This window comes from Tyto alba, unplaced genomic scaffold, assembly GCF_018691265.1.
Source record: "Tyto alba isolate M040663 unplaced genomic scaffold, T.alba_DEE_v4.0 Super-Scaffold_33, whole genome shotgun sequence".
Taxonomy (NCBI): Eukaryota; Metazoa; Chordata; class Aves; order Strigiformes; family Tytonidae; genus Tyto; species Tyto alba.
This window is the reverse complement of record NW_024881308.1, coordinates 14548371-14609318: the sequence shown is the minus strand read 5'-3', so window position 1 is coordinate 14609318 and position 60948 is coordinate 14548371. Positions and strand designations below refer to the sequence as shown.

At 45.8% G+C, this 60948-nt stretch overlaps 1 protein-coding gene across 4 annotated transcripts; it reads right to left on the bottom strand.

The window, feature by feature from the left end:
• Positions 1-1056: 1056 nt before the first annotated feature.
• On the bottom strand, positions 1057-33150 carry SLCO4A1 (solute carrier organic anion transporter family member 4A1). Of its 4 annotated transcripts, none has more exons than XM_042801059.1 (13): positions 32805-33150; positions 20420-20499; positions 15951-16926; positions 14784-14874; positions 13830-13951; positions 13424-13535; positions 8368-8522; positions 6904-7099; positions 6154-6319; positions 5379-5551; positions 4946-5010; positions 4260-4408; positions 1057-3465 (listed from the first exon to the last, which is right to left on the bottom strand). In XM_042801059.1, the coding sequence occupies exons 3-13, from the start codon at positions 16774-16776 to the stop codon at positions 3316-3318; spliced, it is 2205 nt and encodes a 734-aa protein (XP_042656993.1). In that variant the 5' UTR covers positions 16777-16926; positions 20420-20499; positions 32805-33150; the 3' UTR covers positions 1057-3315. The 4 variants fall into 4 exon arrangements, with proteins under 4 accessions (XP_042656993.1, XP_042656994.1, XP_032866255.2 ...); XM_042801060.1 differs by lacking the exon at positions 32805-33150 and adding an exon at positions 30056-30075; XM_033010364.2 differs by lacking the exon at positions 20420-20499.
• Positions 33151-60948: the final 27798 nt, after the last annotated feature.

Genomic DNA, 60948 nt, shown 5'->3' with positions numbered 1-60948 from the left:
AAAAAAAAAAAAAGGGAGGTTTCTTCCTTTTGATGCAGTCAAAACACGCCAATCAGGTTTTTTTGTTTGTTTTTTGTTTTTTGTTTTTTTTTTTTTGTTTCTTTCCTGGTTTCTATAAATCTAAAAACTGAATTATCAGTATTTACTCCCATTCCCGTCTATGGCAAGAATGAAGCCTGGGCTTTGCAGGGGAGGGAGCCCGGGAAAGCGAGGGGGTGCAGAGGTATTTGAGGCTCTTCTGCACACCCGGGTCAAGAGGAGGGGCCACGGCAGCAGGAGAAGGGTAGGAAGCTCTGCAAAACCATCTATGTACTGCATTCAGAAATGGTGTTTGCCATCATTTTAAAAACTCCAGGAAGCTTCCAAACTCTTCACTAGAGAAAAACAGCTCATTGACTGCCTGGGTTTGTGTCTACAATAAATAAAATTCAGTTCTTCCTGCTTGGACTCCCTTTTGGGTGCTAATTTGTTTTACTTCCCTGTGGCTTTTCCTCAATACCAACCACCGTTGGTTTGCATTCTTTAAGAGCATGAATCACCCCTCAAGCAAACCATAGGTGACACAGGACTTTGACCTCGCTTATGTAGTGTAGGTCTGGGAGAAACTCCACAGCTTTAACAGGGTTGGTCTGTGGATGAAGGAGGGCAGCGAAGGTATTACCTCGCCCTCTTCATTCTTCTTCCCCAGCAACCAAAAACCTAATTTTGCCTTCAAAAGCAATTATCTGGTCTCAGGAGGAAAGGGTAAGTCAGCAGGGGACACCAACCCACAGGGTCACAATGTCACCTGTTGTCCCACCAGTCAGCCTGCAGCTCCTGTATCCACCAGGGGCTTTATTAACACTACGATTTAAGCACAAACCTAAATCCAAACTCTCCTCCTTGGAGACACCACGATGACCTTTAGTGGAGCTTGGAGCCCCACGGGGTGGCCCTGTTCCTGTTAGCAGGAGATTCTGTGGCTCAGGCTTCCCAGGCAGCACAGATCCAGCCCACCCCTGCTGAGAACAGCGGCTGGGAAAGGTTGACAACTGATGAAAAACACGCACACAAATACCTGTGAAATACTGATTATATTTCGAGGCTTTTATAGCAATATAATACTTCATATGAGACTGGGAAACATATTTTTTTAAATAGTTTAAGTTACCTGTACACCTATATAACCTGTTTATGGAACAGGAACACCTTGTTGCTGCTTACTTAAATCCATGACTTACCGGTCCCACATCAACATAATAAATGCCCAGAATCCCACAAGCTTTCCTTTTGCTCTGGAAACACCACACTCAGATAAAGCTCATTTTATAAACACTAGAATTGCATTGCAATATACATATATATATATATATATATATATAAAGAAAAACTTCTACCTTTCATAAATACATCATACATAAAATATGTTCCCAAAATACATTCACGCATTTTCCCCATTTAAGATCCCCGCTCGTACCCCAAGTGTAAGTTGGGAAGGGCAATTGCTAGGCAAGGCCTGGAGACAGGCTCGTGTTTGCAGGCGGCTCCAAATCCAGGTGCAGGTTGTGAAGAAGCCTTTAGTGTTTGGGTGGTGTTGGGGTTAACTCCTGCATCAGTGGGTGTAATCCTGCCTCCCCAGAAAACCAGGGTTTTACTGCACCCTGTGCCCCAAAGCTCCACCAGCTGCTCGTGTTCAAGCAGCCAAGTCACCCTCCATCTCACCCTAGTTTTTTCAGCAGTTACTGGAGATGCTCGTCTCTCCCAGTGCTTGACAGAGGCTGGGGAAAAAAAGGGATCTGGAAGTGGAAAGGTCACTACCTGGCTATGGTGGAAGGGGATCTGTGAATGGAAGAAGATGCTTTCTTGACCACCACTGACCTGAAGATTGACCGTGCTCCCAGTGCCGCCATCCCTGTCTGCAACAAGAATGGCTTTGCCTCTGCTCTGAGAGTTGGTCCTTTGCTAACAAAGGAAACAAACACCCATCCTGTGCCTGCTCATGAAAGCATAAATAGACAAAATATACAAAAACATCTACAAAATAATTCTAAGTATCAGCTGGCACAAAAGCAGCACCAGTTTTGCAGCTCAGTAATGTGGGTCTTGTCCCCGTGTACGCGGTTTATACAGTGTAGGATTCCAGGGGCTGGCCACAGCCCTCCCCCGGAGCTGTACCTGGGTTGTGTGGCTGTGAAAATACAGGCAGACTGAGCACTAACCTCACCTGATCTGGGTTGAGAGGGAAGCCAGACATACACCCATCCAAACACCCCTTTTCCCCCTCAGAAAGATCCTGGTCAATATTGCAAGTGCACATTCAAAGGTCATTTTGGGAACGCTGCCCTCTCTACTTGCAAGCAGGCCAGTTACAAGTCAGCACCCCCTTTCCACGAGGCAGTCTGTCCTTAGGGCAAGCTATCCCTTAAGCTAGCAGTCTAGAGACAAATTAAATTAATTCTGACTTTTCTCATCTACCCAAACTCAATGTCTTTACAGAGCAGCTGAAGAGAAGCATTGCATAGATCTGTATCTCACATCTTCCTGCACCCAATAAACAGCAAGAAGTAAGTTCAAGTTTTGCGCAGTACATTACAAAAGGCATCACCTTTAAACAATGCAAAAAAACTAACTAAGTGTCACCACGGTGTAAACCCTGCAATGAAACGAGGCAGTGAATATACAGTGCACGGCAGCACTCAGGAATGGCTGCCTGTAGTGTACTGATGAATTTGCTAGACAAATCTCCTCTCAAACCCTTCTCCCATTGCACAGTAATATGAATTTGCATAATTAGATAACCTGCTCCTGAACAAAAGGAGCGATGTTGTGTGTCACAGGAAGGAGGAGGACACGGGGCTGTCTGTTTGGCATACAGTAGTTTGAGGGCCAGCCGTCCTCTTTGCAATGCAGACTGCAGGACAGCAGGGCTCTTCAGGCTTAGGAAGTCTCAGCAGAAGTTTTGCTACAGTTGGCTTCACAATTGAGATATTAGGGCCCAGATCCTCTGGTGGTTTAAATCCCACATGCTCCATTGGAGTTACCGGTGCTTATTTCCACGAGTGGAGAATGTGGTCCTTGCTTGTCACAGACATAGAATAAAGCTTTGGTAGCCCTTTCTTCAAATAAAATTAAGTAAGTAACTGCATATGGCATCAGCGCACAATTTTAAATGTGCTTCTGCTGTTAAGAAAATAGCAAGCACACCAGTGATTAATTCTTTACCTTGAACTAAAAAAAAGTGATAATATTACTATTAATTTAAAAACCCCTAGGGACTGCATAACGTCTTCTCATCGTATTTTTGAGACTGAGAAAGTCACTTGCACGTGTACATCACTATATATCCACTTCAGCCGGTAGCGAAGGTTTGTGTTCCTGGAGGTCACAGTTGCCATTTTCAGATGTGTCTGAGCTGCCCGGAGCTGACTCTGGTGGTGGGGGTTTGTAGAGCAAACAGGCAACTATAAAGAACGTTGTCCCAAGCACCTGCAGCCATGAAGAAATCCCATTACTCTCTGCTCCCCCCAAAATCAGGCACCTAGCCCTCATTTGGGGTGAGATTTGCTGACCAAGCTTTGGGGAGGAGATGATGCTGAAGGTAGCAGACCAGTGCACAGAGCCGGAGAGAGCAAAAAATCTGAATTTAGCCAGCCCCATAGCAATGGGATAGTGAGAATCTGGAAAGCTGTTCAGCCTCACACAGACACCTGGAGCACAGTGCTGTGTGGACTGACACCATCTGAAGCATTTGCTGGAAGGCTTTTGAAAGCCTCTTTATCACAGCAACTGCTAAACACTACTATCTAAGGCCAGAGCTTGTTTGGGAGCAGTTAAAATGATGGTTTTCAGCTAATAAATAAGAAACACAGAGCTAAGCTCTATATTACCAGCAGTGATCAGGGAATGGTTATTTACAGCCTGCCCACAATACTATCCTTCACTCTCACTGCAGTTATATATTTTACTCCATTTCTATCAAAAAATCACTTTGCTAACTGTTGGGAGAAGAGGAGATATTTCATATGGTGCAACAGAAGCTGTAAGCTTAGAAAAGTGATGGGAATTTAAGAGAATGATGGTGCTCGGAGCACCATTACCTGGAAAGAAGCAAATGGAGCTTTTGCCTTCCCTGAGAACGTTTCTTGTGTGAAAGTATAATCTGAGGTGTGGGGGAGAAGATCAGGACAACCTAATTTTGTAAAATTCTCTCCCAGATCAAAGCGCTATCTCCTAAAGACCTGCTCACTTTACCAGACAGTGAAGTTAGCAGGCAGCATCACCTTGTAGACCAATCCAGCGATGAGGGTGTATTGGCTCATGGCTGAGTTCTGGTAAATGTAGCAAGAACCTTGCTCGCCGCACTGGTCCTGCCAGAGCAGGCAGGATTTATCAATCATGGACCCAAAGGCGATGGGGCCAGGGATGCCTCCTGTGGGAAGAGAAAGAGGACCTTCAGTTTGGGCAGTACCTATGCACCAGCCTTGCAAGACACAAGGTGCTTGCAGAACAGCACGAGGCTCTTGCTGCTACCATGATTAAGCAAACTCATCCTGAAATGTCTAAAGCCACATGGTATCCTAAATACACTGAATTTCAAGACCTGAGAGTCCAGAGGGTCTTTTGACCATTCTGACCTATGTGTTGCACAAGAGCCAGAAGACGTACACAGGAGCTTCAACCCCTCTGCTCCTTTTTTCTTAAAATAAGGACACATTGCCAGGGCATTGCTCCTCTACCCGACCTGTGATGAGCTACAGAATCGTTCATTCAGTTTGCAAACCATATGCAAAGGGAATTCGTTTTTTTCTGAATGACAGCAAACAAGAGGAAGCATCCTTGTTTCAACAGCGTGTGTCCTACCCCCTTCTTCACCAACCGAACGCGTTTTATTCTTAGGTAACAGCTTGGCACATGCTCCACAAAGCCAGCAGACCGCACTGATGCCCAAATTCACTCTGTTCCATACCTAGTGTTCGTACTACAATCCACTGGATCCCAAGTGCAAATGACCTTTGCCTGTCAGGGACACACCTGGGGAACAAACGGAGATGGATTAAAAATGCTGCCAGGCTGCGTGGCACCTCCCTGCCCTTCAATGCTACGCACTTGGGTCCAGCACGCTTGGGACCTCCACCCCCTCTGGAGATCGGGGTTCACCCCAGTGCAGTGTCCCCACCACACACACTCGGGTGTCCCATGTCAGAGGACAGAGCTTCCAATGCTAACATTTGCTTTCCCAGCTAGACAGGGAAGGGAGTTAGTCCTGATGTCTCCAGGCTGCCAGTAACGAGGTGGTTCCCATCACGCCTTCCCCACGGCTTGAGCCAGCAGGATAAAGCAGAGGTGGGTATCAGGGCTTCTTGCGGTGCTGGAGGAGGACTAGGTGGTCCCGTGCTTACCGCAGAGTGGCAGTCAGGGCAGGAATACTGCTCAGGAAGGTGAAGAGGATCACCATGAACATGAAGAACAGGAGCAGGGGCCTTTTTGCACAAGAGGAGGTGCATTTCCCTGCCTCTGCATCACCGGGGCCGGGCAGGAGGGTTTTCTCAACACAGCTACACTCGTGATAGACCTGGGAGAAAAAGGTCAATGGGTGGTTTGCCAGGGAGATCATGGAGACGGTCAAAGCTTTAAAAACAGAGAAATTCAGGGAGGGTAGAAACCAGCCAGTTTCACTCCCAGAGCAGAGCAAAGCAGAAATCAAGCTGCATTCTCAACATATCTGTTTCAAAACAGGTTATTAAATAAAATCAATTAACTTTGCCAGGCAGACTTTGAACGCTGAACGTCATCACTACCCTCCTTAAGCCTTTGTCTATTTCTTATAAGGATGAGGAGGTACATCACGTTCATTGAAGATCCAAAATAAGAACTGGGGCAGAAATTAGGTGCCTTCTGAGCTCCCTGCCTGCTTGGGTGATTTACCGCGGATTTCAGCACAGTTTGACCCAGACCACAGCAAAACTGGTTGGACACATTGAGAGAAACAAAGCAGGGTGACCTCAGGGTACTTTCTGCCTTCATCCCAGGTGGTGCTTGAGGGCATCCATCCTGCACCAGGCTTTTACACTGATTTGCAGCAAAGCTCAAATCTGTGGAGACTTTTGCAGAGCCAGCCAAAATATTCCAAAGATGTACCACCACCTTGCTGATACACAGTGCTTTTGGACATACCTTCTTGCCATTCCTGAGGTTTTCAGACACTTTTTTGCACCCAGCATGGCACGGAGAGTAATACATAACGTCATTGCTCCCACAGACAGGGCTGTAGGTCTCCTGTAGACAGCCACACTCGGCATTACAGGCTGCTGTCAGGTTTAGATGGCCACCAGGCAAAGCACTAAAGGAAACACAGGAGTAGTCAGCGGGGAGACGCCGAGCAGAGTTTTCCAGAAGGTAATGGTTAGAGAAGGTGGGAGGGTAGGACATGCAGTGCATCCCCAGGTAGTGTAAAGCCAGGCTTGGGAAAGGTCTCATCTCACCCAGTTTTAACCACGAACAGGAATTGTGCCCTGGAACTGTCTCTTTCCCACAGCTACCAAGGGAGTTTAAGTGACCAGCTCACAGGGAGACACCTTGATTTGGAGAGGAAAGTTCCACTTTTAGCCCAGTTTATCCCAAAGGATAGAGATGGGGGGCCCTGTGAAGGCAACTGAAGAGTGGAGTATTTCACATTCTGGCACTGCTGATCTCCCCTCCCTCTCTAAAGAGGGAGCCTCTTCCATAAACTTCAACTAGATGTAAAAATTAGGAGATCTATATTCTGGGTCTCACCCTCAGTATCTGCCTGTAACACTGACTGGACATCATCTTCCATTACCAACACATTCTCACATGACTATCACCAGCACCATGCATTTGGCATTATTCTTCTATTCTGACCAGGGCCATGCAGCACAAGACAGATGGGATGATTGCTATTACCTTCCCTCGTACATCTGGGTTACTCCTGCCATTGGCATATTAGGGCAGTGAATAAAAAAAATGAATATAGCCAGCAGACTTGACACTGTGCAAAGTAAACACAGTTTGATGATTCCTGAACAGCGGAGTTTGAATTTATTCACAAGGAATCCTCCCAGGAATGTGCCTCCGCCTCCAGCTGGCACAACCAGATAACCTGAAAAAAAATTAAACAAAAACAAACCACAGGCAAGTTTAGAAATGTCAGCAAGGAGTTTTCATGTCTGAATACATTAACTGCAGTGTGTCTGCATGAGAATAACCCCTTGGTTGCTGTAAGGCTTCTTAGTGGGAGTTCAGTGGACTTTGATGCAGTAGGTGGTCCTCCGTAACAGCTTGGGTAACGTGGCATGAGCCTGGTAAGGCAGCTTTTCATGTCCAGAGATCTCAGACTCTCTGAGGAGCACATCCTAAGTACTGATGCTCGTTGGACATCGCTTCCTCACTCTATGATATGGCAGCTAAGTGAGGATCTTCCCAGTTTCAGGATGCTGACAAAATAAGTCCCCCAGTTCAGACATTTCTTGTTCGGGGCATTTAGTTAATATTTTCTGATAATGCACTAGAAGGAACAGACTACAGTTATTTTGCCTTCCTCTAGAGGGTAACAGATGGCTATGGAAGTGACACGTTTCTTCCTGATGTTAGGAGATACAGCTCTGAAAATGCACTTGGTACAGATGTGCTGATGGGAAACGATCCTATCTAATAACCGAATATGCTAACCACTCTGTAAATGAACCGCAAACAGTGCTTGTCTCAATTCTAAATGAGATACAGTGCCCTTATATTTATAAGTGTCTTGGTTTGGGCTGGAATAGAGTTAATGTTTCTTCTTAGTAGCTAGAATAGTGCTGTGTTTTCGATTCAGTGTGGGATTAGGTATGAGAAGAATGCTGATAACACACTGATGTTTTCTGTTGTTGCAGAGATTTCAAGGACTCTCCAACTCCCCATGTCTTGCCCGTGCGCAGGTGCACAAGAAGATGGGAGGGAGCACGGCCCAAGCACCAGACCCAAACTGGCCAATGAAATATTCCATATCATGTAACGTCATGCTCACTACACAGAGGAGGGGGGGCGGGGAAGGAGGGGGTTCTCTTTTGCTTCCCAGGATTGTGATTGCGGGATCTTGGTATTTTGGGATCGCTAGCCAGGAACGTAATTGGTAACAGTTGGCGGGTGGTGAGCAATCGTATTGTCCATCGCCCATTTATACCTTCTATTATTGTTATTTTGTTTTATTACCATTATTAAGCTGTTTTTATCTCAACCTACAAGTATTTCTCTACTGCTCCAATTCTCTCCCCCATTCCCAGGCCAGGGAGGGTGAGAGAGCGGCTGCATGGTGTTTGGCTGCCAATCAGATTCAAACCATGACAGTAAGCAAAATGGGAAAACACTGCAAAAACCTGGTTTTCTTACCAAAAAAGGTAGCAGCTTCGGAGGCACTTAAACTAAACTGAGACTCCAAGAACTTGGGTCCAAATGTGGACATCCCGGCAATGAGGGTGGCTTCGGTTGCTCCCGCTAAGCAGAGGAAGATGAAGGTGGGATTCTTCAGAAGCAGCAGTACTGATCTGGGAAGGACAAATATACTGGCATTGAATCACTGTCTGTCCCCTGTCTTTAAGTCAAAAGGACCACATGTAAGATGAGGCAGCATCCTACCATGTTGCAACTCTTGGAAATAAAAAAAAAAACAAACAAAAAAACAAAAAGGGAGCTAACTGGAGTTTGAGAGATCAGCAAGTTTCTCTCCTTACACTTATCAAGTCCTACCCAACAAGGAAGGATGCCAAAGAGACCCTCTCTTCTCCCTGTGTACCTGCACAGAGTAGATGGTGCTCTGGGGGATATAGTCTCCATTGCAGGTGAGGATCAACAGCTTGCCCTTAAAATTTGCCTTTATATATAATGTCTCTCAGGCACAAACTTGCTCTGGCTCTTGTTCCTACTGGAAGTTGTCCTGACTACCTTCAGGCACCTAACAGATGTGCTTACCCCGGACATCTTTTATAGCCAATCGTCAAAGAAATCTGAGGAATGTCAACCAAGAACCTAAAATGGGAAAGAATAATCTGGGACTCTTCCCTACAGACCTCGTGAGGGCACCAGATGGGTCTATTTATCACATGTGCATGTTCAAAATGGGGACTGGATACCAGCAGCATGTGTGTGATGATTCACACTCAGGGTGCCCATAACTTGTATATGGATGATTTCATTGGTAATTTTCCAACATTCAGGGCCAGGCTGAGTATCTTCCACTCCTAAATGGGGCAACACTGAAAGGACACCACTTCTCACCAAATCTCAAGCATTTCAAGGTTTTATTAGTCCCTGATGGCAGTTATCTTGGGACTACCGACTCAAACAACCAAGAGCAGGGAACAAAGTTGTGTTATATCCTCACATACACAGACACTACTCATGCATATCCACATCCTCATGAGAATAACAATCTCTGATAACCATAGATGTTTTGCAGCTCAGGGGAAATACCAAGCAAGCCTTTCTATATGGAGGAAGCACCTCCAAGTCACCTTATATCCCACTGGAAAACAGAAAGCAATCTTTCTCCCACAGTCTAAACAGTTTTACTTTAAGCTTAATGTGTAAATTGAGCAAATGCATTTTCTTTTTGACCCACTGGGATTTAGTAGAGAGCAATAGATACGCCTGAAAAATTGCCATGTGTCATTTATATGCGGAAAGATGATCCGGCGATTCCATCTCAGAGACACAGAAACACCCTCGGGCACATGGGATGGTCTCAATTATCTCTCACTATCTCGGATATTGGACAAAGGGGGTTGACACTGCTTTGCAGGGAGCATTTTGTAACACACTTGACATTCTGCCACGTGACTTCCCCCAAGCCTAGCCCAGACCATCATCACAGATCATCCCATCCCCGAGACAGGCACAACCCCATCAACCTGCATCAATGGGGATAACAAAAAGGCAGTCACTTACCACCTACTGCTTCGGAGGAAATGTGAAATCAGAGAAAATCTACTGTAGTACAACCAAGTGAGAGAAGTGCCAAGGCTCAGCATCAGATTTATGCAACTTTATCCACATAAAGTGGAGAATTTCATTATACCAAGAGAACAGAGAAGCTAAAATTCAAACACTCTTGCACCTGGATTACAGAGGGCTTTATACCAACCACTGTCTATCTGTTGGGACTAGTTTAATTTACTAAACTATTTTCCAGGAATGATGTTTTAGATTGTGCTTTATTTGGAAGCACAAAGCCTAACCTCTTGGCAAGAAAGCACTTCTTGGGGACCTTGTGACTGACATAGAAATTGTACAATGCCTTTACCTTTTAATAGTTCAAGAGAAAAGACAGTTGTTCCCTGGCACTAGTGTGACTTTGTGCCTGTTGGCCAAAGGTGACAGGCTAGACTTGCAGTTAGGAAAATACAGAGGAACTCCTTTCAGCACTAAGACTAAGGATTTACTTATGTAATTTCATCTATTTATAGACAGGAGATGTAGTTCCAAGAAGCTGTGGCATATAAAACCTTACCAAAGTCAACACAGACCTTTTCATTGCTATCAGTAGGATAATCACACATAGAAACCACATAACTCTTGAATAGTCTTAAGTGTCCTCAGTTCTTACAGAGAAAGAGATTTCAGGAAGCTCAGCACTGCCAAGAGAAGGATCTCACTATCTATAAAAGCCTGATCCTTCAAGTCTGTACTGATATGGGCACATATAGGTACTCTTTCCTCACGTAATGGTCCTGCTAAGTAGGTTGAGACCACCTGTACAATCAAAGCCTGCTGCTCTGAGGAACACTTGCATGCCCAGGACACCCCAGACCATAACAGAGTACAGCCACAAGCTAATGAGTCTTTAATGATAGACGGATATTTATGTAATCTTACAGCATGTGAACAGGGACTTTTCCAGCACAAAATGACATCTAAGGTCATCGCCACCAAGGGAACAGAGGGCAGCATGTATGGCCCACAGGAATGTAAACCAACCTCCCAACACGTGAAAACTGTCATAAAGCCCTGAGACAAACTGAAGCCCCACCCTACCCGCTAATCTAAGAGGTATGAGTGAAATATTGACTGTAGCTTCTCGTGCTGAAGATCAGGCCTTGGCAGAGCGGCGAGTGATCCTCATAAACTCCGTCTCATAGCTCGCTAGGAAAAAGCTTCCTCTCCTGGCACAGCTCTGCCTGTCTTCTGTTTAAATCCCTCTGCACTGACAGCAGGGGTTATTTCACGAGAGCAATCATATGGAACCAGAGGAAGGAAAATGCTATTTTATCAGGTCTTTTCAACCCAAGAATTAAGTCAGAAGTCTCTTCAGGACAGAGGATTAAGCTGTATGGGCTGCATTCCTGTAAGCTCCTGCTCTTAGGCAGCACTGAATACAGCAATTCATTAAGCTCACTTAGAAAGGACCTGATGGCATGAAATAGTGTTTTATTTCATCAGTATTTCTGCTGATCTTTATGAGACACTTACTGTCCATAGTGTGAGAAAATGTGTAGCATCTGATCCCTTACGAAAACAAAAGCAACAGTGTCCTTTGGCCTCACTCTCCAGCCTGGTCCACGTGTCCAAGAGCTGCACACACAGATGTGATCTCCTCTTTAATGCAAGTTTCCAGAATAGCAAGCCTTTAAGGCACTTCCCTTTTATTAATCAAAAGCAGGGAACACAAAAGACTGTTGGGTTTTTGCTTTCAAACAAAACCCACAGTAAAGGTCTGGACTGATCTGGATTGTTTGATATGAGTTGCCCACCTTCAGGTATTTGTTCTTCAGGAATGAGGGGTGAAAGAAGATGCTCCCCGAGGAGAGCTGCCTCCATACCTGCTGTCAGACAGCCTTCACCCAGAAACAGTAGGAGCTTTGTTCCAGATAAGCAAGAAAAGCATCAACCACTGAATTTCATCCCTCTCCGCTACCCTGTTTGTGTTGGTTTTAGTCGTAACTTTATCATTATTTAAATGCAGGTTTTGAATTTAATTTCCGTGCAGAGAATAAGCCATGACCTCGGAAAATGGCACCCAGTCAAGAATGCCATTTAATAACAGTATTGAAATCTGTTCAGTGTAATATTCTTTACAAAACTGCCTTGACCCCTGGTAAGCTTCCTATGGAGTCTCCAAGAATTTCAGATCTATGTGGGTAGTTGCATCGACACAATACAGATCGACTGCTACTGAAAACTCCTGTACTGAGCACCTGCTTCAATCCTCCTTTGCCAGCACAAAGGCAGATACCACAACTAAAGTTCAGAAGTAATTGCTTGCAGTGGCATGGGGTTTGGCAACACGGAATGTTTGCCTTTGCACGGGGCAGCTGTCACACATGGATGCAAACTCCTCCCTAAGAATCGCCCTGGGAGAAATACACAAAAGGAAAAATCCCCTTATTGATTGCAAGTTCCGAAAGGAACTGATACCCAGGTATCTCTGCAACATCCAGTGTTTGCACACCAGCTAAACCCAAGCTGTAAATAAAGCAGCACCTCTCCCCCTGCCCTCCATTTCCATACCACTTAACACAAAAATAAAAAATCATAAAAGATTTAAAAGATCCACAGTAAATGTTTCCAGGTTGAAAGACCACATTTTATTTTGGGCACTCGCTTGTTCCCACCCAGGATGCCTTTAAACCATTTCCTACCAAACCTCCTTTGTTGCAAGCATGCTCGCCCACACCAGAGCTAAGCAGCAGCCCTGTGATAAAGCGTGCTGCTGTGTCACTGCTTTGCAGGAGCGATAAGAAGTAGTAACACATGAAAGGTGGCTGGAAGATGCAAAGGCAAAAGGGGAAAAAAAGGAAACTAAGAATAAAAGAGAAATGGAACTGAAAGCTACAGTGCAGGATATCTTGTTCCCTGGATTTGGAATGGAGCTGTAAGAGTTGGGGGTTTTGTGTCCTCTCTGATTAAAAGGACAAACCAGGGATCTAACCCAAGTAAAAACAGAGGAAAGAAAGAAAAGCCTGGAGGGGATGGAGTGGAGAAGACATTGGGCAACACCCAGTTGGGCCAGGTGAAGCCAGACACAAGCAGACAGGAAGAAATAATGCTGCTGGAGAGAGGGAAGGAGGTGGCAGCGCCTGTGCATCTCCTATCACCTAAAGGTTGGCACCAAGCCACTCTTGGTAAAACTCAGCCTGTTGCACATGACTGCAGGTGGATCTTCGCTCCTGGACATGAGCTTCTGAAAACCACAGGCAGGACCAGCACCTTGTTCCCTGCTCTCCCATGCAGCCCCCAGCACAATTTCTAGTTCCACCCATTTGCCAAGAGCCCCTGGCTGCTGACGAGACCAGGCGCTTCGCAATCTCCTCTGCGAGAAAGCGTCACCGCTGCGTTTGGAGATGGGCAAAACTTTTTAGCTAGCATTATAGAAAGCAAACTCAGTTTAGGCCTATTGCTCTTGCTTCTGGGGAGGGGTCCCTGAACCTCATGCATGGGGCAGTTTTCTCACCGAGGCAGATCTTTAACTGTTTTCCCAAAGTCTGGATCAGACGCCTTTTTGTGGCTCCCATCCTTTAGCTGATGAGCCTCTGACACCCTCATAACGATATACCGCTGGGATCCTGAAAACAAGAGACAAATGGGAACAATGGAGCATGAGAGACACAAAGTGGTGAATTTGCTGGGGGAAAAATGCAACTGGACATCCTCCATCTGTCAGCGGCTGCATGGGAGGAGCAGGGAACTGGGCAACTGGAAAGCTGTGGGGGTGAAATCCGAGTAGGAATTACAGTTTAAACACTGGAAGCTCTTCCTCTAGTCCTTTGTCCCCAGCTACATGCGTGCATAAGGATGCGAGCCCCAAGGCCAGTGCAAGTACCCCTCAGTCCCAGCCCCGGCTCCCTGGAGCTGCGTACCTGGGAGGCGCTGGGGGTACCCCAGGATGGGGATGGAGATGAGGAGGGAGGCTGCTCCAGCCCCGAGGAAGCCGATCCACCATGCCCCCACCCACAGCGTGTTCTCCGGGGTGATGTCAATCCTGTAAGAAACAAAGCCGAAAGGACACAAGGGAGAGAGGGGGGCGGTTTGAAACGGAGCAGGACAGCTCGGCGTGCCCCTCATTGAAGCTGGCAGGGGCTGGGGGAGCACGGCGGGGGGGATGTCAGTAAAAGAAACCAAGCTCTGGCCTCTCCCATGACAATCTGCTGGGGATGCCACCTCCACGACCCCTCCTGCCACACCAGAGTGCTGCCTTACTGGAAAGGACAACATTTAACGAGCTCCAGAAACTACATTTTATTCTCCTTTAATCTCTGGCTCGCACATTCACCTCCCCACATTTCATTTGCACTTTGGAGGTTGCTGCAATCCTTGTTCCACCTCAGAGCAACACTTTGCAGGAAAACTGGTGAAAATAACCCATTCTGTCCCCTGGAAACCCACTCCCCTTGTTTAACCCATTCATCTGCCAAAAAGCCTGTAAGAAGATAAGAATAAATTACAAATACTAGGAAGCAAGGAGGGACTAAGCACCCTGGCTGGATGACCTGGAGGATGAGCCGCACTGCTGGTAGTGTTGCCTCATCAGGGGAACTCATTCAAAAAATTCACCTGCTGCTCATAGCCTCATTAGTGCAGGCAGTGCAGCATGAGGAAGGATTTAAGCTGACAGGTTTGTCAGCAATTTTCTTCCAGCAACAGCACTAATGCAAACCACCCTTCCAGCCTCGGCCCCCCTGCAGAAACACTGCTGAGGCATATTTCCACCCAGCCACCAGGTCATTTCTCCATATTATTACTATTATCTTTTTACCCCAAAGGAAACATATAGCATAAAGGAAAAGGAACAAGATTATTTTTTAGTGACTTACTCTCTGCCAATTTCAGTATAAATATTTAGAAACATTCCTCCTACCAGATAACCCGCTGCAGGCCCAATGATTGCAGCAGTGTAGAAAACAGCTGAAAGGGAAAAACAAGCCACATTAGAGAAACAGCATCATTTCAGCCAGGGATGCTGCAGAGTGCTGCCAGTGCCCAGCATCCTCCATCCCACTGCAGTGGCCCAATTCCCTCCTGAATGCGGGATGCTCAGGCTCCTGCCACATCACACCCCCCTCCCTAAGCCACTGAGAAACAAAGTCATCCAGTTTTAACAAGTTTTCATCTGACACTTATGTCCCAGGAAAACTTTAGCATCCGACCTGGGAATTTTCATATCACAGGGCAGGCAAAATTAGTTCAGTGGAAGACGGTATTTAGTAGGGATGTAGCTGACCCTGCTGCCACATCCTGACTGCTGGCATGACGAGCAGTGGCATTGTCTCCCCACTGACACTCTGCAATGTCTGTGCTAAACACAGCACCACTGGCACTTATTTTGGTTGGCTGCCCTAGAAAGATCATCAACTTATTGATGATCTCTTTGTGATCTCCTTCTCTCCTTGCACAGTTTTCTGATACAACAATATGGGCAGACTGCTAAATTTTGAAATTGCTAAAAGGTCACCCCTTTTAGCAATTTCACAAAATAGGTCTGTAAGTATTTGGCAATTGCTAAGCGATCAGCTATACAGGAGAGCAAGCGGAGCCTCTTCTCCTGGCTGTGCTTTGCACCAGCAGTATCCGAGCAGCCCAGTGACCGTCCCTGCTGTGCTATAGCACTAACAGGGTGACGTCTCCTTGCATGGATTGGGTATGGCCCCATGGTTGTTTGTCAGAGATGCTAATGCCACACACACACTGGGACTCTCCCCAGCTGGTCCCATGCCAGGAGCAGGAGGCACCTCCTGATCTGCAGGGCATGCATTGCAGGAGTGAAAATACCCAGCTGCACTTACAGTTCCTGTCTGTAAATAATCAAAACCTTCCCCAACAGCTGCCACTTCCCTCTGAGCACCACCTCACCCGTTACCGGGATCAAAAGACTGGGAGCACCTCTCGCCAAACTCTTCAGTGTGGCCCGTCTGGTGCCAAGGCAGATGGACCAGCTCTCCCTCCCACCGCCCAGCTCATGGGTTCCATCTGGCTCGACTCACCAATGTACACAGGAGAGTAGTTAGTCTTGACATTTTCATCTAAATAGGTGACGCCAAGCGTGTAGAGCGGCGTGGCTCCCATCCCGTGCAGGAACTGCCCCAGCATGAAGACAAACCTGTAGCCGGAGAGGCTGGAGGCAGCCTGGGTGCAGGGCAGGCTCTGGTTCCCCCCGCAGACGCCCACCTCTGCCGCCGAACGTGCCTCGTACCGTCCCGTGGTGAAGTGGGGCAAGGCGAAGAGCAGGGAGCCCAAGCCCATGACCAACACGCCCCAACCCAGCCATCGCGGTTTGTGGCCGTTCCCTCCAAAATAGCTGACAACGGTCAAGCAGACGCAGGCCGCGATGTCGTAGGAGCTGGCGATCAGCCCGCTCTGGTAGCTGCGAAGGTCAAAGCGTCGCTCGATGGAGGTGATGACTGTGTTGATGAAGCCGTTCACCGTCATGCCTTGCAGGAAGGAGGCCACGCAGAGGAAGAACAAGACGCCCTTGGAGGTGTTAAAGAGCTGTAAGCACCCTGGGGTGAACCCCCCCCAGCCGCACGCCAGTTCCTCCCCTTCGGCTGATATGTATTTAATCCCTTCGCCAAAGCGACTCCCCTCCTCTCCCGGGGTGGTGGAGCAGAGGGGCTCGGCGCAGGAGTCGGAGGGGCTGGGCATGCCGGAGGACGCCGTGCCGTTGCTCAGCGGGGTGCCGCAGGCCTCCCGCCCGCTCGGGGCGTCGAAGGTCCGGCCGGCCTCACCGGGAGGAGGAGATGGGCAGGAGAAGTCGAGTGTCTGAGGGAAACAAAAGCCATTTTCTCCAGTTGAATTCTGGGGCATTGCCATGAACGGGAACGTAGAGTCAAGCAGCAAGTCGAGGCGGGGCTGGCGGCCGGGGGCTTCGTGGGGCAGCGGGGACTCGCCTATCCCGGAGATACAATTTTCAGCACCTCACATCGGTAAGGGAGATGTTGAACGTCTGAGCCAAGACTTGAACTGTGAAGAGAAAATTTTTACACATAGCCTTTGTATAAAACCATGCTCAAACCTCTCAAATATTGTTGTGTTGTTTTTTGTTTGGTTGGTTGTTTTTTTTTTTTAAATAAGTATTAGCATTTCACTGTGCTATTCAGCTGGATGTGTGCCCTCCACCATGGGGTGTGTTGGTACCTCAGGTATTGGGGCACCATTAACATTACAGAACAGAACAAAACATTCAAGAACATTAAAAAAAAAACCCACTTCTAAAGGCAGTCACCCTACCAGCTGAAGCCCCTTACCCCTTTCTCTTAAAAAGACCCTGATTAGAGACCGGACCCTCACAACCTCTGTGCCTCTCCTTCCCCTGGCAGAGAACGGCATGCACAGCTACAAGTTTCCCACTGTTAAAAGTCCTTTGGTCTCTCTTTCACACTCTGCCAATAACAGTTTATAATTATCCTGAAAAGTTTCCACAGTCAGACTGATTTTATTCCAAGCCCTCAGATCTGTTTACAACCATTCAGTAAAATCCTTTCTATAACTAATTAGACTACATGCCATTTCAGAACGAGCTGGAGGGCAGAGGCAGCTGACTCTAACCTGATTACCGATGCAGACTGCCTTATTTCAACCAGTTCCTGTGCATCGCAGCACCTGATCATGCCAGCAACCAAGAATATTTTTTTCTAAAACGCCTTGGCTGAACTACGAATGATGAAAACAACAAGATTCGCCTTTGAATACTGGTCTTAAATACACAACAAATGCTAGGCAAGAACTGCTTTATTAGAGAGACTCTTAAAGCACCCTGTATTTCCCAGTGCTTTTTAGCCAATATCTGTTCGAGAAGTTCCTATAAAAATGTTCCTCTTGAGATGGCAACCAGCCCCATCAGCAGGGACCAGGGAAAAATGGGCATTTGTTTCCTCAATAAAACAAACCATGTTCAGATTGCCGTAACCTGGGAATTTTGCAGCCTTCAGTGAATACTCATCTGTGTGTTGCTGGAAAAACTTACTAACATTTGCTCGGTAGATAATGGTGTGCACGAGCACCGATGTGCTTCCCTGCACCGGCAGTTCTTGCAGGCACTGGGGCAGGAGGACTTGGCAGAACATGATGCTTAGAGCAGCATCAAGGTCCTGCTTCCACCCCAGAAGGGCAGAGGATAGATCCCATATGCAAGCAAATTTTAAATATCCAGGTCAGCAGTGCTACAAAAGGTCTGGTCCTTAAGGGAAGTTAAACAAATGAGATCCACCTTTCATTGGCAAATAATTCTATCTCAATTACACTGTCTGGGGAGCAAAGTGCACAGGTATTTCAGGATCCAGATTTTAGTAGGAATTTGACGGTAGAGCAGGGCAGGGTGAGCTTGTCAGCCAGAAAGGCACTGCTTCACAGGTCCACATTAAACTCCTTCTGGTAACTTCTACTTTAAATGCCTGAGTACAGTGCAGGATAACTTTGATGTGTAACATGTAAATGCAAAAACTAACTGCAGGCATTGAAATTTTCCTGCAGAAACAGACTGTTGTAATGTGTTGGCACAAAAATATAATGCCTTGGATGCAAGGCTATATTTTTTCCCTTTTTTGTCTCTCCAATGTTCTTATGACTCTTACAGCTCTAAATCTGTTTTCTCATCTTTGGATGCAATATTAGAAACAATAAATAAGAGTGCTTTAACACTCTAATTTTATCAGAAGTGATTATCAGGTACTGGATCAGGCTCCAAGGGGCAGAACTGTTCATGTTATCCCTGTGTAAATCAAACATGCCTCCTGCACAGCAGGCAGCTGACTTCAGCTGCATGCTCCCCATATCAAACCTTTCTGATGTTACATTTCACTGCACTTGTAAAGAAGGTTGCTTAGCTGGGGACAGATTTTGCTATCACTGATTTCAGTAGATAGAAAAAGCCCACCTCTGTCAGTTAGCTGATGTGATCAGGAGCCAAGATCTACCAAACCAGCACACCTTCACCCTGGAGCAAACACTCCTATGGCCTCATTACCAGCACTGGGATATCTCCTTTGATACTTCATGAATATATATTGATATTTTGATATTTCATGAGTCAGGAAAGAGATTGCAGCTTTTCATTAAAGTTTTCCTTCCCCCGAAGTAGCAGGAGTCTGGGCCACTGGACCCAGGTGACTACATCATCCTCCCCTTCAACTTTGGTTACTCTTAGTCCTACTTACAGTAAACACAGGGTGAAACATTTTCAGGAAAGCAACCAGTCTTTCCTCCAAGCAGCAGATGTTTCCCCACAGAGAGCAACCTTTTCTGCCCCCAAGCCCACGTCCTGGCCATCTCCCTATGGACCTGGGCTAACGACTTGTACCCAGGTGCTGCAGGCAGGAAGCCTGTTCCTGCTCACTGCTGTCCGCCAAGCTGCTTTTTATTTCTTGAAGTATTTATAAACTGGCAGTGACACATTCACGGGGAATATCAGCTTTCATAGGAGCCATATGCCACTTTAGAGGACAAAATATAATCTTTAGGGAAAAAAACCCAACTTCACGCACTTCCTAATCATTCTTATTCATCTGAGCCATCCATTTATCACTTCCCATTCATCTCTCTTTTTAATGACTCAGCTGGTGATTTCTTGCTTACATTGAATCAGTCCCAATGCTATTATCTTGCAGCTATAGATTTACTCATTTTGCTGCAAGATTTTAACTCTTTTTTTTTCAGCTATACAGCTGGTTCCAGACTGCCAGCATTACCAAGTCAACACAACAACAGCAGCAAGGCAATGAAAGCATATGATTTGATGAAATCTGTAAAGACTTTTCCCCCACTAATATTTAGCATTAAATCAACAGTAAAACTTAAAAGCTTTCATCAGGTGATCATTTAAAAAGTCACAGGACCAATTAAAAACATTTTGTGTCTCTGCCTAGGACTGCAATTAGATTAATGTTACAAATTAACTCATAACTGACATGCAAAATAATCCCATTTGCTGAAGTATGCTCAATAATAGTTAATCTTCCCTTTCACTCTATGTTTTTTGACTTTTATAGGGTATTATTGTGGTAAATAACATCTATTCATAACTTCTGCTTTCTGTAGCTGAGCACAGTTTACAGTTTATGAGCAGACTTAATCATTTTTTCAATTCTATGGCATACATGGAGATATTTGCTAAGGAACAGGAATGGGGGATTACAAATGATCAAAATATGAACTGCAAACCAAGGAGGAGCAGCCCCAGTTGATGCTCAGTGGCTGTGCTGGGCAGTCTCAGTTATTCTCCCCAATTTGTGAGTGAACCTGACCTTACTAAACAGACACTTGGATGTGGATTTTCCCAAATTCAAAGTACCAAGCTCACGTTACTCCAGAAAGGCACAAATTCATGTGGGTTTGTACATTTAATTTCTCTTGGTAACACGTACTGAATTTTTCTCAGATACTTTGGCTTCAGAGGATTATCAGTATTACTTCTGATGCAGCTGATAAACACCATATGGATCAAGTGTAATCCACTCACTGGTTTAGGAATGGGGAAGCCTCCCAGAAGTGAGATAAATCCACACCCCAGTCCTGTGAACAGGCCTTGTCCTCAGGGCACTGGTTGAGATAAAGGGAGACAAAGAAAGCACAGGATGATTGGGATGTTCACATGCAACATTGAATTGTTTTCCTGGCAGTGAAGGAACTTTACCCAGCTCACAAGAAGTGTGAACCTTGCATTTTTTTAGCACGCTTTTAAAAAGCTTATCTTTGGTTCAGCAATACAGAGGATACTGCTGTGGCCGGGAGCAGCATCTGCACCAGCCTGGAGCCTTTCGTAAGCAATTCCTACAGGAACAGCATCATCCTACACACAGAGAAACGTTTCAGGAATGAGAAACACATCTAAAGGGCAGCCAGCTGACCATATCCAACACTGTGCTCACCATCAGTGCTGCAGGGACAGGTGAAGTGCAGGGCAGGAGCTTTCTAGAAGCAGAGGATGATAGGAATACCCTGGCCCACCCCTCATGTCAGAGACATGTTTTTACATGATTAGTCCCACCAGAGTCTAAAGCATGGAAGAGAGCAGTAGAAACTGGCTGTAAATTACCATATGAGCAAGGACACATTTATAATGAAATAAATTCCAAAGAGTAAAGCTTAGCACTCACAAATCCTTTGTATGTTTTCCAAGCACTTTCCATTCGCTGGCAAATTAATGCAATAATATGCAAGAAATCAGGAAGGTGACTTGGGTAATTTTCAATTAGCTGCTTGAAAATGCTTTGAAGATAAATCTAGCCAGATTTTCTGAGCTTGCTTATTTGTTCCAGCTTATCTGTGCAAATACAATTGGCTGCAGCTGCCTTAGACCATCTTTAAAAACTTGCAGTGCCAATGCATAAAGCAGACTTAACCAGGCCACTATATTCTGCCATAGCAAAGATTAGCCAGACAAAAGGTTCTTTTATGCTATAATACCTAACTCCCTCTCCCTAATGTCACTCTTGCTTGAATATCTTTTTGCTACCCTGAAGTTTGATCAATGATGAGCAGGTTTTGATACTGGCACAGTACTGCGCTCTGCAGGCACCGTTACTGCCCACGGAGCTGGGTGTGACCGTGGCTCTTCCAATGCAGTTACACCACCAGCATTTTCCCAATACCCAGCCCTGCCCACGGCACGGCATTATTTTCCATCATTTGGATTCTTACAATCCAATTTAAGGACATTCAATATCCAGGAAAACATTTCTGCATCAGCCATTAGTCAGCTTTTCCCAGTGATTACCATTTAGTTACTATAACTATCACTTCTTTGTTTCCATGCAGAAGATGCAGATTCGGGCAAACCTTTTATGATAGAAGAAAAGAAACAAAATGAGAAAAATCCAAATCAAAAATGTGAAACATGATTCTTTGCTGCTTCTAAAGCTAGAACCAATAAACCCCCCCCAAAATGTAACATCCTGTGTTACACAATGCAAGGATGCTGAGTATGGGATAAATATAACAGAATAATGCTGACATCTACCATGGTTTACAGGAACTTACTCTTTTTTATCTAAGTCATCCTAGTTCGATCAGTATGAAGGTAGAAACAAAGAGGGAAAACCAGAGGAAATGATACCATGAAACTTTGTGGAAGCCATACCACAAAAAGATGGATTTGGCACAAGTAATATGAGGCCCTTCTGTTGTAGGTGGTGGGTTAATATTATACAGAATTACTGCATCCTCCTCATAAACAGAAGGAAACAGGCATTGCTGAAGTAGCAGAGCCTTTCCACAGGCTTTTCTCTTACACTGCAGCCATAAAACAGCCTTTTCATTGAGATATCTCCTTCAGTTGGCTATTTTTTTTTTCTTCTCTCCACTGAATGACCAATTCATGTACTATACCAAGCTGCACTCCTCTTCCAGGGTATTAGGAATCTATTTTTGGCTTGATTGTAAGAGCAAAAGCAGAAACACAATTGTGCTTGGAGCCAGAACTATTTATACCCTAACTTGGACCACTACCCTCCTTTCTGCTGTCAACCATTCAACAAGCCTAGAGAAATTTGCACATTTCCACAATTGTTTTTTGCCTTAAAACACCAGCCCTGCCTGCACTAGTGCGGACTGTGAGCAAGGAACTGTTAGAAGTGGGTTTCGTGAAAACCCTTGCTGTTGAAGAACCATTCCTTCATGGAGTCTCAATGTCTTTTTCCATTCAAATGGATCAAACAGATCAAAATTTGGAGACAGAATATAAATCTTAAATCCCTGATGTCTGCTGCAGCATGGCAAGAAATCTGTGTGAAATCCTGGGGCGTTACTCAGTGCTGTAAAGGGATAGATCTGGAATAGGGCATAGCCTCCATGCTGTCTCGTTTACATGCTGTGGACAAAGAGAGTTGGAGGTCAACATCCAAATTACCCAGTACTTCACTTATTCCTGAGACAAGATTTTCTTTCATCCCCTTTCTCCACAGTAAGTGAACTTTCTGGGGAAAATCACGTACCACTAGGTCTTATTGCTTTACCAGCCAGTAACAGTCTTCAGCTTGAACTTTCTATGACAAGTTCTCCAGCTCAACCTGATGTTGGTGGGCTGGGTGTCCACCCATTCCTCTTTCAAACCAAACAACACAGAGCTCGATGGCACACATTAGAAGAGCAAAATGCAGCACAGAAAAATAAACTTGCTGATCATCAGCATCCTCTACAACGGTCACCATCCTCAGTGAACACAAGAGCACATGAGTCCACGGGATGGGCAGAGGGTGGAAATACTGCATCAAATGGGAGCACCAGAGAGACAGAAATTACAGGAAGGATTCAGTTGAGGGAAGAGTTATTTCCCACACCAGCCCACTTTTTCTTCCAGATCAGCAAGTAATAGCTTCCCCAAACAGCTCCTGGAGCACAAGCTCACTGGTGCACACCGCTTAGCCTGGATCTTGTTTAACATTCAGCGATGCTCCCTAATCCTCTTAGGTATTAGTCTTGAGATTCCTGCCAATCAGCACAGCCTCCCAGACAGGACTTAAATGAACTCACTGCTTGAAATGGGCCATTTTGCAAAATACAGTAGAAATCCAGCTGTTCATTTTTGGTTAACCTCAGATTAGCACCTAGGAAGTCACTACGGCATGCAAAATCCAAAGTTAAATAACCCCGATTAATTAAGATTAAATAACCCCGATTTCTCAGGTGACTCCCTAGGAAGTCATTCTGCATTAAGACTGGGATTTCTCTCTCTTAATTACTTGTTTAGAGTTAAGCACGTAATGTGAGTTAGACATTCTTATTGTCTCTCTGTTGCCCACTGCAAGGGGATCATCACATTCAGGTTATCTACAGCCTCCAAGCCACGTCTCCACAGTCACTATTTTGTGTGTTACTAAATCACCCAGTACTGCAGATAGGATCTGGAGCACGAACAGGCACATAATCATATTCCTGATGGATTAGCCAAGCATATGAGCTTATTCTGGCCTTGTGTTGGCTACCACAACACAAACAATATTTGATCTAGCACAAAGCCAGATGGTGCAAAAATAACCCTCTCAGCACAAACCTGATGTGGCACAAAGGAGTTTGAGCAAGATGAGTGCACAGGCTCAGGTAGCTGTAGGACTTCTGACTTGGTGTTTGCAGCCTCTGAGTTTCCTGACACCAAGTACTCCTCACCCACCCTCCAAAGAGGAGCTAAACGAAAGCACCATACTTCATCATATTTTATCTACTTAGAAGAGACACAAGGTCATCTTGCAGTTAATTTGCATTTGGTCATGCAACACCCTAGATCTTAATAAACCACTCCGTGGTTTATTCTGGGATTTTTTTGAAGAGGCCACATCCCTATTGTGTAATTGAGAAGAAATAATGACCACTTTCAAATGACTTCTCATCATTCTCTGACTCAAAATCCCAAACCAGTACTATAACCACAAATTACAGCTGCAACAACTATGACATGAAAGACAGGAACCCAGACCCAAAGGGGAACAGGACATGAGATCAGCACACTGGCAGCATGCAGGACAGCTGACCACTGCCACCAAGGATGGGCCGAAGAAGCCAACCTGAAATTACAGCTTCCTGAGAAACCTCGGATCCATTTCAATGGTGAGTCCTCGTGCTGCAAGTTCCTACAGCGGCTACGGCAAATGTCTAAAGTAGAAAGCACTGAAAATCTCCGTGATGGCCACAAAGTACAACAGGTTGTAAACTGGCTGTGCTGCCCTTGGCTGGCTGCATCTAAATAAATAAAAATCACTGCTGATCGGAAGAGGTGAGACTCCACGGACTCCTCTGAGAGATGCTGGTGGAAAAATACTGAGCAATACCACTCTGTATTAACAGGGCTCTCTAAGAAACTCAGCCTGTATGAAACAGCAATCCCATACACACATACATCAATATACATATTAATGTATAGAGAAAGGTGCGCACACAGGTGAGCACACACTCTCTGCAAGCACCAGGTGGTTTGCAAGCTGCCCCTCTTGCAGGCTGGCACGTCTTTTATTTGACAATCGGGTCAGTAATTCCTTCTTACTGCCAGGGAGCAAATTGCAGCCAAATGGTGTTTCTTCCTGAGATAAAGGAATAAACAGGCTTATAATGTTCCCATTGTCAACCCAAAACATCTGCTGGAATTCAGAGCGGTTTGCTGTCCATGCACAGTGTGCAGACGGCTTCTACTTTGTACCCTCCCTTTTCTCACACACGAGCAATCACAGCGTTAGACAGTAGCTGTTGGGAGGACAGATTTACTTGGAAATCTGAAAACTGCCTTCAAGGGATTCCTGCTTTCACGCAGCAGCACAGTGGGGTTTCCATTTCTGGCCCTGGAACTTTTCATTTTTCCTTGGTAAGGACTTGCTCGCATCCTACAGATTCTACCAAGGTACTACGGGAAACGGACACAGTGGGATAACCTTGTTCTTGGTTATCAGCTTGAACGAGGTCACTGAGGACTGATTTCTGATCAGTGTTCCATACAAAGTGATGGGCCTGGTCCTGTCATTGCTGCTTACCCATAATCACTGTTTGCTCACACAAGGCATTCAATCAGGGTTCCTGAGATCACCCACAGAAAGTAAAAGGTAATTCAAGGGAATAAAAATTGGCTGTTTAGTGGTGGTAGGCAAGGAAGTCTTTTTATTGCTTCTTGAAAAAAGGCAATATTTTAAGTTTTAAATTATTTTCAAACAGGAAGATTGGAGATAGATAATCAGTGTACCACAGGCTGGATACCTACTTTTCACTCCTTCTAATTCAGTTCCTTTAGCATCTTAAAATACCCTTTTCAAGGTTTTTCTGCCAAATAAGAGGAAAATATGCAACAGTAAATGGATCACAGGTTGATCAGGGTTATAGAGGGACTCCAGAAAAGGCTGATTCTGTTGTAACCAAAACCCACATCTGGCTCAAAGGATCTAAATCCTCCACGAGACTGAATCTGCTCCAACAATACAAAGAAAATAAAGTTGCTTTGAAAGCACTGTGGGGAAATCCCCTTTTTTGAGCAATTCTTATGCTAACAGAAAGCTCCATGGCATCTGCCCTGTCCTTGATTATGCTGAAGCGGTGCAGGATCAAATCAGTCACCGAGGGAGGTGTTAGCAAGCCCTTCCAGCTAAGGCAAGGTAGAGCAGCCTTGCTGCTGCTCCAATTTGCAGCTGGAACAAGGGCTGAGCTTCTGTTTTCTATGGGGTTTTTCAAACAAAAAAAGTCTTTAATTAAATTTTCAAATCTGATTTATTTGGAGGATGGTAAACTAAAAAGACTGATACAGTTTTCTAAAGATAGGTAATAAGGGAACAGAAAATCTAAAAGAGCCCATGTCCTTCAGATGCTTTGGGGCTTTTAATTTCTGTCATGGGTTGGTATCATTTATGAGAACTCTGGAATCTAAATGTATTTTTTTATCTGTTAATGCCATCTAGAAAAATAAACTCCTATCTCATAGCATACCCAAAGCAACTGAATTCACAAATATGAACCCATAGCTATAAAAATGCCAAAAAGTACTTTTTATTGCATTTTTTTCATAGAATCACAGAATAGTTTGGGTTGGATAGGACCTTAAAGATCATCTCGCTCCAACCCCCCTGCCATGGGCAGGGACACTTTTCACTAGATCAGGTTGCTCAAAGCCCTGTCCAACCCGGCCTTTTCAGCCAGAACATTGCAAAGTCAAAGTATTTTTTGAGAAAAAAAAAAGCGTGTGGCCTTTCTTTCTCAACACGAAAACGACTCCCTAACTCCTTCAAACCACTGGATGGTGGTTAAACAAAGCTTGTCAGCTTGTATTTTCTTTCGTGAAGCAACCAAGCCAAGCTCTGAGGATTCAAATGATGGAAGAGTATTAATGCCATACAGCAATGTACTTTATCCATTAGCAGTAGCAATCAAATTCAGTTTTAGTGTAATTATACATACTTCAGTGGAATAGCACAAGAGAAGAAATGGGACTAGTATCTTCACTGCTTTAGGAATTTCAAAAAGTGCTGGAAAGGCTCAGCACTTTGCTGAACGAGGTGAACAAGAATAAACAGCGTATTTCCCACCGCTAACATATTCCCATTTCTCAAGCTTATTTACAATCTGGAAGTGGAATGACATTATTTTTGACAGCAGCAACATAGTAGTACCCCAGATTTAGGGGTACTTCTGCCTGAAGAGAGACTTAAGGTTAGAATAACATTACTCTGTTTAATATTAAACACTTCAGTGCCTCATCTCATGCTCTCCACTGTACTAACGAGAGGTCTGACACAAAATCTATTAAAGCTAGTGGCCCTCCATGAGTACTTGTCTACAATCACTCATCACAGCTACTGAAGTAGGATGGATGCTTTTGTCCAGGATTCATAAACCAGATGAAGTCTTCCACCTCTCTCAGACCATTCTTCCCAAAAAGTGTTTGCAGAAACATTCTGTTCTCAAATCCTCTAGTTCAGCATCATCACTCATACACCAGGAGGTCACTCAAGGCCAAGATGGAACAAGACTAATTGTATCATGGGGAAGTCTGGCAGTAAATCAGTTTTGAAAAGGGAAAGGAGAATGACTCCAGGATAGGAGCAGGTCTTGCATCTAGAGATCCTACAGCTAGAGAGGGCTGGGATAGCTGGGGAACCTGCTGAAACACAGAGCAGGGAGAGCCGTGCTGCCACCAACCTTGTGGGAAAAGCCCCTGATCCCACCTGTGCTGTGGCCTGGGCTCTTACTGCTCCCAAATTCTGCTTCTCTCCACTCAGATCAGCCCCTGACTGGGCCAAGATAACGTGCTTTTTCAGTGTACTAGGGAAGCACAACACAGCTCAGGGTGGCCACTGAAATCAAGACCAGAACATCAATGTATTTCAGGGCAGCCCACAACGTAAATAGCCTGCACATCATTAACAACTCCCACACGTTGCTTAACACAGTGACCTCCATTCATCAGGCATAAAATATAAAGGGGGAACCTCTCCCCTGAAATCATACTCAGCATCTCACAAACCCACCATCAACAAGCCGTCAGCTCTTCTAAGAGGGTGCAGAGTCTTACAAAGCTTTTCCACAGTTCACTGTTGCATTAATGGGATTCTGCAAGGTGCAAATGCCCCAGGCTCTGAATAATCAATTTACAGGAAGCAGTGCAAGGAATCAGGTGAGGAAGACAAGAAACCCAAATGGTAAAGCAGAATATTTGGCAATCTGGCATGCGAACACCTTCATCTGTGGGTTGTGACCAAGCCTATAGCCAAAAGCAGGTTTCTGGTACACTCAATTAAAATAAATGAAAGCAAAACAAGTGCTCAGTGATGCTTTTGGGAGTGAACCAAGCAAAATGAACAGCATAAAGCAGAGCCATGATTCACTTTTTGTGCTACTGCAGGGTGTAAAGCCCCAAATCAGAGAGTAGGATCCTCCCCAGCATGCTCCATGCTGTAAAGACACACACACACAAAAAAATTAAAGCTGCCTCGAGGAGTCTGCAATAGGAAATCATGAGGCACTGAGCAGCTGGATGCTGATCTCCCTAAGCTGGTGGATATTTCTTTTGTTAGTGGCTGATCCCATCTTCCCCCTTGCCTGCAAATCTCTAATCCCTGTAAAGATTTCTATTAAGTACTTGCTCAGGTAATTCCTGGTTTTGCTGGCCAAGAATACGCAACCCTCGCAGGAATTGCTGCTTCCCGTCTCATTTGTAATCCCAGGGTCATGCTTAATGTTTTTGCCTCTGTCACTTTGCGGGTTTGCCTCATGTGCGGGGCAAATTAAGGCAATATCAGTGGGGTGGCTATTTCAGAGGGCTGCAGAAGACGCTGTCACACCTGGCCACGCTCGCCGTACGCCAGCACGGTTTCGGCCGAATTGTGACAGGGCAGGTGGCTGTGGTCTGTCCCTCACAGCCCAGAGGCTGCTGCTTCAGTTTCAGATCATTTTTGGTAGCCTGCAGGCTAGACCTCTTTGCATATAAATAGCTATTTTTTTTTTCTTTTCATTATTTGACTAACCCTCTCTCCCCACATTTCATCCTTTTCCTCACATTTACAACAGCTCAAAGCATACATGTCTAAAAATCTCTTTTGTGTTCAATACCCCTCAAATGCTGTTTTAACGTGTGTGTTTACAACCAAGTAGCACTACAGAAAGTAGGAGCCCAGCAATCAAAAAAAGGAGGTGCCAGTCTGGAATAACTTCATGTTTGTAGCATGCTGCCTGGTAAAACCAAACAGTCTATAAAATGGTAATGAAATGTTAACACAACAAACTCATGTGATTAATGCCCACTTGTGCCTTTTGAGCTCTCAGAACTGAAAACCATGTTTTTATTATAACAATGCTTTTGATTTGTATCATCTAGACAAATAGGTTAGTAAAAGTAAATACAGGTCAGGTGATGAAAGTGCTCCGATTTCGGCTCAGCACACTGCCTACTACTTCCTTCTCTAACTTCAGTTTCAACCTTCTTGAAACAAGGACCATTTCATCATTAACATACTTTCTACGTGTTACAAGGATCATCTTGCCATGCCACTTTACTAGCTTTTCTTATTTTCTGCCTTTTTCTCTGCATGTTTTTAATTTCCCATAGAAAGGCAAGGTTTTGATAAAACGGAAAAAAACCCAAACCACAGTGAATCAGTTCTAACGAATTTCAGTTACAAGGTAGTAACACCGGGTTTGAAGCATCATCGGCGATCGCTTGCAAGCGGAAAATTTCAATGAGCTTGGCTATTTTGGTGACTTTTTCCCCTCCCTTGACACAAGCCGGGCTTTTCCCGACGCGGACCACGAGCTCTTGCCATCGCGCCACGGATCGCCCACAAAAACCCGCACACCCGGGGCTGCCGCCCAACCGGTGTCCCAAGGGGTTACCCCAGCCCTGACACCCCCCCACCAGCCCTCCACCAGCCCCATCTCGGGGTTCTTCACCCCACAACCCGCGTGGAGCGGCGGATGCTCCGCGCCCACCCCCGGGGCTCCCCCGCGCCTCTCCCGCGGACACGTGCGGTAGGTCCACGCCGTGTGTGGGGTTGGGGGGGGGGGGGATTGCTCGCCCCGAGCAGCCCACAGCCCACAGCCCACAGCCCACAGCCCACTCCCCATTCCCCATTCCCCATTCCCCATGCCCTCTGCCCCTCTACCCCTCCAGCATCCCCCCCGCATCCCGCGGTACCTGCCGCCGCCGCCGCCGCCCGCCCGCTGCCGCCCCCGCGCTCCCCGCCACGGGGGCGGGCACCCTTCCCTGACGGACAGGCACCTCCTCCAATCGGAAACGGCTACCGGCAGCGACCCGGCCAATAGCGGGGAAACTGAGGCTAAAGCGAAAGTGGGGGGGAAGGCAGGCGGTGCGGGGGGGGAGTGGGATGGATGGGGGGAGTGGGATGGGGCGAGCGAGGAGAAACGGGGGGAGGAGAGAGTAGGGGGAGAGGCAGGTGCGTTTTATGAAAAACGCCCCATTTTCCGTCCCGCTGCGCACCTGAGGCCTCGCAGCCCCCGGGCAGGGATGGGGATAGGGCTGCCCCCCCGCTTCCCCGACCCTGCCCGGGGTATCCCAGCCTCCCCGCAGGATGCTCAGGGAGAAATTCTGGGATGCATCCATGCAGCAGACCGAGAGGGGAAGCTGCGGTGGAAGGAGCCGCATCCGTGGCTGCGGTGGCAGAGAGCAATGGCAGGAGTTGAATCTTTACCTCCAGCTATTGCAAGGAGCTGACCTCGCGTGAAAGGAAGAAAAGTGCGAGAGCAGAGCCACAGCTATTATTTTATCTGGGGCATAAACACAGCTATCGCGATGTTATCTCTATTGGTGCAATATAGCGCTGGGCACTATCCAGCTGGGCATGGCTGGTTAATGATTGCAGAGGCAGCACAACTCGTCTCCAGAGCCAAAGGAGCTGTGCAGAAAAGCTGTGGGAAGACACCGAACCCCTCTGATTTACATTAACGCATTTGTCTGGGCCTTTTTCCCCCACTGCTTGGGGACTTGCTGTCACAGCGGTTGGTTTAGAGGCACAGAGGGGGCCCTTGGGCGGTTACACAGATGGGTCTCCTCACCAGCACCCACACCTGAGCACTCCACACCCTCCAGGACATAAATCACCTGGGCAGGGACAATCTCAGCAGCTGTGACATGCACCTATGTGAGGGTCTAACCACGCAGCTCTTGCATGCCTACAAGTGCAGCTTTTGTAGACCCCTTTGCATTTCTTGTAAGAGCTGTTTCACATCACTTGGGAATTTGGCTTGTTTCTGCATGTTCAGAGATAAATAATTCAAGCCTTGTATGTTTAGCTCTTTAAAGTGCAATCAGTTCTCCATTATCCAGAGTGCGCGGGATAACCTGGGTAATGGAAACCCCCAGCTAACGCTGCACAAGGCAGCAGGGAGGGCAAAGATGTGGCCAGAGGTCTTGACATCCAGCTGCTGTGCTGAACCCTGCGGTACCTGTCCCTGCTCGGGGTGGAGGCAGCTGAGCTGAACCTTTCCCATGGCTGCTGCTGGAGCTCAGGGACCCACAGGGAACTGAGAGCCGGGGCAGGAGCTGGGGCAGGGACAGACCCTGCGGCTTGTTGAGGCTCATCTCGGGCTGTGGCGATGTGCCGTTTGCATCGCTGCCTCCTCCCCATCCTCTGAAGCAGTGGCTTCAGGATGGAACTGGAAAGTGATGCCTTTTTGTCCCATCCTCACTGTGTCCCGTGGAGTTGAGGTGGATTTTCAGGTTTTGCTTTCACTTACTGGGCTAGATTGGGAGCAGTTGAATAAAATTTTAAAGCAGAATTAAATGTGGGTGAGCCTGCTGTTTGTGACATGCTGTGGTCAGGAAAACTAGGAAGCTTTTGCTCCGTGGACACATACTGATGTTGGTTTATTATATATGATTTTTTTCCTGTGTGCTGAAGTTAGAGCATTGTTTTGGCTAGGGCTGTACAATCACTGATGAGTAAGGCCTTGATTCAAATTGTTAATATTTCAAATAAACAGAGTGGAAAGGACAACAGATATCAAAGATGAAGTGCATCAAAAGCATCTGAGCTGGGGAACCCCCCACACACATTTCCTGTTCAACCACTGCATTCGTCACTGGCTCCGGCTTCAGGGTGATGCATCCCTGCTCCTCAGCTCTGCTCACTTACTTCTCCACGGGTGTTTTGGTCCATCTTGCCTCTGGTGAGGTTGTACTCAGAGATGCAGTATAATTATTTTACTTAATTTTGGTGATTTCTCACACAGCATCTCAAAATAGATTACCTCTTGAGTGAGGGGGATGTAAAGATATGGAGCTTGTCCTATGGATTTACATGAGCTAACAGTAACTGTGATAACGTGTCCAGGGGAGAAGGTGTGACAAGGAAGAACAGAGGTCTGGAAGAAGTGTGAATCCTACACAAATCTTTAAAAGATGCTGGGCAGTGGTGTGGCAAATCAGTCTTGCCAGCTCTGCTGGTTCACTTGTAAATGAAAAGAAGTCTGTCACAGGGTCAAGTTTGTTTTAAATTCCATTTTAAAGGTTGTGGGGCTCAGCGTGAGCCAATGCACACCTTGCAGTGAGAGTGGCAGAAGGCTCCTCCAGAGCCCGGCATCTTCCCAGGACTGGGCTCATCCAAAATGATCTTTGTAGCTGGTTTAGGGGATAGGAGAAGCTGGAATTAATCTACCAAAGCTATATAAAGGTGTAAAGTCTGTGTGATGCAATGAAAGCTGGGGGGGGGGGGGGAGGCAGGAGGTGGAAAGGATGGGCAAAGTTTGGGCAGAGCCTGGATGGGTGCAGAGGGCAGGGACCCGAGCGCAAGGGTGCTGGGTGCTTGCCATGAACTCAGGTCCTGCCCTGCTCGGTTTCTCTCCTGGCTCTGCAAACCTGTGAAGGGGAAGGATGCAACGGGAGCAAGGGGAAAGATGAATTGCAGAAGAATTAGGGAAGTACTCACCAGAGCGTAGTCCTTGTCCTGCTGCCAGCCGCAGACACCTCTCCCAGGGGAGGTGGGGAAGGGTGACGGGGAGGCACAGCCCTGTCCCCTGCGCGGCCAGGGATGTGTGTCAGCTTTGCTTGACAGCATCTGGCTTAAATCTCCCTCACCTCTGCTAGTCTCTTGTCTCAGGACCGTCTCCTTTCGCTCCTTCGCCCATTGAACTCAGCCAGGCTGGGTGCAGAGCTCTGCTAGCGGCTAACGCTCCTGGTGCCTTTTTTTTAAAAAAAATGAAAGGGAGAAGGTTTTTGCCTGACTGGGGCTTAGTGGTGGGCACAAAGGTTGTTTCTGAAGGGATAGGGCTATCTCTGCCCGCATCTGTCATTAGAGCTGAGAATTATCAGGGCAGTGACGGTAATAAGCAATGACAAGGAGACTGCTAATCATATTAGTAGTATTATTACTAACGTTATAATCATTATATGATTGTTATTACGTGGGTTACTATCTCCTTGGGTTTGGGAGGCTCTGATCATTTCAGTTTGACCGAAACCTTGATTTTATGGGTCATGTTAACACTTGCAGATATACCTGCAATGATTTTCATTCAATATTTCACACCGGCATGGATTTATGATGTGTTGTACCTCTGTCAGAAGCTTTGGGAGTGTCAGGAGCTCTGGGCTGCCGTTTTTTCTAAATCTCCATAAATCATTAAAACTCTGGGTTTAATGAATGCAAATTTAGTGCCACAGAAGGGAATACAGTTGGCTGGAGGCAGTCTCAGAGCTGGAATCGCTTCGTCACCAGCGGCTGTTGAAAGATGTTTCTTCAAGTTCAGTCCTGCAAGCCACGTGAGACCTGAGATGATCGTGTCAATCTTTGGGCTAAATCTGTGCAGTCATAAAACTTATTAATGCCCATCAAATGAAACTATCCTCATTTTTTCCAAGGTCCACTGAGCTGATTAGGAAAGAAGGGGGAATTGTTGTATATTCATCATGTAAAGTCTAGTTGCAGGAACATTTACATTTTTAATATCGTTAAGTGTGCATGTATTTACAAGATTAGGTTAACATAGCAATAAACAATTTATTTAAGGACATAATGTCTAGCACAGATTTCTGGTGCTTGAGTGATCATTTCCTAATATTGCTGTTATAAATATTTCCATGCTTCACATCTCCTGTTGCAGAACAAGCAACAAATCTCCGGGAAGGAAGTACAGAACCAGAATTATTTTCTAAAAGAAGATTTCTTAAGAGTTTCATTATAACTCTAATTTGAGCCAGAAATTTGTTCACAGGAAACATATAATAAATGATGAATAAAGATTGCATTTTTCAAGAGGGGTGGCTAATGCTGGCTTGCAGTGGGAAATGCACTTCTGAAAATTCCCCCTGGGATTTTTACCAGACTTTGTGTTATACTACCTCTGTAAGACCCTGTGGGTTTTGCAGACTGGAGCATCAGAATCCATCCTGCTCAGCACAGTGAGCTGCATTTATTATTACGAGAGCAAAGGATCCTGTAAATGAAAGGCTGGTGTAGGAGGTTTAAAGCAAACTCTTGCATAGCTCCTGATTAAACACTGGCAACCCTTGCCCAAGGGCATTGCAGAGCCGAAAGTGTAACTGTGTTCGAGGAAAGATTAGACAAATTCATGGGTGACACACGCCCTGGTGGCTGTTAAACCCAATAATCTCTATGCAAACCTCTAGTTCGAGATGTCCCTGAGGTGCTAATTGTCAGCAGCCAGGGGAGCATCACGAGAGGCAGCGATCCCTTGCTGCTTGTCCTGCTCTCACCTTCTTTATGAACCAGTCAGCAACAGCACTGCAGTACTGTACCTCTGGGTTATTGGGAAACAATATTAGGAACTTTGCTGCTGAGCACATACAATGTGTGATGTGTTAATTTTAAAAGAGATCAGGGAGAGCTCTAGCTTCTCTTTGAAAGATTTCTGCAGGGTCTGAGCTCTTTTTTCTCAGATCTTTTTCATTAGGTGATGCGCAGACACCACAGCCTTTCTTTCCTAAGATAGAAATAGAAGTGATTTCTTGCACTTCAGTCAAGTTTTATTTGAATGAAATATGACATTACACTGGGAAGAATCACGGGAAAGTCCAAAGATGGCATCATCCAAGGAGAAGAAACGTTGAAGCAGAGTGCAGCGGCCATAGGTACATTCACATGAGTCTGAACAGTATCTGGCACGCAGAGGCTCTGAGTTAGCTTCAAGGCCATTTCAGCCTTGGGAATTAAAAGGGAATTTTTGACTGTGATGATTATAAGCACAATATGTTTGTAACTGTTTCTTTTTGGCAGAAAGCAGCCCAGATTAGCAAAGCCACACCATGGGACCGTATGCTCTGGGTATGGGCGAGGTGATGCTGTTACCATAAATGCCCCTGGTCACGCTCAGGTCTGGCTCTGCTGCTTCAGGGAACAGCTCGAGGGGCTTCTTTCTCTGTGCCCACGTGCTGCACGGTGCACAGGAGCTCCTGAGCTAGACCCGGGAGTCCTACAGAAATGCAAAGAGTAATTAACAATAATTACAATCCAGGGTCATGCCCAGTGCCAAAATTTCAATTCTTTGAGCATAACTAACCTGCTAAATTCTTATTTAGGAAGGACTGTAAATCGTGGCCTGCCTCCTGAGATGAAGGCTGGAACAAGGCACACTCTGCACCTTACCTTCATGGGTTGCTAGACCTGAAGGGCTGCTCCAGGACAAGGATCAACTCCTCGGAGAGCTGCAGGTGTGGGTGCAGCTGCAGGAATCCCCCGGCTTGGGGAGGGAGCGAGGGCAGAGATGTACCCCAATCCCACTTTTCCTCTGTTCGATTCACTGGGGGGGGAAATCTATGAAGAATAATCAGAAAAAAAACCATATTATAGGAGAGCAACTATTTTGTGGTGTTATGACAGCTCAGAATTCATCGCGCCATTGTACTAAGCAGCCAGTGCAAATGGGAGCGTGGGGAAAATCACCTGTACTGTGGTCTTTGCTTCTTATCCACTTGCTGTGCTTTTGGCACCGTGTCTGCTGGGAATATTTACTCTTCACTTAGCAGCAGCACAAACTCCACCGTAGGAAGGAGGAGCACTGCGGAGCTCTCGCAGGGCACGAGTGAGGCGGCAGCATCTCAGGTAAGATCCCAGCAACGCCGGCGGTGAGTGGGGAGTGGTGCAGAGCACCAGCACAAGGGTTTGGGCTTTGGCTCCAATAGAGTTGCCATGGTCAACACAGCATGTTTGTACAGCAAGAGGAGATCATATTCATCAGAGCAACACCCTTCCTCTTTATGTGTGTTTTTGAAGTGTAATCACCACTGAAGAACCCATTTCACACTGCTTCTCTCTTGCTAGGAAACTAGAGAAAGTCACCAAAGGTTTTACTTTTTTTTTTTTTTTTTAATAAAGCCTGATGAAAACCCAGCATTTTAACTGAGGCATGAACTTTTAATGACTTTATTTCATAATCTTTTTGAAGGTTCCTGTTAAACTAACCAGGTCTTTCAACTCTTTTTGTTGTTGTCTTAATATGCTGGCATGAACGTTACTCCAGGTCTCAGTACTGTGCTATTTGTTCTGCCCAATCCCCCCTGCAGATTTTGGTAAATGTTGCCGTTGTAGTGTAACTAAGTACAAACAGTTACTGACAGTGATATCATCTGCCCATATGATCCGCAAGATGGTCATGAGCATCGTGTGTTTGTGAAGAATATATTCCAGCATGATATGCAGCATGCTTAGTTAGCTGTATTGGAAAGATTTCCTGATAGCTATTGATTTTCCGGTCCTGTAATTAGTTCAGAGATTACAAACACAGAAAATATTGCTCCAGAAATTGATTTCTTTAATTGTTCATAGCACCAAACCCATGGTGTGACTGCAGAGCACATCACATGCTCCCTGCAGAGAAAGACTTTGAACTTTGGAAAAATATTGCGCCTGTAAACACGGAGAAGAAATCACATGGCTACTTCTGTTGCCATCTCAGATAAGGCCTGGATCCCACTAGTTCTGGCTGATTTTGAAAATCCATCCCTATAGTTCCTCTTGCAGGATCAAGGTCTACAGGAGAGAGCGGACTCTGCATCTGCGAGGCCGGATTGTGTCCCAGCCAGGAGCTGCCCATGCGGGTCAGGATCAGAGCAAGTGTCAGCCATCCCCTGTGGGGCAGAGCCGTCCATCCAGGGATTCACCGGTGTCCTGGGGCTGATGTTCACCCTCGTAGTAGTTTTTGCTTAATTTGTGCTTTGGATTTACCATTGTGCAACTGCCTCCTGCCCCTCCAAAGAGTTCACAGCCCCATGGAGCGCATCCCACGCACGTCACCAGCACGTGCACCCCTCTGTGCTCAGCTGGGAGCTCCCAATGCCCGCGAGGAGAAGGCAGACTCCTCTGATCCCTTTACAAATTTATGGAGCTGCTTTCAGTCACCATCACAAGGGTCCACATGGATGCCACGATGCCGTGAGCCAGCTACTGAAGGACCCTGGCTGCAACCTGCAGCGATGCAACATTTCCCAGGAAGGCTGCGTTTTGCTAGTCCGCTGCTCCATCCCAGTCTCTGCACTGATGCTTTATACATTTAAATTTTACGCTTTTTATATTGCTGCTGGAGCTGCCTACTAGTGCAGTAAATGCCGTGTGTGCACACACGTTGCACCGGACTCTGCCCCAACCATATGTCAGGGCTCACATTTCACGGGTAGTTGAGTTCTCCTGAAATAAGTCCCATGGACCACAGCTCAAATCCTTTTCCCTCTCCTCCACCTAGCCCTGCTGCAGCAGAAATTCAAGGCTCCACATCATATACTGGAAAGGTTTACAGGGTACAGCTTTAACTTGGTGACTGCCACGTGTTTCTCGTCTGAAGTGACACTTGCACATGCCATTTCCTTTGTTATAATTAAAGAGAAACTTAATCAGCTCCACTTCTCCTTGCTGAAGTAGGCCTGACTTTGCATTTAGCGTGCTGAAAGCCGTTAGCCAGTGACAAGCCGCAGCATCTCCTGCCATCGGCGGAGGCCAGAAGTTGGTCTCCGTGGTGTCCTCATCCCTCCGGTCCTGTGCCACCGGTTGTGTGGTAGCTTCTCTCCCTGGTTAGTGCTTTTTCTGATTTTTAATTCTCTTCTAGGATGGTGAGAGGGAGAGAAGAGAGGAAAGGGGGTGAAAAGACTGGGAGCATAGCAAAGCAGATCAGAGTTACTGGAGTGATCCTGAGATTTTTTTTTTTTTTTTTTTTCCACTTGCTTACCCAGCGTTTGATAATGAGGAGGACAGGGAGCAGCAGGCAGTTGGCCGAGAGCAGTAACTTCCCCCACGAGTATTCACAGCCAGAAGCAGACATATGATTAACCATCTATTAGAAACACCCTGTGGCTGCTCTGACCTTCATCCCCACATGCCCCAGATCCACCCTGGGACAGAGTGGGGTGAGCCCCAGCTCTGGCCCCCACTGTGGCAGGGGATGCTCCCACACTGCTGTCCTCTTTGCTGCTGTCACCCCAGGTTCTCCCGAGCAGCTAGAAGCTGCATTTGCACAAGCAAACGTGCCCTGGACCTGCCATATCTGGAATGTCAGGGCTGTTGTTTTTTTTTGTTGTTGTTGTTGTTGTTGTGTTTTTTTGGTTTGTTTTTGTTTTATTTTGGTTTTTTTTATTGCTTCCAGGCAACATTTTTTCATCTGCAATTATCAACTGAAGAAAGATGTCTTGTCCCTGCTTCTTCAGGATTTTGGGTCCTCAGTGAGGTGCACGAGTCAATCAGTGCTTTGTGCTGGTGACTCAGTGGTGTCATTGCCCACACAGGGTGGGGTGGCTTTTGCTGATGGAAAGTAGTAGTTACATCCAGTAAAAAACACAATCTTCCTCTTCCAAATAAACTGTTTACTTCCCTCTAGTGGGATAATGACAGATATTTTCTGTGAAGGCAAAGCCAGGAGTCTCCGACAGATGCAACAAGAACACTGCAGTTAGGGAGGTTATTAAAATTATTTCATCTCATTGCTCAACTGTACCAGGCATTAAACAAATCAGTTGAGTCACTTCTCTAAAAAGCTTGCAAATTAGGAAGGTTGGGCAGACAGCAAAATCCCCCCCAAAATAATTTACAAGTTACAGGGATTACATAGTCACACAGAGAGTTGAAGAATCTGGCTACTATGAAATTTCTTCCAGAATTTGCGAAATTTAAGGAAGGAAGAAGAGATATTCATTTTTAAAAGCCACAAACCTTATAAGAATAAAAATAGTCAAACAGGGCAATCCAATTTGCTTGCGAAAGTGCTTCTGCAACTATGTAATTCCCAAACATACTCAGTCCCAGTAATACCTTGGGAAGCGTCTCAGGAGATGGGAAGTGCTGCAGTGAAAGTAAATTTAATAAGACATTAATGAACCAGGCACCCTCCCCTTCCTCGCCTGCGGCAGCTCCCAAGGCAAGCGGCATCAGACCAGGGCACGAATTCTCTTCCTGCACATGCTATCATTGCACCAGCCTATTTTTAATCTTTGCAGGAAAACTGTATCGCTGGGAGTATCGTTACACAAAAATCCTATAGGAGAGAGGTGTGGAGGGGAAGGAGGAGAAAATGCTGCTTTATTCTTTATCACCCAAAGCAATTATTGGGGTCATCCAGCTTCCTGGGAAGCAGGATTTGGTGTGTGGATGAGAGGAGTGAATTGCAAGTGCTCTCCCCACCTCCCTCTGCTCTAGGACAGGTGGGTATGGGAAGAAAAAAAAAAAAAAAAAAAAAAAGTGTTATTTCACCCCAAAAATATAACTAGTCTTTGTGTGAGGGGCTACTGCCAGGGTACCCTTATCAAGGGAAAGCACCAGGCAAGAGTTAGTTCACCTCCAGTCATGCACTTTTGAGGTTAGGCAATAACGAGGCATTTTGGGGGTTACCCATGACCTTCCCGCGGTGGGAGGATTTGAGGGATGACCTGCGGACATTTCTCAGTTCTCGTGTCCCCTCGGGATTCCTACTGGGATGAGGCCGGGAGCGGCAGAGTTAGCCCAGTCTCACTCTCCCATCTAGTGGTAAAACAAGGGAAGGTGGTCCAGACAGAAAGATAAATTTTAGCTTTCCGGGGCTTTTGAAGTGGGTATTGTTGTGGGTTCAGTTAAACCCATCTTCCCCAGCACTCTGGGGATTGGGAATGTCACCGACCTGATCCAGAGGGAAACAGCAAAATGCAAAGGTGGCTCCTAGTCCTTCCCTGGGTCCAGTGGGGTTTGGGGGAGGGCCCTGCTCCGGGAATAAGCCACGAAGGAGAGAGATCTGTGCCCTGATGAATACACCCCAGGTAAAACAGTCTGGAACTAAAAGCGTGCACTTCTTGAGCAAAATGATGTCTTCTAAACCACTCGTGATGGGTGGGAAGCAGAGAGCTGTAAAGCAGCGCGAGAGCTGCGGCTTCCCACAAATAAATTCTTACCTTCCAAAGCCTTCTCTGCTGCTCACACCCCGATGCAGACACGGCTTTGCAGCCTCCCCCAGCCCCCCGGCTGCCCACTGCCTTCCTGGAAAGGCCTCTGCGGTCCCCCAAAGTAGCGGGGAGAGGCGCAACCCACAAAGGCTGATTGTACAGACAAGATTAGGTACCCGCAGGCATCGTGCTCAGGAAACGTGCTGTCGGAAATGTGAGGTGGGGGCTGAGCTCGCTGGGCCCCAAATTTGAGCAAGGCAACAGCCTTTAAGACCTCTTCTGGGATGTGATTAGGGGAGACTGAAGCAGGGCAAGGTGGGTTACTCTGAGCTGTAAAGCTGTGTTTTAGTTTAGCCAGAGCTGGATGGGAAGGGTTTCACCTCTCACACAAAACTTTAAGATGCTCAAGGTGACTCAGGCCCAAGAAATTCCAGCTTTTACATGAGGAACTGGTGCAGAACCAGCTTAGTCAGTGACTAGCCCCAGGGGGATGTCAGTCCCCAGGCTGGAGAGGTGTGGGGCTCAGGTCCTGGGGTCCCAGATTCAGAATGCTGCAATTCCCACTCCGGTGTCCAGAACACGTTTCCAGAGACCCGAGGTGCAGAACGCATGCACTCTTACAGAAGATTTATCTTCTCATGTCAGATCGAAGGATCGTGGTATTTCCTGGAAGGTTAGATGATGTTTCATTTTCAGCAAATAAGGTCAAAAGCACAAGGGAAAAAAAAAAAAAATCTCTCATAGATCAGCTCAGTAATCTCTCATAGATCAGCTGTTTACAAACCCCAGAGGTGCAAGTGCTTGGCTCGCATTGCTGTTCATACAAAAATGCTTTCCTGGAGCAGCACGCTGCTAAACTTGGCTTTCCCAGGGTGTCACCCACATAGTCTGCAGCCTGAACAGCCTCAGCCAGAAAAAGATAACTTAAATGAGTATGGTACTCACTCCCCCACGGTCAGATTATAAAAACAAAAAGTTCTGGGCAGGTTTGGGAAGGCAGGAGTCCGGTCAGGTAAGATGGCAATCTTCTGCCAGAAGGAATGCAGTGCTCTGGGTGGTTTCTCAGGCAGCACCCGCTCGCTGCTGGATGGGGGATGCGGATTGAATCCAGCACGGGCAGGAGCCGGGGATGGGGCCGGGTCACCTCGGGCAGCGCGTAAGGCCACGTTGGTCTGTGCTCCCTTGGACGGGGCATCGTTGGGCTGTGCACGGTGCGGCTGGGACCAGGGTGGGTGCTGAGCCCCCCACGCTGCCGGGGTGCAGCTCAGTCACCGCATCCCTCCGATACTCAGCGTGTCGGGAGAGGGCAGCCTTTGCTGCTGACAGATGCGGCAGGGAGGGCGAGCGGCACCCGCAACCCCCCCGCCCCAGCACAGCAAGAGCCGTGGCTTTTAAGAAAAGCTTAAAGGAGAAAGTTTAAGTGATGCCCAGTGTGGAAAAGGGGATTCTGAAGATGAAAAAGGCGCATTTCTCCCGTGAAGACACTGTTGTTGCCAGCAGTTAAGCTATTTTCTGTCTGCATCCTCAAGAATGTCCTGCGATGCGATTCACACAGACGAGCTGGTAGGGTGAAAAGGCCCCTGGAGCAAGACTGGCCATGACCTGCTGCTCCAAGAACCCCTCTCCAGCACGTTTGTAGATATACATCAGGTTTCCCTTCTTCCCTGCAAGCTCATCTACATGCACTGCAGACCACCAGGCTCATCCGTTTGGCTGCAATAGCCCCACACGTGCCACAGCCTGGGGACCCGGGAGGGACATCCTGGACTTGGCTCTCTGGCAGTGGCCCTGCAAAACCTCCCTGGAAAGCGCGTTCACTGCTACAGAAATAAAAAAAGGTTAATGAAAAGACATACTGGAAACGTGGAAGCGCAGTTAATGCTACTGCTGCGATGCTTCATTTGAGCTGCGAAGAGGAGATAAAGTTCTGCCTCCCACTAGAGGTGTCACCAGGGAAAATTATTCCTTCCTTCTGTAAATGGCATCACATTGTTTCTTCTTTTCAGCTTGCTGCCAACTTGGTGTCACGCTCTATTTTTTTCCATGAAAATAATCTGGTTACCTGGCAGTGGTGGTACCCTCCATCCAGCCTCCCACCCCCCAGACAAGATCAATATAAAAGATATTCAAAAATAGATTCACCTAGTAAAGAAGAATAAATAAGGACGGCTCTTAGCATGTGAATAGCTAATGAAGACCCACTTAGCAGTCTTGGCATATTCATCAGCTTCAGCAGATGATCTTTGATTGTGTCTGCAGCTACTTTATTCTTCTTTGCTCATTATAACCCAGGTCAAATGAAACACACAAAACCATGGCAGAAATTATAAGTGACGATGGAGATGGCCATAGTGGTGACCCATCCCAACTGGAAAATTATCAGTTAGGATTTTTTTATAGCCCATTACATGGAGGTATTTCATCTAGCAACAAGAGGTAGGTCACTCCTAATCACCGAGGGTGAGATCCAGCTCACCACACCATCCCACGTCTCTCATTAACAAGAGATGAATCTGAACAGTCCTGCCTGGGAGACCCCTTGGAGAAGGGCCAGACACACATTTTGGGGGTTGTTTAGGATTCACCACCACACTAACACGCTGGCATTGCCCAAAGGACTCGGGGCTGTCTGCACCAACCTGTGTGCAAAGGCTGCGGGTGAGGATGGAGGATTACTGCCAGGAGCAGCTCTGGCAGTGACTGCCACCCTCACCAGTCACTGCACCACTCTCCTCTGCCCAGAAGGACTTTGCCCTCTTAGCAAGAGATTTTTTCAACCAGCTGTTAGAGTCCTGTGAAACACATAGTGAATAACATACTTAAATACTCTATAAGCTATATAAATATAGGGAATCCTCTAACAGGATTTTCTTCTTAAGCACCTTAGGAACTGATTTCTCCCTTTCCTGAAACCAAACCTGGTAGGGCTCAGGGACTGCAAAGTGAACGAACTTTTAATACCGTATTTGCTGATAACCTGAGAAAGAAGAAAGGGAACAAAAAAGTACAAAAGAAAGAGAGCCAGCCAGATCCTGCCGCACCATAAGTACCCGTGTCTTGATTAGTTTACCACTAAACTTGTGGCAATGGATGAAGATGGAAAAGGGGTGCTGTGATGTGAAACACTATTGCCAGGGGACTCTGCTGCAATCTGGGTTATGTTGCTGTAAAATCTGCTCCATTTCTACTTGTCTGATCCAGCCCAAGACCTCCTTGACAGTGATTACTCCCAGACCCTCTGGTCTCTGCTCCTCTCTGCTCCTAACCCAGCAAACCATCCTCTTCTCACCAATTCTGGGTCAGAGGAAAAAGTTGTTATTGGGCTACCTCTATTTTATGGTCTTTTAATTAGTTCCACCTCTGTGATTACACTAATTAGCTAACTGGTTTCTAATGGCCGTACAGTAGCTTACATTACACTTTCATTAATCACAGCGTTAGCTAGTCTCGTTAAGAGTCCCTGATTTTCTGCATTATGATTTGAATTTATTCAACGCAAAAGTAATCTGAAGGGAGAAGTCAATAGAAATAGACAACATCTTCGCCAGCAGCCTGGCAGAGAGCCTCTCTGATATATTTAGAAATGTTATGATTTACAAGAGCCCGCCAGCCATTTACTTAGTGTCTATAAGAAATAAAAAGGTAAGTTTGAAGTTTCCAAATCACAACTATCAAAGGCTCCTTCTCACTTTCTTTGATTCAAGACAGTTGACTGACACATTCAAATGAGATCAAAAATAAAACAACTAACAACACATCTCAGTTATCCTGATAGCCATTACCAAGCACTTGCCACAGCTACGCCGTCTCTTCATCAAACCCGGGACAAAGCAGAAATAAAGATCTAAGAGGAGGTTAAGTTTTTGCTGCTGGAAAAACATTACTCTGACAGCTCTCAAGACCTTCCTATAAATCCTCATCCACAGAGACTATTTGATGTGCTAAATGACTTCTTAAAATAATCAAAATTAAGAACAAAGCATCTCACATTGGATAGCTTAAATACATGCACAAGGGAATGTTTCCCACTGTGGTTCTGATGGAAAATAATAATAAATAATAATAATATTTAACACCTACTTAACAGGACAGATTCAAACACAGCTCAGTTAATCCTGCCAGCCCGCTGTATATCGAGCAGGGGAAGGATGATGGGTGAGAAGACAATTGCCCAGAGACGTGCAAACTGCCAGCAGAGAAGGTCAAGCTGGAGTCACCACTTGCAGGCAGCGCTGCCTGTCCTCCCGAACCCTGCCCAGATGTGAGACATTTGCTTTGCTTTGACTGCCAAGTGTGATCCCGATGCTTCCCTTTTCCCTCCACTGCAGCCACTCTGGGAGTCCCTGTAAGACATCTCTGCCTGCACCACCACCATCAAAAAGTCCTCCAAGGAGAGCTGTGGGGGAACACACGGCTCTGTCCATCAGAGCCCACCCCTTCCCAAACCCTCTGCAAGGCAACAGAGAAACAAATTAGAAAGAAACCAAAAGTGAGCTCTTATACATCAGACCTATTTCAGCTTCTGAGAGCTGAAAACTGATCATGCTCTCTCCCTCTGGAGGTGCTACAGATGCACGTAACCGGTGATTCTCCCTTCCTTTCCCCATCCCAGGCCGGTCCTGCACAGCAGCCTTTTCTCAGGAAAGCAACACTCACTGGCTCAGAATCCCACAGCCTCTTCAAGTCATGGTCCTTGCTGGAGGAGGGCACAGGGAGGGCTGGGGCACCAGGGGCAATAAACTGGCCTGGAAAAAGCAGTTCCCAAAGGAAAGGGTGCAGGCAACCCACTAGGGCAAACACAAAAGGCTACCTCAATAAAATAACATCACTTAAATGCTGTTCCCCAGGCAGAAATCAGCACTTTGCTCAGCTGTTCGTGACCTTCATCAGCACCTTCAGCACAGGTGCTGCTGATATCTTCAGTGAGTGCCTCTTCACCCCCGTTATCCCATGCTGATTTCTGGAACAGGACAAACTTTGACCATCCTGCTTGCTCACAGTGAGGACAGAGTAACAGCATTACATGGGGATTAACAAAACCAGACCTTGAGCAGCAGCTGCATCACCTCAGCTACTGCAGGAGGGTAACCATTGGCTCCTGTGGATTTTTTATTACAGCAGCAACCTCTCTATTTAGTTATTTTGCATCTCTTCAATCTCCAACCAGGAGTCTTCATCTGCAGCAAAGCTGAGCTCTGAAGAGGGATGTCTGGTCTGGCTGCAGTGTGTGGCCCTTCTCCTGGGCATGTCAACCGGGGCTCTGAGTCATGATGAAGAGGGTGGCAAAGCCCCAGTTCAACAAGGTGCTTCGGTGCAGCATAATTTCAGTGAGCAGTAAGTAAAACATTTTTAGCAGAGGGGACAAGGGTGACATTGCTCTTGCCTGCCAGGGCTGGCTTTCAAAAGGAAGGAGAAGCAGGGAGCCTTCATTTCCTGAAACTAAGAGGCTGAAGAGCCCCCATGACAAGAAAACCATTAAAAAGAAAAAGTAACAATAATACTGAGCAAAATATTGCTTCAGGGGAAAATTTCTGCTTGGTTTTAGCACAGATGTTGATATTGCACACTCAGAAATGGCTGCGTGAAAACACATTTGCAGTGTGCTATTAGATGGTGCACGAAAGCAAGGAGCTGTGCTTGCAAGGGAGAAATTAAAGCTTTTAAAAATTAAAAGACATTTAAAAAATACCTTCTGAAAGGCATTTTATTCTCTGATGGAGGAGTTATGAGTAGAGAGACTGATCTTCCCCAAATCACAGACCATTAAAGCCCAAGTCTGTGACTACCTTGAAGCACTTGTCCCATCCTTCACTCCTCTGTTTCTGCAAAAGGGAGCTCTGGCAGGAGCCAACCATCGCCTCTGCAAATCCCCGGGGGCCTCCTCCGCTTGTGGTGAGGCTGTGCCGGGATCACCCCTGCAAAGCAGCCTCGGCTGGGGGCTCCTGCCATCGTTCCCTGCATCACCTTATTTGCAAACATGCATTCATGCGCTCAGGAGCAAATCTGGAGTGGGGGGGATCTGCAGTGTGCCAAATTTCCCCGGGGCAAGCCCTTCCCGTGCTGCCGGACGCCTGCACCGCTGGAGATGCTCTGTGTGTAAATTCAAAAGAAAGCTTATCCGTACAGCACCCCAGGTACCTCAACATGAAGATCCCACAAAGCATAAGGGGATGCCCCTCAAATTAATGAATATCATCATTTCAAAACCCAAAGCCCTGGGGAGGAGGGAATTCTGAGACCTGGGGGGGTGAGGGAGTTGCAGGTTGAGGGGAGCTTTTTGGGCATCGTGCACCTGAAGGCAGCACACAGCAAGGCTCATGCACAGAGGTGATTGCTCTGCACTTTGCATATTCCCTCTGTGCACCAGGCTGGGATTTTTCATTTCATCCATAATTCATATCTTGCCGCAGTGATTCTACAGAGGCAGTACAGGACCTCAGCACCGGTGATAGCAAGGAAAAAGAGATGCTTTTTGTCACTAGACATCAAACTGTAGAGCTTGGGTCCAGCCAGCACCTCCACTTTATTCCAATTGCCCTCTAGGCAAAGATGTGAATAGACAGTGAAATAAGGGCTGCGGCTGGGTTTGGGGAGGGACGAGCTGCCAGTGCTTGTACAGCCTGCTGAGGGGTGCAAGAAAAACCTCCGCATCGTGGGAGGGCCAGCCCGACTCCGGGCTGTGCATCCTGGCAGACCTTTGCTCCTGGGTCCCTGGCACCCCGAGGCTGAAGGTGGTTCCTGAGAACCCCACGTGAGCCCACGTTCAAACCCCCCGTCTCAGCTCTGTTTGTAGCCAGGAGTGACTGCGCACGGCAGCCAGCAGCACAGGGCTGCTTATTCCTCCAACCCTGACCTGTTTTACACGTGCAAATGCCATCGCTAACCAAACTCTGTGCTGGATGTCCAGGCACCGTTAGCTTTTGGGGCCAGGCTGCTTTGCTTTGTCACCTGGCTCCAGCAGTGCTGAAGGGTGACAGTCTTTGCTGTCGCTGCAGATGGGGAGGTCACCGTGCTGCTCTGGCTGTATCACATATACAAAACGGCCTGCTCTCACTCCCAGGGCTGTAAAGCTTTCTCCTGTAATCCTGCTGCCTTCCCTCTCTGTAATACACAGACCAAAAAACCCAGTTTGTCAGAAACTAAAGTGTTTTGTGAGATTAAAATGTAAATGTTGCACTCGGCTTTTCAGAGGGGGTTTGGTATTTTACTTGTGACTCTGTGAGGAAATAGATTTTTGATAACTCTGCGGAACTGCTGCTGCCCAGCCACTGCTGCAAACAGCCAAAACCCTAATAAATAAATCCTCTGTCAGCCAGCTCTGAAAACCAACTTGCTGGTGGTTTGGAGAAATATTGGGAATTTCAAAGCAGCCTTGCACAAGGAGACCTGTAATTACAGCAGCTTATCCTACGCTGCCTGCTTTCCCTGGGTTTGAGAGGAGAGGGGGACTGCAGAATGTCCTCTTTGACAGTGCTGGCAATAAACACCATATATTAACATTTTGCTGTGTTTATTGACTGGAAAATATGGGGAAAGGGCTGTGTCTTTGCACATGTGTCACCCATGAATACCAGAATGGGACATTGAAAAGGAGTGTGAAAATAACTCTCATTAAATTCCTGCCTGGCTTGGCTCTTGTTTGCAGCCTCATCTCCGTAGCACACGTGCAAAAAGGCCTGGCTGAACCCAAAACTGGGTCCCTCTCAAGTCAATGCTTTTTCTTATCTCTCCATGATGGATCCAGGTCTCTTTTCCTCTGGACTTTCTGACTCTGTAGAAACTTGCACCATGCTCAGCATTCACCGCCATGCACAGCTTTGGCTACATGCTAACAAATACGTGGTCCCATGGTCTGTGAATTATCCAGGCACCTTGTTCATCCAGACTGCTGTAAACATTGATGAACTTAAGGAAAAAAATAGTCTGGAGGAGCTTGCTGACTTTCTGCTGACCACCAAAGCCCTCAGCCACCCACCAGTTTGGTCAGAAGTGAGTTGACAGGATTTTTTCATCCCCAGTTAGCACACAATTAAATGGTTGAACCTTGGTATAAGAAGCTCTTGGCTCACAGCCCTCAATTGAAAACTATGACCAACATAAATATTCACAGCTTTATTACCAAAAAGCATCATGACTTTAAAATTAACTTTTCTTGCATAATACATACAGTAACCTGAATATGACCACTGTACAATCTGACCAGCAGCGCTCGGAAATGATCAGTAAGTCAAGAATCCCTCACAGGATTAATTTGGAAAATAATTTCAAACGATTGAGATATATATATGAAAATGAACAGACCACACATTAATAGAGCTTGAGCCTGGTCTGTAAACTTAGCTACTCACTTTTTATCCCTTAAGTAAACCAGGAAGAGTAATATATTTATAGCCTCTTGACGTAAGTAGCCTTGCTGAAAAATTGTATGTAATAAATATTCTGCCATCTCCAAAAGCCTATAGGACAAAGCAGTACCGAGGTACTGCAAAGGCAAACTCTGTGTGGCTAACGAGTCCTTGTGAGCTTCCAGCCAGCTGAAAGCATCGCAAATGAGAGAAAGCAGTGACAATGTAGACTTACTGTTAATGTAGGATAGAGTTTTATTAACATAACCTCAATGCAAGGTCACTGGATATGGTCTTTCAGACTTTCGGCTTTGCATGACACCTTTAAAAGTCCCTCCCCACTATCACTTTGGATTTTGGTCAACTTCATCCCAATGTTTGTTGTTTGTCAATTATTTTCTCCACTGTTTTTTTTTTTTTTCTCTTTCTGATATAAAGATTGTAAGATCTTGGCCCTTTTTCCCTGACCCATGTTGCCAGCATTGCTTTTTATGGAATTACAAATTACACAGTGCATCCGCATTAAAACAAAATGTGTTCATCACCGTTTTTAAATAAGGATGTCATTTGTAAATGCTTTATTCATAATTAATGGAATTATTACTGGGTGCAGCCGCATTCTTCATCCATGTACTGTAAGATAGTTGTAAAGTGCATTAGTAAAAAGCTTTATAGATGAGGATATGACAAGCCGACTGTAAAGCACATTATGTGATGTACTGTAGCTATTGTTGTAACAATCTTTATGCAAGATTTTAAGCTATCAGTCAGCCAGGGGATGGTTGATAGTGTAAATGTTAATAATTAATAATAGGATAATGTTGATAACTAATTAATAGTAAATGATGAGTATGGATTTTTTTAGTTAGTATTATGCTAATATGCATTATTCACTGAATCATAAAATCATGTTAGAGATGAGAAAGTCTCTCTAGCTTTCTCCATCTGTATTACTGATGAATCAATGCTGCTCTTTCCTAGCATTTCTGAAGCAGTAATTTTCATCTGGCTTCCTGCATGAAATCTATGGGTTAAGAAGTGTATTTTAAAACAAATTCAGAGCTCTGAATATGTGCTCACCAGAGTGATGCCTAAAGTCATGGCCTTTGGGACAGGAGTACAACAAACCTGCCTGCTCCAGTCATGGGAGACCCGTGATCTGGGGGACCCTCCACTACATTTTCAAGGAAATAGTTTACAATGAAGGAATTGCCACTGCAGATTTCTTTCTCTTATGCGTGGCATCCTCCAGCAATTTAAAACCAACAGGCACGCTTACATTTTACAGGGGGTACAGGAAGGACCTTGAGCTGAAAAGCAACTGGCAGTGCAGGTGGGGTGTAAAGTTGGAGGCACAGGAGAGAGAAGTGAAGAGCTGTTTAGGTGGTTCAACGGCGGTGTCGGGTTTTTTCAGCTGACATTATCTTTTTTTATATATGCTAGACAGGATCAAAGCGGGCATTACATCATGCCGGGTGAAGTGAATGTCTGTTTGCCGCCGGGCACAGACTGCTCAGAGGACGTGAAATGCCAGTAGCAGCCTCAAAAATCAGGATTTAGAAATGGATACCGTGTAATGGCCTCTGGGACACGCTGGATTCAAATGCTCCCAAAGGGAAAATCTCCCGTTCTCCACCCCAGCAGCAGCTGGCTCCATTGCCCGTCTCACGGCTGCCCTCGCAGGACCAGATATATAATTTTGCCTTCTCTGGTTTCAAAGACTGAGATGCAGGAGAGCTGCTTCCTGGTACTCAGCTGGTTTGGAGATAACCTAAGCCAGAGGCATCGAATATACTGAGCTCACTGGCATTTTCCTGTTGGCACGGCCTCCACTGAGGAGGGGTGCACTCCACACACCCCCTGAAATGGCATTTTAATTCCTTAAACTGTGCTAATACCCATCCAGCTCTTTGGCAATCCATGAACCCAGCTTATTGACTAGTGTAAGTGCAATGTTTAGAGAGAGCTAAGAAGTGCTAGTTAGTGCAGGAATTATCTTGTTAAGGAAATTAATATCAGTAGCTTTTTCTTAGAGAGATGAGAGTCCTTGGAGCTGATCCACAGATTATCTTTCTTGTCCCTCCTCCCTCTCTGCCTCTCAGATTTTGTGTTTGGCTTTTCAACGTTTTTATTTCAGATAAATCCGCAAGCACATTTTCGGGTGGATGTCACTAGGATCCACTTCCTCCCAGCCCATAGACAGTCTGTCTCTTATCTCACTTACATTAGTATCAATTATTTACAGCAGGAATGCTAAATCATGAAAACGAAGTTGCAGCAAAGCTCTGCCTTGGCTAAGTACCCCACACTGGTGGCAGCTTCCCCAGCCCCTGTGCTACTTGTACTTGGCCTTGCAGAGCAACAGCCATGGATTTATTCCCCCTTTCACAGCCGCAGATGAGAGCAGTGTCTGGGTACCCACAGCCCATGTTCTTCATAGGGGTAAAAGTCATATAGGGAGTGGCCAGGGCAATATGTCTATAGGGAAAGCTTTTCCACAGTCACTAGGGTTCGGAGCAGCACAGCTCCTTTGTGTGTTTGCCAGAAAATTTCCTCTCCTTTTTTTTTTTTCTTTTTTTTTTAACTCTCCTTCCACAGAGGCTTCCTGACACTGGAAAGTAATGTTTGGAGGAAGGAGACCATCTGCCTGTCCATGCAGCCTGCAGGTGACGGAGCTGACACCCCAAAGCAGGGTGCAACCAGCCTGCCTGAAGGCTCGCTACTGCACTGCTGCACCGCACCAGTGTTGTTGCCATTTCCCTCCTCCCCCTTCCCACGGGTATAATCTCACTTCTGGGAGACCAAGATTTTGGAGGAAGAAGCTCCTTCCCTGCTTGTGGCAGCCAGTGCCATGAGGTTTGAGCCGGGATCTTGCACTGGCACACAATCACTGATGAGCTCCTTAAATGACTGAGTACAGAAAGGTTTTGTTTTTTTGTTTTTTTTTTTTTTTTTGATGCATAGTATTTAGACATGAATAACTAAAATCTCGCCTAAATGGGATGTTATAGATCTTAGGACAGTATAAATACAAGTGTCTGGGCTCTGTTCATGTCTTTACTCTTTGGATCCAGAACAGCAGAAGTACTTTACTTTGGTAAGTGCACCACTAAGTGAGGTGATGTTTACACCCTTGACCTTGGAACAGTGCCTATGTTTAAATTTCCAGTAATTCTCAATATTTTTCAGATAAATCCCCGCTTGCACCAAGAGAAGCTGAACTTCCCTAGTCCTGGTTCGACTGCTTAGCCAGCACATTCTCACTCTGTTAGTTACAACTCAGGAAAGTGAAAAGAAACCCTGAAAAAATAAAAAGAACAAATAAACCTTTTGAAACCTGGTTGAAGAGACTATTCAGAGAGTGAGGGAGCCTCCTGAGTGCAGACCAGAGCCTGCAGATGCCGAGCAAGCTGGTCTTGACCCACCGTGGACTAGCAAGGGGGGTTACCCATGCGACCTGTGCTAGCCCTGACATTGCAAAGCTCCAAGCCTACAACACAGCTCCTTAAAGGAATCACCCAACCACCAGTGGCCAATTCAGCCCCGGAGGGGTGATTTTGGGCACCTTTGGGCCTCCCTGGCAGCGTGCAGTGGCTGTGGTCCATGCCACGATCATGGCAAGGAGCTGAAGGACAAGTGCTTGCCTGGGCAGGAGGTTTCCGTTGCTCAGTGAATGCTGCTGGAGATGGAAACCTTCAGCCAAGGCAAGTCCTGCCCCAGAGGAGCTGGCTCAACCCCCAGCCGGTGCTTTGCTGTCTCCCACGCGTGTGATTTTGGGCAGACACAGGGGTCATTTGTGGAGGAGAGGCACGCGATGGAGGACGGAGAGAAGGAAGGGTGTTTTAATTTTAACCTGCTGTGAGTCACTTCATTAGCCCTGACCCTGTTTGACCCTTTTACTGTTATATCAGCCTAACTGTTTATTTTCCTCATAAAACTAAAACTAGATAGATTGCCTTTGTCTCAAAGCCCTTTACGTGCCTTGGCGCCCAGGAACAGCCCTGCCATTAGCAACAGGCCTAATGCAAATTGAATCGTTGGGAAACAGGGACAGTTTGAAGCAGGCACCAAGTCGATCGCCCCATCTTCTTCCTTTTTTTTGGCTTAAGCTTCATATATTGCATTTAAAAGAGAAACTATATCTATTTATTTTAAAAATAAACATACAATGCTGTCTATATATATGTGAATGGCGTGTCTCTGTTGCATATGCATCTATACAATCAATAACCATGTCTTGCTGGGGTTTTAAATATTAGTCTTCAAAATCCAGGTCTGGTGCGCCAGATTTATTTGTGTGAAAATATACCCTTTCTTGCTTAAGGAAGGATATTAATTATAGATGCAAACCCATAAATCTTCTGGCTTTAGGTGAGATATTTGCTGGATTATAAATATGAATTGGAGATGAGGGTCTTGCTCTTCCTATTATTACTATTATTATTACTTACTGGTTATTATTTTCCATATGATCAGTATCTTCAGGTGGGTCAAAGATCACTGGGGAATGGGGAGCTAAGTCTTCAAAGGGTGCACACATGTTGAATTCATTAAAAGGTTTTCTATCCCAGCCTTGCTCTCTGCTGCATTTCACAGTCTGGTGAGTCATTAAACACCCTGTTCAGGTCGCTTCCCCTCCTCTCCATCCTGCTTTTGGTACCTCATTTCATTGTACTGCTTTTACCAGATCATATCAAGCTCCCTAATGTTTATTAACGATGTCCTGTGCATCTTATTGACAAGGTGCTATTGTTTCCAAAGTTCTGCTTCCACATCAGTCTTGCAAAGCAGCCAAACCAGGAGCCACCAGGGACCCCAATATCACCTTGGGCTTTGTCATAGGTGACAATTTTCTTCTCTGCCATTTATTATGGCAGATCTGGGAACATCAGTAATAAGCCACAAGAGCTTGATTTTCCAAAGAGCTGAGCACCCAGAATACCAAGTGGAGCATTTGCTTCAGGCAGGATGAGACAACTTTGATGTGACAACTGTGGACAGTCCTGATGCTGCTCAGCACCTCCCAGGGCAGGGCTGGGCGAGCCTCACCATACATCACCCCAGAGCCAAAGAACTGACTGTTGCTAGTTAATTCAATACAAACTGAGACAGGAGTACATTACAATGGATCTCCCAGACTTTACCAAGTGCTCCAGAGCCAGGAACATCAATAAACGAGAGTTAAATTGAAGCCTTCATTGAGGACATTAGGGCTTGCTACATTTGCCACTGTTTCCCTGCTGATCTCTGCTGCTCCAGCCATGCTGGGTGCTCTGTGGTCCCTCGAGGAGCAGAGAAAGCCAGATGCCAAATGTAAAGGGCTAGACACTCACAAGCACTAGTAAGAAGCAAAAGGCAAGGAGCTGGGCTGGTATGCACCGGGAGGGATTCCTAAAGGTCGCTCTGGCAGGTGTAGCAATGCAGCAGGTTGCTGACCGAAGGAGAGCATGTAGTGGGATCTCAAACTAAATTCGTATAACACCCTACCCAGAAATTAATAAGACCTTATATACCAGGACTGTAAAGACAGGGCTCTGTGTAAGGTCTGCTTTTTTGAATTACACTCCTGTGCTTAAATAAATTAAGTGAGCTGTCAGTATATTAAATGATTTAATGCCTTCTTTGGTTTTGCAGTGGAATCCTAATGAAAATACTCTTCAATATAAAATGCTGAATAAATTAAATGGTGAAGTGTTTTAATAAACAGTCTGTTGTTACAGTGAACCACAGTAAGGTAGTGTTTAACTATGGCAATGATGTTGCCCTGGCTTTGAAATAGTTTCTGCTGGTTCAGGCTTTTTTTTTTTTTTGACAAAACATAAGTGTTGTGCTTAAGTTGTTCAGTTCAAAAGCACCTGCACAGTTCCTGGGCCAAAATCTGAAATCAATGGAAATCTTGTTGGCTGTCTAACATGGAGCTGGATTAACTGGCATTTGAAGCAGAGGGCTCTTGCAGACTGAATTGGAGCTGATGAAGAAGCTGCTGCCTGATGCCCTCTGCCCTGAGCAGGAGATGCAGAACTGTGTGTGGGGTTAGCTACTGCGGTCAGCAGCATCCTACAGTGCTGCTTTCTCCCCACTAATTAATAATCTGAATTGTCAGCAGTGGCTCTCAGGTGCTGGTCACAGCAGCAAAGAGGCAGCAGGCAGTGGGGACAGGAGTGATGGCTTGAATCATGCCAGAGCTAAATCCAGCACAGCCCAGGACCCAGAGCCCTTGGTGGTGCTCCATGGTGTGGGCAGCAGGGATGAGACAAGGTCCCAGCCCCCGGCCCCAAACTTAGAGCTGGATAGATTTTGCTATTGAAGAACCACAGTGGAATCATGAATAAGCTGTGGAGGGGCTTAAAAGTCTTTCTTTGCTGATATCATTAGAAGTTAAGATAACAAATTACATCTCTTTTATATCCTTTATATAAGGTAAAGACCTGCTTTTAGAGGTAAAGAACTTACCAGAAGATAAAGACCCTTATGTATAAATCAATTATAAAGCAACTAATTGTCCTGCTTTTGGATACCAGTTCTTATCTAACCACCTCCACCCATCACAGTGTTTCTTTGGAGGGAAAATTTTTTCCTGATACTGTTTTCAGATCTTGAAAACCCATACATAATGTCCCAGCACCAAAAGAAACAAAAAAGAAAAAAAGATTTTAAATTATATATATATATATACCTGTTTGATTCCAAGTGCATCTTGATGCCTAGTAAGATGTCATCTCGGGCTTGCAGACCAGTCCCAGAAGAAGTCAGGGGGTAGCTCCCAGAGCTGCCTGAGTGAGGGGTCTGCAATGAGGGCTCCTGCTGAAGAATTTCCATGAAAGGTGAAATTTCAGCAACTCCCAAAACAGAGAGCAGAGACGTGGTGGAGCTCCTGCAGAAAGCTCCGCTGTGCAAGATTGTGGCACTCATTCTGCGATTTCCTGGGCGTAGATGAGTGTGTTATCAAACTATGAATTTTTGCTCACATTTTTAGCAACTTTTAAGGAATATGGATGTGTCACTTCCCTGAAAACTCTATCAAACTAAAGCAGCATACAGGGGTCAGCAGGATTTAACTGGCCCACTGGAATGCAGGTCCTTTGTGTACTTGCTTTGAGCTGCTCTCTTTGGCACTGCATTTTGAGTTTTTTTTTTATAACAGAGGAATGTAGGCTGGGTTTGTTTTATTTGGTTTTATAGTACTTTTCCAGCCTTTCCACTGACAAAGATGAAGTACTAGTAACACTGAGGTGTCTGCGTGAGTCTCCACCAAGGCCAGACCAATAACTCTGAGAAAAGGGAATTGTCTCACTCAGTGCTCAGGGAAGATGACTTAAATACTCGTTATTAGGACCTTTATAAGATGAAAGAAGGACCACCCCATCCATGTGGTGTAGGTGTCTGTATGTTGATTCACAGTGATCTTTGGTGGATACAGGATATGGCTTAAAACAAACAAAAAAAAAGGCACAGCATGATTTTGAAATGGCTAGTGATGATGGAACCATCTGTTGGGAAGTTGTTCTGATGTTACTTCTCCCAGTTTAAAAAGCACACCCTTCCCGGTCCGAATTTAACAGTGTCAGCTTCCAGTCACCAGCTCTTTTTATAGCTCTGTCTATTAGATTGAAGAGCTCTCCCTTTCTGCATTTCTGTACCCTGTCTGAATACATTTGGATTGTCATTAAGCCATCCCTTAACCTTCTCTTTGTTAAGCTAAGCGTATTGGGGTCCTTGAATCTGTCACTATAAGGCATGTTTTGCAACGCTTCAGTCATTCTCGTGTGCCCTCTCCCATTCATCACCATCCTTCTTGAGTCACAGACATCAGAAATAGCTGCAGTGTCCCACTAGATGTTACACTGGAGATATTTCACTCCACTATTTTATCAAGTTTCCAGTGTTGTGTAATAGGATCCCTCTTCCCCCCCGATGAAATCCTGGTTCCTAGAAGTGTGGCTTTGTGTGTGCCCACATTAAACCAGTTGGTGTTTGCTTATATCTAGTTCGTGAAAAATGAAGGTCTGAGGAAGAGGCTGATTCACATACCGACCATGGTCCTACTCCAAATCTCATCAGCAAACTTTGATTGTAATGAGTTTTGATTTTCTACCATTTGCTAAAAATGATGAACTGAAACACAGCCACTTGGGATGATTCTCTGATATGTTTAAACATATCAGCAGGGTTTTCATCTGTTTAGTGCATGCTGTGTTGATTTTACATTGTTTTAGCTTCCTAATAAATGAGATAACATTAAGTTAAATGCCTTGCAGAAGTCAAACATAACAGTGTTGATGAAATGTACTAAATCAATCAAATCTATACTCATATTCTTGAAAAATTATATCAATTTCATTTAATAAGATCTATTTTCCATTAAGTCATGTTGATTGCAATTAGTTATTCTCCTTAAATTGTTATTAATCAAGTCCCTTATCACCTCTTCCATTATTTTTCACAAAATCAACATCAAACAATCAGATTTATAATTACACAAGTCATCCTCCACATCGATGTTTATGCATTGGCACAAAGTCAGTGCTGCTTTGGCCTCATGGAAAACTCCTCGCCTCGCAGACGCTGCCGACCCGGGGCGCTCCTGGAACAGATTTTAAAACTCTCAGGCACAGAATATTGAGGGATGCTGATCAAAAAAATCCTCTAGCTGTAGTAGCAGCTGTTTAACATCCTGTGTTGGAACTGAAGATATTTCACATCATCATATTACATTGCTACTTCACTTAGCTTTTTTCCCCAAAATAGAGAAATTAAATATTTAGTGTCTGCCTTTTATGCATTCTTATTTTAATGTCTGCTATTCTGTCTAGACAACTACTTTTAGTCTCTTATATCTAAAGAGCACTTCCCTATTGCCCTCAGCTCTGCTAGCCATAAGTTTCACCTAACAGCCTTCTACTTGGGGCTGGTTTATGTTCATTACTACTCACTCTCTGCTCCTTCCTTTCTGTGAATTTAGACCTACTTTCAGTCTCCTTTGAGATTCTCTTTTTAACCAGAATAACCTTCTTTTTCCCGATGCTGAGATTTTACTAGATTCCCTAGAAGCCAGAATGCCTTTAAACAAAAAGTCGCCAAATATCATTTACATTTTCTGCGTAAAATCTTTCAGGTTACACGGCTTACAATTCTGAAAACCCAAGGGACCTACTGTTGGCTCAGGCTTTCCTCTGTATGTACCCAGCACAGACAATCGAAATGGGGTCTCCTCTGTGCTGGCGGTGGCCAGTTTTTGGATCTGTGATCAGTTTTCCAGCTGTCAAGACAATCCTGTTGAGGATCCTCCAGGTTTTGGTTAGGAAATGCTCTTCTACAACACTTAGAAAATCCAAAAACCAGCAGATCTCTTAATTCAAGTTGAGGTTTCCCAAGACAGTGTAGGGAAATTTTCTTAAATATCATATATACGTGACTGAGGACCCAGTAGTCCCTGTTTTATAGCGAGAGTTTATGGTCTGGAGAAGTGTCTTCTTTTGGATTTTATTTGTATTTGAAGTCACTTTCTCTTAAGTTTCTAGTGGTGCTTGGAATGCAGCAATGTCACTTCTGATATTGATTGTCCCTCCTGCACCTTCTTTGCCCACTCAATTCTTTCTAAATAGGTTACAACTATTGATTTTAATATTCCAGGCACATGGATTTTCTCCCCAAGTTTAAGTCATGCTCTCCAGATAGAATTTGTACTCATAAATTAGTCATTCCCACTTTCTTTATTGCTCAGACTCGCCACACTGCTATACAGGCAATTAATGTTCTTCTCACTTTCCTAGGTGTGTTCATTAGACTTTTTCTCATCAGCTTCATTTTATTCCTTGGGCCAGGGATGGGGATGGATGCCAAAGGATTTCTGTTCTTCTTTGTGCTCTCCAGTGCCTGTTCCTACTTATCCAGTCCAAGTGTCCCTCCTTCCAGAAAGGCCACCAGCCCAAACAGCTGGCAGGAGACACAGTAGAAGGGAAAACCTCAGCCCAACCACTGCCAGCTGCAGCATGGATGGATTTCAGGGTCATCATGGCAGTGGATGCAGAATGATTCAAAAAACAATCTGCCATGCATCTGCTTCAGATGGTCTCCAGCCTTCTGATTTCTTCTGGCAGCAACTTCCCATGCTCAGCTCAACCTGCTGTGACTGTTCCCCAGGTAGACACAAGCGCTTTTACTGGGCTGCCACAAAAACATCACATTTGGGGAATAATCTCAATTGCCTTTTGGTTCCCAGGGGATTTCTAGAGGTTTTGCAAACCTCAGTGATGGGATGGACTAAGACAAGAGAGAGGAAGAACTGTTCTTAGGGCACCTGCACATGTGGTTTGAGATCTGAAGGTTTCCTCTCACCCTTGGCATCTGCTTCAAGGTTGCTTTGGCTTGAATCCAGCCCAGACCAAGCTGTGCTGACCCCCTAACATGCTTGTGCTCATTTTAACTGGCTCTGTTGGAAAGCAAGAAAAAACCTACCAACTCTGTTCTTGCAGCTCCTAAACAGTTTGCAGTCAAGGGCTGGAACAGAGACTTCTGATGGTTTTGAAAAGTCTCCTGTCTGGTTGATTATATTTGCAGCTGGTGCACATTAATGTATTATGGTGAGCGAATCGCTGTTTCAGAGCAAAGTCAAACCACAGCAATTCTCCAGATTTGGCCCTTGCTGGGCTCAGTGACTGGGGATGTGCCTGTCTCCACTCTTGAAAATAACTCCTTCCATTGTCTTTAATCCAGCAGAGTATTTAGAGGCAAATCTGCAAGTAGAGAAGTGGAGAAGTACAAGAGAAGAGAGCAGAAAGTCTGTAAAATAAACAAGCTACAAAATGCCTCCAGGTTGCTCTAAATTATGCATCCTTCCTGTTGTGAGATGTTCAAGGTTGTCTTTTTCTTTGAACAGCTCTCCTCCTGGATACTCACCTTCATTTTCTGGGATGCCTCTGCTGTGGGTTTACAGTTACTTTTCTTTCCATTTCGCTGCCTTTTAAACAATTTCTTTGCTACTTTTAAAAATTCAGAATACGAGTGAGGTTCCCCCTCAGCTGAGCGGTGGGGGAATGAGAAAAGGATAAATCATCTATAGTAAGAGGCTGGTGTCTGCTGCAGGGCGAGCATCATCGCATACCCCTTGTGATGGCTTCCCTCTGTTTGAGCCCAGGACAGATGGACAGTCTGGTGTGTGCAGGGACCCTGCACAGCCCCTGCCTGCTCACAGCCCTGATCCATCGCTTGTGCAGAGCCAGGAGCTTCACTGGGACAAACTGGAGCTCCCTGCCTCATGCCAAAAATCGTGGGGGCTGTTCTGGGGAAAAGCCCGAGCTGCTCGTTTCCTTAATGCAATTGGTGCTCGGTTCAGTTATGAATTTCATTTTTAAATTGTAGCCTTTCTTTTTTGTTGTTGTTGTTATTAAAACCTCTAAATTTCATTAGTTTTCACTTACAAAAATAAACCTGGCATCAACTAGAGAGCTCTCCTGAGATTGTGTCATCAATTTACCCTGTCACTGAAGCAGCCCCATGTCACGCCTGGCACGGTGACAGCACCCAACTTCAATACTGCGGCTGCCTGCAGTCACCTGCCCTGCCTAGAAGCAACGAGGTACTTTCATGGACTTTTCTGATTAAGAACTTTGGTTTCAAGGTTTCAGGGGGGAAAAAAAAAAAAAAATTAAAAAAAAAAAAAAAAAGGAAGTTGATTGTAAATTTAATCCCTGCATTTTAGTCATTTCTGAACCATGGGTCATTAACCACACATTAGTACTGCCAGCCATTTTTCATAGGGGCTGCACCAGTGACACAGAGCGTGGCTCCTGCATCCTGGAGCATCTCGCCTGTGACCCGTGGGACTCCTGAGGTGGTGGGGGGCACCCATAGCCTGTGGGCTTGGCAGATTTTTACCAGGCAAATCCCAGAGGAGAGCCAGAATGGTGGCAGTCCTGAGTCCGAGTGTGACTGATGGCAGATAAACGTCCTGGGAGTGGTGACTTCTCCATATTTTACATTAAAACACCTCCTTGCCTTATAAAATACCCCAGATCCATTTGTTGTCCTCGGCCCATGCTCCTGTTCATTTTTAACCCTTGCAGCTAGGTAAATCAGGCTTCAGGCATGCGGTGAAGGACTCGTCCAGCCCTAACAGAGCAAGTGTTATTTGTTGCCAGTGTAAACTGAGGTTTTCTCTTAATGAAAATGTCGCGTGTGTCTTGCGGCATGAAAGATAAATCTGTGAGCATGTGAAGGACCCGTCCCGAGACGTGCTGTGCTGCCTGTGCTCAGCACCAGCCAGAGTCACCCCAACACTTGCGATGTCAGTCTGTCCGCAGGCTTGACAAACAGCTCGAGGAAGCCGGCTCCTTTAATAGGCTTCGGGGGTTTATTTATAGCCCCTTTGAATAA

Coding starts and splice junctions, on each gene's coding strand:
- SLCO4A1 (XM_042801059.1), bottom strand. CDS start 16,776: ATGGCAATGCCCCAGAATTCAACTGGAGAAAATGGCTTTTGTTTCCCT. Junction 7,100..8,367: donor CGAAGCTGCTACCTTTTTTG/GTAAGAAAACCA, acceptor ATTTTTTTTCAG/GTTATCTGGTTGTGCCAGCT. Junction 5,011..5,378: donor GCCCTGACTGCCACTCTGCG/GTAAGCACGGGA, acceptor TTTGTTCCCCAG/GTGTGTCCCTGACAGGCAAA.